At 30.9% G+C, this 68,850-nt stretch overlaps 7 protein-coding genes across 10 annotated transcripts; 4 read left to right on the top strand and 3 right to left on the bottom strand.

Moving 5' to 3' along the window:
- Positions 1-13,356: 13,356 nt before the first annotated feature.
- LOC132932786 (zinc finger MYM-type protein 1-like) lies at positions 13,357-14,370 on the top strand. The gene has a single exon (XM_060999149.1). It carries the CDS (start codon positions 13,357-13,359, stop codon positions 14,368-14,370), a length of 1,014 nt encoding a protein of 337 aa, XP_060855132.1.
- An 8,742-nt stretch (positions 14,371-23,112) lies between these two features.
- Positions 23,113-23,685, top strand: LOC132932785 (uncharacterized). The gene has a single exon (XM_060999148.1). It carries the CDS (start codon positions 23,113-23,115, stop codon positions 23,683-23,685), a length of 573 nt encoding a protein of 190 aa, XP_060855131.1.
- A 6,151-nt stretch (positions 23,686-29,836) lies between these two features.
- On the top strand, positions 29,837-30,769 carry LOC132932784 (general transcription factor II-I repeat domain-containing protein 2A-like). The gene has a single exon (XM_060999146.1). The coding sequence runs from the start codon at positions 29,837-29,839 to the stop codon at positions 30,767-30,769; it is 933 nt and encodes a 310-aa protein (XP_060855129.1).
- Positions 30,770-31,094: 325 nt separating this feature from the next.
- LOC132932783 (uncharacterized) lies at positions 31,095-31,511 on the bottom strand. Its single transcript, XM_060999145.1, has one exon. It carries the CDS (start codon positions 31,509-31,511, stop codon positions 31,095-31,097), a length of 417 nt encoding a protein of 138 aa, XP_060855128.1.
- A 3,552-nt stretch (positions 31,512-35,063) lies between these two features.
- Positions 35,064-36,545, bottom strand: LOC132932781 (zinc finger MYM-type protein 1-like). Its single transcript, XM_060999144.1, has one exon. It carries the CDS (start codon positions 36,543-36,545, stop codon positions 35,064-35,066), a length of 1,482 nt encoding a protein of 493 aa, XP_060855127.1.
- Positions 36,546-57,624: 21,079 nt separating this feature from the next.
- On the bottom strand, positions 57,625-61,455 carry LOC132937125 (uncharacterized). 4 transcript variants are annotated; one of them, XM_061003954.1, is made up of 2 exons: positions 61,320-61,451; positions 57,625-58,576 (listed from the first exon to the last, which is right to left on the bottom strand). In XM_061003954.1, exon 2 carries the CDS (start codon positions 58,567-58,569, stop codon positions 57,709-57,711), a length of 861 nt encoding a protein of 286 aa, XP_060859937.1. In that variant the 5' UTR covers positions 58,570-58,576; positions 61,320-61,451; the 3' UTR covers positions 57,625-57,708. The 4 variants fall into 4 exon arrangements, 2 of the variants coding, with proteins under 2 accessions (XP_060859937.1, XP_060859938.1); XM_061003955.1 differs by lacking the exon at positions 61,320-61,451 and adding an exon at positions 58,982-59,036; XR_009663605.1 differs by lacking the exon at positions 57,625-58,576 and adding an exon at positions 58,595-59,039 and having other exon boundaries at positions 61,320-61,455.
- Positions 61,236-63,208, top strand: LOC132937127 (uncharacterized). Its single transcript, XM_061003956.1, has 4 exons — positions 61,236-62,280; positions 62,519-62,641; positions 62,700-62,896; positions 63,002-63,208. Exons 1-4 carry the CDS (start codon positions 62,245-62,247, stop codon positions 63,156-63,158), a joined length of 513 nt encoding a protein of 170 aa, XP_060859939.1. The 5' UTR covers positions 61,236-62,244; the 3' UTR covers positions 63,159-63,208.
- Positions 63,209-68,850: the final 5,642 nt, after the last annotated feature.

The raw sequence follows: 68,850 nt of genomic DNA, 5'->3' as shown, positions 1-68,850 counted from the left end.
AATACATTTCCAGCCAATCTAAAATTGGTTGTAATGTAGGCTCTACCCGTTCCAACTCTTCACTTAATATTTCAAAGCTTTCAACAACGTTTATGGGAGGAACAAACGCCAAGGCAGTTATCATACGTGCGTATAAATTAAAATCTGCGTTATTTCTATAAGAACTAAAAAAAAAAATACATAATTATAATTTGTACATAGTTTACATTTAAAATTTTATATTTCAGCTTACGCCATCAATCCCGCAGTTCCAATTTGTTTCTTCAAATTCTGAAGAAGATGGAAAAAAACACCCACGAATTTCTACTTCAGGAAATTCGTTCCTAAACGCGTTGTGGATCGCTAGTTCAAAGTCCACAGAGACACTTCCTACGTTGATGCCTGGCGATAAATTTTTTATTTGTACAAGCAAATTATTGTATGTTGCTTGACTTTTATTGGGCAATATGGCATAAACACATGGATGTACACCTCCATTTCGACATCCTAATATTACGAACACTTGAGAAAATAGTATGGGAGCTATTTTGAAAGTCCCATCTTCAAACCATTGTTCAGATGTTGATAATATCTAAAATGAATCCAAAAATTAGAAATTCTTAAAAATGAATTGGTTTTATTATTAAGACGGAGATAATACTATCAAAATGATTTAAGAACATACTTCTAAACCTCTTTGACGACCGAATAAAAGAATTCTATTATTCTCAGGGCCAGTATCACATAATAAAAAATTCTCAAATACTCCTGGTTCGACTTCATACTCCTTAAAACTGTCAGGGATATCTAATTCAAATAATGTTAAAGAGGCAACAGGAATTTGTGGCCCATTTTGACGTCTTACCCGTCGCACAGTTTTTTTTAGTGTGTTTATAGATGATAAGGCTCCTTTACCAGCAACAGATAACCCATCTAAACAAATTAATACATTAAAGTTTAAGTCATAATACATACAAATATGCAATATACATGCAAATATATTTATAATATTTATATTAAATTAATTTTACTTAAAAAAATTTAATTATAAAATATTAATAACTAATAAGTACCTATCCTAATGACATAAAAAGAATAATATTACTTATTCAATAATTAATTGCATTGTACATTCAACTAAAGTAAATTAATAAAATCTGAATTAACTATTGTATTCATATTTGACATAATAATATTGGCTCCAATGAAAAGTGTTTTTTATACTATGTTTTAGTGAATAAACTAATGTTTTGTAAGACGTAAGTAATATGTTATAATATTTATTTTACCTATACACTGGTTAATTGCTACGGCCGGGGCTTCCAATGTATCAGCAGCTCTTCTTTTTATCCTACATATTGTCGAAGCCATCTAATTAAAATATAGATTAGATTAATTGAACATTTTTTTAGTAAACAATCCTATCCTCTAAAAACATTTATGTTATAGAAAATAAAATACAGACTTGGGTAAAATACTTTTTAAAAGTATTTCAAATACAGTTTCCGAATACTTAAAAAAAGTATTCAGAATATGTATTCGAATACTTTATGATAATAACATTCCTAAGTATTTGGAATATTTCACAAAAAGTATTCCAAATATTTTTCGAATACTTTTTTTTAGTAGATTTAGATTTCAATAGCAAAAATATTATTTTTTCAATTCTATGTTTATAAATGAACACTATTATAATCTCGATAATATACACCTATCTGGCTATTTATGAGTTATAATTTATAAATTATATTCAAATTGATATAGTTAATAAGTAATAATTAGTAATATATTAGACTATTAGAGTATACATATATAAGAAGATAAGTATTCCGAATACTGTACTCAGAATAATCGTAAAAAGTATTCAAAATACCGTATAGAATACTTTCAAAAAAAAGTATTTAAAAAGTATTCCGAATACTGTAATCGGAATACTACCCAAGTCTGAAAATATAAATTTTTTAAATCATTACAAAACAAAATGTTTACAATTTTTTTAATTGCATTACGTGCACATGTAAAAAAATTAAAAAATGTAGTATTTAATTATTTAATGACAATGAATATTTACTGTTAATTAATCAAGCATACAACATTACAATTTAACTATTAAATAAAACGTCTATCCTTTCAATATTGATTATAATTTAACTTACCTCTACATCCACAGGAGATTCGTCATGACCACCGTGGGTTCCCTTAACTAAAACATGTCGGTTATTTACGTGGATTCGTCCTTTACAATTAATATCCCTTCTGCGACATCTATAATATTTTGTGATATTGTCTGCGCTCATCCTATCGAATATATATTGAAATCCTTCATGGGCATAAACGTCTTTCGACCTATTAGTGACAATAACGTCCATTTTCAATGCGAAACGTAAATTTAAATAAAATTGCCTTGTTTAAATGGAAACGTTGGCTTAAAACAGGAGATGCGTATAAGTCCACAGCTTGAACACAAGTGGTCTAACACAATAGGCTTCAGAGGTTGAAATTATTTCATTAAATAAAATAAAATATATCGCAGTGATCTATTTATAATAATTAAGGTACCTTTAAGATCCTTTGATGATACCGACAGCCGCGACAGGACATATAGACATACACTATAATATACACCCAGTGGGGTAAATCCTGTATCCGAATTCTTGCTAATTTTATATATTTATATCTCGATGGACACAATGAGTCATAAGCATAGGCGCAACTAGGGGGGTGCTTGGGGGTGCTTCAGCACCCCCAGCCTTTAATTTAGCACCCCCAGATCAAAAACACCAAAATTGGAAAAATCGTATGAAAAAAAGTTGGATATGTTGTAAAACAACATAACGTTTTTTTTATTTGACGTTTTTAACGGAAACACAAATTGTTTATGATGATTATAATTATAATTGGTTATATGAAAATAAATATTAGGTAGGTATGTAATCGACACACGGACACGGCAATAGATATTATATACTAGACAGTATCTATAGCCGTGAATCGAAAATCGTTTCAGTCATAGATTAGATAACAAATTATTCAGTCAGCCGTCTGTAATTTTGATATCATTTAAAAATATAAAGGTTTTAGATAACAGATAAGTGATAAGACGATAAACCCAGTAGTTTATTTATAGAATATTGTCACTTAGTAGTTTATTCGATCAGCCGCCAAATGTTATTGTTCGATTGATACACACAAACGCCATATTTTGTTTATCAAACTCATATTATAGTGTATACGCATTTCTATGATTTTAATAAATATTTCGTTCCCTTATGTTAATGTGAACTGTGAAGTGTGTTAAGTATTATAAATTTTAAAATGTTTAATATTTTTAATATGAATAAAAAGAAACCCCAAAAAAATAATCACTCTACAGAAGATGAAAATATTGATGACCCGGGAACCTCTTGTCAAAGTTCATCTTGTGAATTAATTATTACAGCAGCGCTTCCAGGTACCTATAATATAGTAAAATAATTGAGGCGCTCTGCACAATAAAGGCCTATTTCATAAAAACATTAGAGGGAATACATTTTTATTTTTATTGAAAAAAATGTTAAAATTCATTATAATAATATATTATTTAATTTAAGGTTGTTATGAATATCAATTTGAATTTGTTGAAATCAGAAATGCTTGTTTTAAAGAACTGCTTACCTTCCAATTATAATCATGATATTCTTAAAGATATTTGCAAGGAGCCCACATTTCCAAACGTGTATAAAATGTTACAAGTGGCTCTTACAATTCCGGTGAGTTCTGCTACGTGTGAGAGAAGCTTTTCGTCAATGCGTCGTCTAAAAAACTGGCTAAGGGCAAGTATGGAGCAACAGCGTTTTACAGATTTAGCAATATTAAATATTGAAAGAGATATTGTTAATAAAATTACTTCTTCAGAAATATTGGAAAAGTATTCCACTAGTAATAGAAAAATAATATTAGTATGAAATAATATATTATGTAAACATATTATTATGTTGAATTATAGATTTAATTATAAAATATGCCCCATTGTATAGTTATTTTGACATCAGTTACTAATATTTTTTTACCTGTTTGTACTTGGTTATTATTTGAATTACCTAATAATATAGGTAACATATACCTAATGTATATTACTGTGTAGACTGTACTACTGTAGATACTTAAATATTAGTGTGGTTATGTGTTTACAGTGCATTTAAGATTGGTTAAAGTAATAATAAAATTTAAGTATGGTACTTGGGGGTGTGGGGGCGTAGCCCCCACGGGTCTGTTTCATCTGCATAATTTTAGCGCCCCCAGTGTTTGGCTTCTAGTTGCGCCTATGGTCATAAGTAGTCAGTACATAATTTATTTGTTTTAAATTGTTTAATTGTATATTAAATAAATGTATATGTTGCGCATCGTGTTATTGTACGTTTCACGAAATGAACAACAACGTTTGCATCCATTTCACGTACCTTATGGAACCGCGGTTTCTCCACTTCACGTAATTACACGGATTATATTTCGTGGATAACTAAACCGTCATCAACAGAACTTGTTCTGTCATTTGAATGTCCATATAACAAACATTAAAAAACTTAAATTTTAGATTCTGAGCGGAGCGTAGGTATTGATATTACAATGATGTTTGGTTTTTTTTTTAAAAAATTGTTTGTGTCTATCATCACCATTTGGGGCAGTAACATTGCTTTGATTTTTTTCAACAGTATCTCGTTCGATGAGAAAGTGAATCTAGTTGGTGAATTCTTGACAACGGGAGGTTTCTCAATAATTTTCAAAAGAGCAAGGAAAAACAAAAGAAAAAAAGGTGCTCTGCTGTACTGTAGGTTACAAGTGGGTCACTGTAATGGATTGTGTTAAATTTGAATTCAATGATATAATATCATTGTATACGAAAAACGATTCTGAGCGGTGACGGTTTGTCAGTGTGGATATTTTATATTATATTTATATTTGTATTACTTATTAGTTATTATTAAGAGGACGCCACACCCGCATGTGTTTTCTCCGGGTAACATACCAAATTTACGCACAGAAATTCAAGTTTTATGCCGTTAGCTAGAGTGAATCGAGCTATTATAAAATTCGATGGTAAGAACATTATCTATGTTTTGTTGGAAGTTTTTTACGATAATTCAGTTTTTAAGTGAGTTATAGAGTGTATAATAAATGTAAATTAAAAACGCTCATAACTCACTTAAAAACTAAATTAACGAAAAATACTTCCAACAAAACACAGATAATGTTCTTACCATCAAGTTTGATAATAGGTCGATTCACTCTAATTTTTAAGCTAACGGCATCAACTTGAATTTTTGAGCGTAAATTAGGTATGGTATATTAAATCAATATATTGTAATATTACAATACAAAATGGCTAAAATCGTTATTCTTGGTTATTTAATATGTAATTTCCTCCACCAAATTTGAACATAAAATGACTATAATAAAAACTGTGCTTTTATATTTTTGAGATTTTTGAGATTTTTTGTTCAAGAATAACCTACTTAACCCTTGTTCAACCTACATTTCCAATTCTTGGCTATGAAAGTAGAATATTTTATACATTTTTAATTTCAAATACATTTTAAAATTTATGAACATTGAGCAAAAAATGTCATGTATTTACGATCATTTGTTTTAGAGTTAGGTACACCAAAAACCAAATTCAATTTTGTGAAAAACATATTTTGCATAAAAATTCCCGTTTTTCCTTGCTTTTTATTTTGTTTTTCCTGGCGCTTTTGAAAACTTACTTTACTTTTGACCCCCCGAGTAGGCACCTAGTAGATTTACTTTCCTATCAGAAAAGATACTGTTGAAGAAATCTATGCGTTTTTACTGTTCTTAAAGGTAATAGCAGACACAAAAGTATTTTTTAAAAAAAACACTTATTAAATTATACAATTGTGATTATAAAATATTCTTTAAAAAAGCAAAACAATATTAGAATATTTGGGACCAACTGCAGCATCTAAATTGTGAATACAAAATTAAAATAATCTATTATAATATATTATTATTACATCTTATTAGGTAAATCTTCTTAAATAAAAAATAAAAAACAAAATGAAAATTAAAATATAGTATACTTACCTACATTAAAATAATATTAATGTAATTTGTGATTTCCAATGACCAACTGAGCTAGGTAGGTACTTGAAAATGTTAAGCACCCTTCTGCATGGGAAAAATAAAAAGTTGTACACAGTAAACTGTGTTAAAATTGTTGAACATTATCAAAAATTATTCACATAAATGTTAATAAATATAATTTTTTTATGGTAACAAATTAATTAGGCGTGGCTGCATGATTAATAATTAGAATATGCTAATATTCTGTTTGAAGGATGTATATAATTTATTATATTGTCTGATGTATATCCGCTACAAGCAAATAGATTTATAAATCTAAAAATATTAATAACAATATTTAATATTGTGGTAGGTAGGTACATGATATTGGTACCTATAACGACTATAACTTATAAGCTACAAATCATTGGCACAAATAGGGGGGGGGGGGAGAGGACTTAATCTCACAATTCGAAGTTCCGTACTTAGTACTATAAGCATATATAATTTTTAGAAAATAATATAGGAAGATCATGGGGTTTTAGTGTCCCATCAAAATATTGGGCTTTTTGCGCCTATGCTATACGAATAATAATATATTATACTTAAAATTTTTGTAAGTGAAAAAAACACTGGTTCCTGTTATATTATAATAGTTCGATATTTCCATGTGATTATTTTATTGTTAGTCACTAACTTTTACATTTTTTTACGTTTTTTTATGTTTTGAGTTGTTTTCCATTGTTGAGACAGATAAAAATCATTACAGAGTGATATATTATGAACATTGTATAATGTATATTAGATATTTGATACAATGGTCAATGGTGAATGGGTCACCAAATAAATCATAGATACACTTATCACTTACCTATGTTATATGATGCAGGTACCTATTATAGGTACACTGTTATGCGAGTTGTATTACGTAAATATTACCCATATTAAATAATAACAATCAATGATTTAACAATGTTATTTTGAGAATTCCAGAGTATACCTACCAATCCTGACCTAATTAATTGTTCTAATATGTTAATAGTTAATACGGCTGAATCCTCTAATTTGACTTTGTAGCATATATAATGGGTTAGCTCAATTCACGATAAAATAATTTTCTAATAATTGTATAATTTTTATTTTGAAACAAACTTTTTTTTTAATCTTACTTATTTAAATAGTTAATATAGTGCCTTTTCTTACATGGTACCTATGTATTATGTAACAAATATGAATAAAGTTCAATTTTGGATTTGAACGTGGCCCGTGCGAAGTACATAAGAGGTTATCAAATATCTGTAGTGCCAAACAAAGCAATATAGACTAAATATTACGAACTAATAATTACATTAAACAGTCAGGCATTATTGTATTAATTGTAGGTACATTTATCATTTGCATGTTTATTAAAAATAATAAATCTAGATAATAATTTCATAATTCTTGTCACGTGCCATTAAGCCTACAAAATATGTTGTTATTTTTTCTTTCTAAAAAGTATTGTTTTGTGGGACTTTGTTACACTATTATTTACTATGGATTCTAAAATAAAAGCGTTTGCCCCCGGCCCAACAGAGTGCAAGAACTGAAAGCGAATGGCTCCACCCCCGTGAGCATGCCTATGGGCTGCGCATTTATGCACAAACTGAAATTAAAGCTGCGAATTCCAGTAGGAGGGGTGATTAAATATATATGATTTGAATTGAGAAACATATCGAAATTTATGTTTCAAAATCAAAAATGTGATAATCGGGGATAAACGCATGAAATATTGGGGTGGTGAGGTTTGAAAAAATTGTATAATCTTTGTACCTAATACCTATTGCTATACCTATATTAAATGATAGGTAATAGGTAGGTACATCCAGGGGCGTCATTTCAACTTTTTTTTTGTTGGTGCCAAAATGTTGGCAGGCCATTCAAATCATTACCAGGCCACATAAACATTTTTTTTTTTTTTTTTGGAGGGGGGGCAAAAACTAGAATTTTTGTATAATTAATTTAATATGTCACTTATATTAGTATGAAAATATCACACCATTGTTACTATTTTTGAAAAACTATGTGCACTGTGTAGGTACTTTTAATGTATTTATTTTATATTGTAGATAACAGTGTACAGTGTTCTACACTCGGTAAATAAATGTATGGGTATAAAACACCTTTATAATAAAATACCTAACCGAACCCAACCTACACATTTTTTTCTCCCTGCATACTCAAAAAATATAATATAGCTACCTAGCTTAATAAAACCATAAATATATTTTATGAATACCCTTCTTCACAATATTTGTGTTATAATTTTATCAATTATAATATTGATGGACCAGAAAGCCACATCAAACATTCTTGGAAATTAAAAATTAGTACAATACATTTTTTTTTTTTAATACTGAAAAAATATAAAATATATGTAATATAAAACACTTGGGTATATCGGCGCTTTTATTTATTGTTGGCAGGCTAAAGAAGGCGTTTTAAAAAAAAGTTGGTGCAAATTTAAGCCCCCCCCCCCCCCCCCAAATGACGCTTCTGGGTACATCATTGGTATTATTGATATTTCGTGGGGAGGTTAACCCTTCGCGGCGAAACGGTCGCGGCGAAATGTCCAGCGGCGATTCGGTTGCGGCGAAACGGTCCGCGGCGAAATGTCCGGCGGCGAAAAAGTCCGCGGTGAAACGGTTCGGCGGCGAAACGGTCTGCGGCGAAATGGTACAGCGGCGAAACGGTCTGCGGCGAAATGGTCTGCGGCGAATCGGTCGCGGCGAAATGTCCGGGTTCGTGTTTATCGTGCTCTGCGCTGATATCGTGGTTCCGTGGTTACATGATATGGAAGTATACCTTATACTGGGTTAGCGTTAATCACATAACAATCCGTTAGTAGACAAATGGTTAAGATAATAACTCGGAACTAATTTAATCGTGACTCGTGGTCGTAGGTATTTTATTTTTGAAATACCTATTAGTTCTTGTATAATATAATATAATTATTGTCTTATTCGCCACATATTGTATTTTACGTATTTTATTTAATAATTTAATACTTTATCAATCATATAAGTACCTAAATTTACTTATTACACTTGAATTAGATGCTTGGTGATTACATTTGTACAATTTATTGGTAAGTACTAAGTTTTACTAGTTGGTAGTGGCCAAAATTAAAATAAATAATACAATGAGTATGTCATTAACTTTAGACATTTTGATTTCAGTTTAATCATTTATACATAATACACTATTTTTGTTCAAATGTATACCTAACCAAGGAACACTGGTACTTACTGGATAATACATGAGTTGTTATACAGTGAAGTGGCATAATATGACAACACAGAAATATTGCGATAATATTTCCATATTATTTAAAATTAGTCATTACAATACTCAGCTGGACCCTGGGTTTTTCATGAAAGTCTATACCTACTCTACAAATGTTATATCAAAATCTCCACTTTTTAGTTCCTAAACTAAAAGTGAATAGAAAATTATTTATCTACATAATATGTGATGATTCAAAATCAGTTTCACATAGGTCATTTTACCTAATTTAAATATGCCATAATGGAATCAGCTACCTATGACACACAATTCAGAAGATTCTGTATGTTAAAATTATATTCATACTGCTATGTTTAATTACATTTTAAAATGGTAACTGTGAAAAATAAAAATAATTTATCACATATTGGATTTAAATATTTCAACAGACTACAGAACAAAATAAAGTATGTATAAATATTTTTAATTATAATATTATTAAATTATTATATTGAAAATTCAATTTTTTAGATATTCAAGACAACTGCAAAGAAGTGGGAAAAATGTAGCTGGACTAAGTGCATACATATTACAAATGATGTGTATTGAAACTAAAAATGTTGTGAATGTTAATGTTTTGTACTTTGTATGATATTTTAATTAATTTAAATGAGGTGACAACATCAATCATTACAAATCAAAAGATAAAATAATGTATGTTGTGTTTAATACACACAATATAATATGTAGATTGTGTAAATCAAATAAAGAATTTAAAAAAAAAATAAAATAGGTATGTGATTTATAATTATTTTTCAGTTATTACTTTAACAATAGTATAAATGCTCAATGTAAAGTATTTAAAAAAATATAAATGTATTATTATTAATATACATATATTTTTTTTAATGATATTAGTATTACATTGTATAATGATAAATACTTAATTACTTTTGTTAATGATTGGTGTTGTCATTAAATAATAATTAGTACTAAATTCAAATAAGAATATTATTAACACCATTTTTAAATTTTACTAAGTCTGGGGTGATTGAAAAGTTTGTTTTAATTTTTTGAATACATGTTTTATCTTTACTCATATTTTGCATAACTGCAAAACGAACATTTTGATTAAACCGTATCATCATTTTGAAATAGATTTTTCATAGTCCTGGGCTTATTAAAGTAAAATTGTTTAATGGTTCACGATAATATCAGTATAAAATGTGAGAAATTCGGTCGTGAACAGGGTTCAGGGCTGAACAGAACCTAAAATCATCAAATCAAACATTTAAATAATCAAAATTAAGCAATCTAAAAAATGGTTATTCTCTCCCTAGTTTTTGTTAGTGGTTATCACTTGCATCATATTAAAGTAGAAAATATACATTAAAAAATTTAAAATGTGTTAAAAAGAACACTCTAAAATGTGGGGTGCTATAATATTTCATATTTTAAAAACATTAAATTGATGGCATTTCACTATAATAATGATAGTTAAATCTAAAAAAAACAAGGGGTGCTAAATTAGAGCTTGGCGTGCTAAAGACCCTTCTGTGACAATGGTCTCAAACCCTGTTCATGACATTGAGAATATGATTTTTTTTATAATTATTTAAGTTTATTAGTGCCTTATGTATTTGCATGTATATCATTATTATTTAAATACCTATCTATTGATTAAATTCATGTGATTGGTCAAAAAGACCTAGTCCTACCAAGTATATTACAACTATTGAAGTGACCTATGGCGAATTATTTATATTATACTAATATTTGATTTGGAATTGTAAATGCATTAAATTGAAATTGTAAACATAAAAAAAAGTATTAATAATATTAAATTAGTTCAGAGTTATATTTATTAGGTATTATGTAATGTTAACTTGTTGAAAATATTATTTAAATTTATGTTGGTATTGTATTTCCAGATTTGTAATAAATTGTAATTTTAATACCACTGTACAATTAGTGTTATATTATGTGTAAAATTAATTTTTATCTTGATTCTTTGGGACTATAAAAAAAGTTAAAATGTTAAATTCTCACAGACCCTAGTGTTATGTACTTGTCAAACTTCTTTATTCGATGTGCATGTGCCTAAATGATATTTTATATAAGAAGAAGTACAATATTTGATTTGTTCAAAAAAAAAAAAAATTATTATTAAAAATATTAAATCCTCATAGGTATTCTGGTATTTACATGTTTATAGTATCCATATGGTAAACAGTAGAAAATATAAATATTAAATGTATAATAATAATTAACACATTATTTTGTATTAGTTAAATCTACCAAAGCTATACACAGTTATATGTATATTATTAAAATATGTATAAAAAAAAAATTAAGTTAATTTATTGTTAATATTATGGTCCATTATATCATAATTTGTACATTTATTATTAATTGTTATTGTATACATTTATCATTGAAATACAGATTTTTAATAATTTTAGAAGTTTTATTATCAGTAATCTAGTTGTTGCAACTGTAGTACAGACTGTCTAATTGAGTAACAAAAACAGGATTTTATTTGTGACATAAATTAACAGTAAGTTACTGCTACTATTTATTTTGTAAATACACATACTGGTAACACTGTATTTTCTTTATGATAGACAGTTGAGTTGTAATGATCTCGGTCTTAGATTATAAGAGTGATAAACCATGGACAACTTATGGACTAAAATAATTCTGTATTTCCGTATGTTACTCTATGGTGTGTTGTAGTCGGCATAGAATAGAGATTAAATCGTGATCAAATCTACAAACAGAAGCAGTCCAATTAGCTAGGTATACGTATACCCAATAATATGATCGTCTGTTATTGTATGTAGGTATTATCAGCTATCAGGTACAAAGATAATCACCGCTATATCTTGGGTCGAACGATATCGAATTTATTACTTATAACTTCTGGTCTTTATAATTGATAATAATTATTACGACCAATGACCAGTGCCGCAATCACCTTCGTGGGGTAAAACTGTGTGACTCCCTGAAAAATCGGCATAATAAAATACATTTAGGGGCTCTAAGTACTTTATGAATTGATTTGAAAAGTGTAATATCTTTTAACCCTGGGACATAAAAATCCTAGTAGAGATAATATCTACTGACGAGGTATAACACATTTACACACAATAACTACCTCCCAAAACCACCCAACTTTGAGGAACAATATCTCATCAACGGATTAACGAAAAATGAAAATTTGAACGTAATAATTAATGAAAAAAATAGTTTTATTCAATTATGAAATTTTAAGTATAGGTTACCATTTGAAAATCAAAAGTTGATGGTGGTTTACCTAATAAATATAAGGGTGAAAAATATAAAAAAAATATTCAATTCTAGAACAGCGTAAATCTACAATTTTGAAAAAAGTCAATACTTTTTCAAATAATGAGTGTTGTTTTATAAAAGAATCACCCTGTATATTTACCTATAGTTAAATATAATGCATTTAATCAAGGTTGAGATATTTAAAACAACTTAATAAAATTGAATTTTTATTTTATTGCAACAATAATTTGTATTGTTTAGTAAAGAAATGTATACAATTTAGTATAGAATATTAAATATTTATTTGTTTTATTTTTAAATTTCTTATAAATCATTCACGTTTTAGATTTAAGTAGGTATTTTTGATTTAACTAATTTTAGTTATAAAATATATTGTTAAGTTATAACAGCTAATATAAGCTTAAATCGTATAAACTAACCAAAGACCATCACAAAAATACCTTTTTTAATTTACCTTTAATTTATAGAAGTGGTTCCTTCAAATTCTGATACAAGTCCATCAATATTAAATACAATTATTATACCCAAAGAAAAAATTAAACATAAAGTTATTTCAACAGAGATTTTACATAATAAATTATTTGAAACAAAAACGGTATCGACTAGTGATGAGGACTATTATTCAGCTATAGACAGGAACAGAACTAATTGCGATAAAGTAGACACCATAAACATACATTTTACTGATCTTGGTACATGGCCTTAAATATTACAGATACACAAAGGACATATTTAGTGAAAATGAGGTACAATTATTCCGAAATTCATGATTTTAGTAATTCGGAAAGAGACGGTAGAAATGTTAAGTCTGACTGGTTTTATAAGATACTTATGAATGGAAAAAAATTAAAAAGAACATGGCTCAGCTATTCTTCATATAAAAATGCACTTTTTTGTGTACCTTGTAAATTGTTTACTAAAATAGAAAACTCATCCAACATATCAAAATTAGCATACACTGGCTTAACAAATTGGAAAAAAGTTACCGAAAAAATTCCATTACATGAAAATTCACCAATACAAAAAAAAAATGTGTGTTCTTGGACTTCATTGGAAATGGCATTGAATCACTGCGAGGGTATAGATACAGATTTGCAAAATTCTATAAGAAAAGAAGAAGATCACTGGAAATCCGTTTTATTGGCAATTATAGACATTATAATGCATCTAGCAATGGACGGAAGAGCATTTCGAGGATCTAATGAAATTATTTCTAGTGTGGGAACATCAAACCGAAGTGGAAAGTTTTTAAATTTAGTTAATCTAGTGTCACATTATCATGAACCGTTATCAAAACATATTGAAAGACATAAAAAAGGTGGTCTTTCTTATTTTTCTCATGGTATTCAAGACGAGTTTCTAGAGATTATGGCAAAAAGAGTTAAAGATGAAATTCTTTCAAAAATAATAGAGGCGAAATATTATTCTATACTATTCAATTGTACACGGGACATTGCACACCAAGAACAAATGACCCAAGTTATTCGCTATGTTATACAATACAACCAGAATGAATGCGAAATAATAGAAAGTTTTATAAAGTTTGCGCGTGTGTACAACAAAACTGGTGAATCATTAACAGAAGATATATTAGATTGTTTGACAAAAGATAATCTTAGAATATCTGACTGTAGAGGACAATCGTTTGATAACGGGTCAAATATGAGTGGAAAAATTAAAGGAGTTCAAGCACGAATTATTAAAATTAATAAACTTGCAAGATTCATCCAATGCTCAGCTCACTCCTTAAATTGAATTGGTATTAATTGTGCAAAAAGTATACCTAAAGTAGAAACATTTTTCGGCATCGTACAGAAATTATTTAATTTCTTTTCAAGTTCAACGCAAAGATGGGATATTCTAATGAATAATTTAAAATTGTCATTGAAAGGGTATAGTACAACAAGGTGGTAATTTAAACATCGTGCAATAAAATCATTAAATACTCAACTGGATATGGTTTTTAAAAGCTTAGACGTTCTAAAACAAGAAAAATTATCAGAAGAAACAAAATTTGATGCAGATAATTTGATAAGATCACTTAAAAGTTTTTCTTTTATTTGTATGCTTACGGTTTGGGAAAAAATTCTCAGTGCAATTGACAGGATTAATATAATTTTACAAAAACCAAAATTAACAATTGATGTAGCTGTCAAAAATCTGCAAAGTCTCCTTAAAATATTAGAAAACTTTCGAGAGCAAGGTATAAATGAGGCTTTGTTGGATTCAAAGAATAAAGCTGAAGTATTAGGCATAGAAATGGAATTCCCAAAAGTCAGATTACGAAAAAAGAAACTTTTACCCGGAGAAATTGCAGAAGATGAGTTTTGTAACATAAGTGAAGAAAATAAATTTTTAACAAGTTAACTCACTCGCTCCGTGACTGTTGTCCGCAACACACGTATCAGTTATCCATGCACGCAGTTTCTTTTGTTTCTCAAGTTTAACCTAACCAATTTAACTGTGAATGGTGTCAAAAAAATCCGGATATCGGCCTGTGTATCCTCCTACCGTCATCGCCACGGAATTTCAACCTCTCAAGCCCAAATCATCCAAAAATCGGTAATTATAATTACTATACGTATATACGGTGTCTACGTAATTAATTAACTGTCGTCCGCGCTCCCCGGCGTTGCCGGCGGCAGCTATTTATCTAATCTAACCCAAGTCGCGATAAAGACAACACGCACAATGAACCGCAACAATAATATAAATACTACTAACGCGAAAAATAAAACCTCATATAAAAATAAAACAAATTCCGCTTCGTCCAGTCGTATACAGAGTGCATCAAGTGATGTATTCCAAAATTCTGACATGGACATAGACGATACCGTAAATAATTCTAGAAAATCCGGTAGGATTCTCTCATCATCTGGCGAGCATTCTGCGAACAAAATAGCTAAGACGACACAAAAAAGTATATTTTCAACAACAAATAGATATTCCAGCCTTGCTGTTGAGGACAACTCTGAGGACAACCCTGTGATAGCGTACTCACCTCAGAATCCATCAAACGATGCATCAGACGATATTAGTGAACCCGCCAAACCTCCACCATCTCCACCACCAATTACAGTTCAAGGGGTACTTGATTTTGTTGCGCTTCGCAATGATTTTCTCAAACTGCTCGGTGCAGAAAATTTCTTATTCAAATCATCATCTAATGATTTAAAAATCCTTACTAAGAATTCCGAATCTTATAGAACTGTGATAAAGTATCTAAATGAAAAAAAAGCCGAATATCATACTTATCAACATCGTGAGAACAAAGCTTTTCGTGTCGTTATACGTAATATTCATCCTTCCACCCCATTAAATGAGATTGGAATCGCCATTCAGGAAATTGGCTTCACAGTGCGTAATGTTGCTAATTTCCGTCACAAAACAACAAAAAAAAATTTGCCTCTCTTCTTTGTCGATCTTGAACCAGCTGTGATCAACAAAGATATATTCCACGTAACATCCATTCTTCACACCAAAGTTCGAATCGAAGAACCATATAAACGTCGGGAAATAATTCAATGCCAAAACTGCCAGAAATACGGACACTCCAAAAGCTATTGCTCACACCCACCTCGCTGCGTCCGCTGCGCCGAATTTCACACATCTTCATCTTGTACCAAATCCATAGACCAACCTCCAACGTGCGCTCTCTGTGCAGGAAGTCATCCGGCAAACTACCGCGGATGTACCGTCCACAAAGACCTACAGAAATTTCACAATAATTCCAAAGTTACAACTAAACAAAATGTTAATTTAAATTATAATGTAAATGGGGGTAAAACCACTAGCGATGGAACACTCTCTGGTCAACCCAATCTTAATCTAAATAATACCAAGGAATTCCCAAGCCTTCCGACAAACATGTCTCACCCTCAAAATAGCAAAGACAAACCAAATTACTACAAAAAAAATCATTACAATTCAAATTTACCTAATACTCAACCCGATAACAATCTAACCTCACAATTTTCCACATTCTTATCAGAATTAAAATTAGTGATAAATCCTTTAATCCAACTGCTCACTACTGTCATAAACAAACTAATTCTGAAAGATGTTAAATAAACAAGCGAACGTAAACTCCCTTAGAATTTTTCTTTGGAACGCAAACGGTCTTAAACGTCATGAACCTGAACTGCTCAACCTATTCACAGAAAAGCATATAGACATTGCACTTATCTCAGAAACTCACTGCACTTCAAATACTAAAAACTTTTTCCCTGGGTATAACATTTATAGAACTGACCACCCTGATGGCTCTGCCCATGGGGGCTCAGCCATTATAATTTCAAAAAAAATACAGTGCCAACCGTTACTTAATCACAAAACTAACACTATTCAAGCCACTAACATCTTAATTACTCTGAATCATATTCCGACAGCTATATCTGCAGTTTATTGTCCTCCAAGGCCTGCAATATCATCCGAACATCTCTCCCAATTTCTGAACTCACTTGGCCGCTAATTTCTTATAGGCGGTGACTTTAATGCCAAACACTCGCAATGGGGCTGTCGGACCGATAACACTAGGGGTCGGTTGCTTCAAAATATTATACAGAACACAAGAATTACATTCATATCTCCTCCGGGGCCTACTTACTGGCCTTCCCACCAAAACCGGCACCCCGATATTTTAGATTATTTTCTAACCACAATCCCAAGACACAATACCCATTCCATAAAAAATCTAGTAGATCCAGCATGCGACCACAGTCCAGTTCTTCTCAATCTAAATTGTGAGATTTACTACAATCCTCCCCGTTCTTCTTTAGCAAAAGGACCAGTCAATTGGAGTTCCTTTTCAAAAAATCTAGAAAATGCCACTAACCTAAAAATCTCACTTAAATCAACCGACCAAATCGATGAAGCAGCGCAAAACCTAACAACTTCAATTCAAACCGCCGTTTATAAAGCATCGTATGTCACAAATACACCTGACAACTCAAAATATAATATCCTCCCTCCCCAAATCCAAAAATTAATAGTTAAAAAAAGAAGGATTCGCTCGTTGTGGCAAAGATCCAACCTGCCTTCTGATAAAAGATTATTAAATAATCTATCAAATTTAATTAAAAAACTCATTATAAAACACAAATCCGACTTTTTCCAAGAAAAATTTCAATCACTAAATTCTAATGACGGTTCACTATGGAAAACCACCAAAAATATTCTAAAAATCAAAGAACAAGCTACACCGCTCAATGGACCAAATGATGAGCTAGCAATCTCCGACAAAGAAAAAGCTGAACTTTTCGGAGTCCATCTTTCAAATATATTTAAACCACATTCTTATGTCAATCCTGATTCTGCACACCTCGACAACATTGCCAGATTTCTTGATAGTCCTTTACCAATGTCTCTCCCAGCAAAACACACTACCCCAAATGAAATCAAACACTTAATTAGCAAATTAAAACCAGGGAAGTCACCTGGATATGACTTAATTACAAACAAAATATTACAACACTTACCCAATAAAACTCTATTACTTCTCACATTCATTTACAATTCCATGTTAAGACTCTCTTACTTCCCTCAAATCTGGAAATTTTCAATAGTAATACTTATACATAAACCTGGCAAACCCAAACACCTACCGTCATCCTATAGACCTATAAGTCTACTACCAGTTTTAGCTAAATTGTTTGAGAAAATTATCCTCAAAAGAATTAGACCACTCATACATTCCCATACATTATAATACCCCACACACAATTCGGTTTCAGGACATCTCACTCGACAATACATCAAATACACAGAATTACTGATAAAATTCAAACTTCATTTGAAAATAAAGAATACTGCCCAGGAGTTTTTCTAGATGTGGCTCAAGCCTTTGATAGAGTTTGGCACGATGGCCTCCTATACAAGTTAAAATTATTCCTCCCAGCTCCCTACTATCTAATAATCCAATCTTACCTCTATGATCGCACATTTGCAGTTCGACAGGGCGACTCAATGTCCTCCTACTTTTCAATATCTGCCGGTGTTCCGCAAGGAAGCGACTTATCACCCGATTTATTTAATATATATACATCAGATATTCCAAAAACAGCTAACACGACCATAGCAACTTATGCAGACGATACAGCTATACTCTCCTCTAATTCAGACCCCATTCTATCTTCAAACTATCTCCAAAATCACCTCAATTTAATAAACGCCTGGGCAACCAATTGGAGAATTTTAATAAATCCCGATAAATCTTTCCATGTGCCATTTACACTGCGAAAAAACAACCTCCCCTCGCTTCAACTTCAAGGAGTCGGCATTCCTACATCGAATCAGGTAAAATATCTGGGAATAATATTAGACAAAAGATTAACATGGGGACCGCATTTAAAGTCCAAACGTAAAATCCTTAACAGCCGCCTTCATCTACTTAGGCCAATTCTCAACTCCAACCTATCAATACACACAAAGTCCACACTGTACATATCTCTCCTCAGACCCATCTGGGCGTACGGTATGCAAATCTGGGGGTGTGCCAAACCTTCGCAAATCCGCACTATCCAAGCTTCCCAGTCCATCACTCTCCGGCTAATAGCTTCGGCACCTTGGTACGTAACAAATGAAACCTTACACAAAGATCTAAAAATTCCAACAGTTTACCAACTAGCTAAATTGTACTATAACAGATTTCACTCTAAACTGCAACACCATCCCAATCCTTTAGTCACTCACCTAGCATCACGTACTCTTCCTGACAACCCACCGCGCCGACTCAAAAGAAATTGGTGCCGTGATCTATTAAATTAATTAATAAAAAAAAAAAAAATAAATAAATAAATAAATAAATTATTAGAGGGTACCATCGCTGGATGATTTCCCTCATCTTGTGATTCATGTTAATTTTTTTTTTTTTGTATGTATATAGTGTTATATCTGTCATCAATTCTGCCTATTGTGTAATATTATATAGATCGTAGATTTTCTAAATTAATAAAAAAAAAAAAAAGAACAAGTTAACTGCCTTTCAAATTTCACTGATCTTGCCACGAACGCCTTGAGTATCAATTATGATTCTCAGTCTACTTATCCAAGTCGCCCTAATATTTTATTGTCAATTTGCCACAATCGCCTTGAGTATCAAATATGCTTCTCACCAATATTTGCCACCCTTGCCTTGAGTATCATATATGCACACATTTAATTCATGAACTGCCAACTGAGTATCAACTGTGATTCTCAATTCAATTTGTGCATCAAAAAATTCATAGATTTTGCTACAAATTGGTTTTATGGGCGGTCTAAAAATGTTATTTTTACTATTTTTACTCTATTTATAAAAATATGACTTATTAAAATTATTAAAATTCATGTTCTAACATTGTAACCTATTACCTAACCATCAGAATTCAAAATAATTAGTAATGCATATTAAAAAGGAAACTATATATTGTAATTTATTTTTTATTTGGGATTTTGTATAACTCAAACAAAATGCACAATCTATTATAAATTTATAACAAGTGTTATATTTATTTAGAAACAATATATAACAACATTGCAAACATAATAATATAAAATATACTTCCTTAGTATTCTTTATAATATAATATTTCAAAATAAAGTATTATACTTTTTATGAAAATAAAAATGACAACACTGTAAATAATATAATAATAATTTAACATAAAATATACCTCCTTAGTATTTTTTAAAATATGTTATCTGGAAAATCAAGTGTTATATTTTGTATAAAAAAATATATAACAACTTTATAAATATAAGAACAATGTAAAATAAAATATTATACTTCCTTAGTATTCTTTATAATATAATATTTCAAAATAAAGTATTATACTTTTTATGAAAAAAAAATGACAACTTTATAAATATAAGAACAATGTAAAATAAAATATTATACCTCCTTAGTATTTTTTAAAATATGTTATCTGGAAAATCAAGTGTTATATTTTGTATAAAAAAATATATAACAACTTTATAAATATAAGAACACTGTAAAATAAAATATTATACTTCCTTAGTATTCTTTATAATATAATATTTCAAAATAAAGTATTATACTTTTTATGAAAAAAAAATGACAACATTGTAAATAATATAATAATAATTTAACATAAAATATACCTCCTTAGTATTTTTTAAAATATGTTATCTGGAAAATCAAGTGTTATATTTTGTATAAAAAAATATATAACAACTTTATAAATATAAGAACAATGTAAAATAAAATATTATACTTCCTTAGTATTCTTTAAATGTTATTTTGAAAATCAAGTGTTATATTTTGTATAAAAAAGTATATAACAACTTTGTAAAAATAATAACCTACTTTTTCTTAATCACACAATGTGTATTAAAGATATATGGCATACAAAAGAATTTGTTACAACCCAAACATTTTGTTCTGATTTACCTAGTAACAAGCTGTGCATGTTTGCGTCCACCTTGGAGAACCATTTCTTTATAACATTCGGAACAACGTCCTCTAAACTTTGTTTCCTCTAATTGGTGCTTTGGTTGTTCTGTAGGTATGTGAAGAATATCATTTTTTTTAACTAAACATCGTACCAAGTGTTCTCGAAATGAAGTTACGTTACATTTTTTTTTAGTAACTTCTTCATATAAAGATAAAGCATTGAGCACAGATGTGTTTAAAAGAAGTTCAAAAGCTATTTTCTTATACCACTTTAGAGTCCGTCTAAGTGGATTGTGGTATGAATTTCTTAGATCGCATACGTCAACAAGTGATTTTCCTTTATTATAGTCTAAAATAATATTAGGTTTTTGTATCTCTTTACCATAATTATTAATAAAGGATACCATTGAAGCCTTGTGTTTTGTTGAAATTACCAACACATCACGTTTATCTTTCCATTTTAGTACAGTGACACCTCTATTACACTGTTTAGCCATATAATCTCCTTTTTTTAACTTTTTTCTGTATCACTTTTTTTGGATTGTTCTTACGGTTTGAACGAAGGGTACCTACCAAATGAGTCTTCCTATTCAATAGTTCAATTGCCAAATCGTAACTACTGTACCAATTATCAGTATACATAGTCCTGCCCATGTCAAGGTAGTCTTCAGCCTAACACAACTTTTGTTGATACTCTTTGTACTTTATCAGCTTCCTTGCCTGCATATATTTTAAAACCAACTGTGTAAAAATTATTAATGCATAACTTAAATATTTTAATGCCATATCTGTGGCGCTTATTTTGAATGTATTGTTTAAAAGAAAGTCTGCCGACGAAAGGTACTATAGATTCATCAATACACATCGACTCTTTTGGGGTACATGCAAATTTATATTTAGCCATAAGCATATCAAGTAATCCTTTTATTTTGTATAAACGGTCACCAGGAGGACACATATTATTATTGCAGCAATGAAAAGTTCTCAATATCAGTTCAAATCTTTTTCTTTTCATGAAATCAGGTATATTTGAAGCATATAAAGTATCTTTTGTCCAGTATGAAGCTAGGGTTGGTTGTAGACTTAGCCCCATCCACAATACAATCCCAAGAAATGTTTTTATTTCATCAATTGTTACTTCCTCCCATTTTTTTAAACGAGAATGTGGACTGATATTTGAAGTTAATAATGACATAGCATATCTATTTGTTTCTACCACAAGTAAATTTAAAACTTCTTCATCCAAAAATAATGTATAAAAATCAAATGGATCACCATCAGTTAACGTATCAATTATATCAGGGTTGATACCTACAGGTTCATTATCAGGATTAAATTTTATACTTGAACTGAAGTCATCAGGAATATCTCCCCATACTGGTTCTGAAAATTCTTCTTGTATATTTTGCTCATCACTAAATTCACTAGATTCCAAATGCAAATTGTTAGTATCATTGTTGTTATATTCTATGGTATCGTTCTGTACCTACAGTAAAATAAATAGCTAGGTAAGTAAAATTGATTATAGGTAAGCATAAGTCACATATTTAGTACTGTATTTGTTTATTTTTTTAATTCTATTTGATGGTAGGACATAATATAATAAATAATAATATTCTTTTTGAACATTTATAGATGTTCAATTATACCTCGAATAAGACATCTTCGTCACTATCAGATATACCTCCAGTTGAACTATCTTCAGACCAATCTGATAAATCCAAACATTGCAAAATTTCATTTTTATTCATTATTACTTTGTAATAAAAATGAAACAATAACAAAACATAAAATAATATTCAAAACATATCAACAGTTTTGATAAGAATATTGTACTGGGGCCTGAGTATCATATATGATACTCACTTTAATTTTTTTTTTTTTTTTATCAAAATCGATTTATTATCATGCAATTAATCAATCGTGTGAAGAAAAATATCGATATATTTCAAAAAATATAGTGTGACCAACATGGCTATACCAAAATATTCCCATAGACCAAGATTCGTCTGATTAGTGAGAAGCATATCTGATACTCAAGGCAGTTGTGGCAAATGTAGTTAAAATGTACGAGACAAAACTAGCAAGTTAGTCGTGTATCAAATATGATACTCAAGGCAGTTAACTTGTTAATAATGATTAAAAAAGTTATTGACAATATCTTAATAGGACTACGTCAAAGATTTAAATCAATGGAAAATATTGCTCAAGATTTTTCATTTTTAGATCCAATAATAATTTATTCTTGGCCTATGGAAAACTTGAAAAGAGCGGGAGTCGATTTATGCAATAAATATGAAAATGACCTCAACAAAATTGAATTCATTTCAGAACTAGAGAGCTTTAAGGAGCATGTTTACAACATAGATGACGATTTAAAAAGAGCAACATTTTTTGAAATGTTGAATTTTATTTATAAAAATAAACTTCAAGATGCATATCCAAATATATCCGTTGCTTACCAAATATATCTTACAATGCCAGTTACTTCAGCTTCGTGTGAACGAAGCTTTAGCAAATTGAAATTAATAAAAACATATTTAAGATCTACTACGGAGCAAGCAAGACTTAATAACTTATCTATTTTATCCATAGAAAATAAAATTGCAAGACAAATCAATTATGAAGACATAATTAATGATTTCGCTGCAAAAAAAGCTAGAAAAGTTAATTTTTAAATTTTCAGATTATAATGTGCGTCCATAAACTAGTGCGTATGGCTGGAAGTTAGTAGATGAATGTACTGTCGAATTATATACAAAAAATGCAAAAGGTAATAAATGATCCCAATTATTTAAATTCTTGTCTACATAATGTCGTAAGTACTCAGCTAAGGTCCTATGAGCACGTTCAACAGGATTGCATTGTGGCCTAAAAGGACTAGTGTTAACTTTTTCTATCTTTAATAACTTGCAAACTTCAGTAAACGTTTTACTAAGGAAATTGGTGCCCTGATCAGTTAATATCGTTCCCGGTATACCATGTACACAAACGAAGTGTATAACAAAGGCTTCCGCGACCGTGTTCGCTTTTTGGTCAGGAATTGGAACTCCCAAAGTGTAACGCGTTAGATCATCTTCCATAGTTAAAATATAAATATTATTAGATAATGTTGTCGGCAAAGGCCCTACTATATCCATAAATATCTTTTCAAATGGTTTTGAACTTGTAGACGTAATAGCCATTGGTTGTTTGATATGCCGATTTGATACCTTATTCACCTGACACGATGTACAATTCTTTATATATTTCTTAACGTCCCCCTTCATATTTCTCCATATAAACTGTTTTTGAATACGTTTAATAGTTTTGTTAACGCCTAAATGACCCCCGAGTTTTGAATCATGAAACTGTTTTAAAATAATCGCTTTTTCTTCCTCAGTATATTCTATACCTGCACATATAATGATTTCTATACCTGTTTTACGAAATATGTATCGTATCATTGACCTTATTTTTTTCCATTCTAAATCGTCATGTTCGCCTAATTTATTCATAGCTAGTTTTTTTAATCCGTTTTCTTCGCAAAGTAGTTTCAAATTTACTAATGATATATACATGTTTTCGTAAGTTGTTTTCTGCCGATCTCTATTTTTTGTTACTAGGAATATTATGGATCTATTTTCCTGTTTGTAATAAGGCGTGTCCCCTATTACTTTACTGAGCGGTAACATTGCACCGTTTCCAAATTGTTTTTTTAATTGGTAATTTGTTCCTGTCCTAAAGTTATACTGCTTTGCAATTTCTGACACTATATCATTGTCTTTTGGTGATTCTATTAGTGTACCTATAGTTTCTTTCACGTTATTATTCGTAACAAGTTGTGTTTCTATTTTTTCGAGAAATTGTTCGTATGTTTCATTTTTTATTTCCTGAATTGAATACATTCGCGTAAGCGCGTCTACATTAGAATTAAGTACTCCGGTTTTGTAGCGTATTTCATATTCGTACTCTTCTAACTGTATTCTCCATCGAGCTAGTTTTGATAATGGATTTTTTAGATTAAAGAGCCATATTAGTGGACGATGATCACTAAGTATTATAAACTTCCTACCATATAGGTATGGTCTAAATTGCTTAACCCCAAAAATTATTGCAAGACATTCTAATTCTGTTGTTGAATAATTGCTTTCACTTTTATTTAATGTGCGTGATGCATAAACAATTGGCAAATCTTTACCTATTTTACCTTGAGATAATATGGCTCCGAGCGCCTTGTTGCTCGCGTCCGTGGTTAATAAGAAGGTCTTTGTAAAATCAGGATATTTAAGAACTGGTTCGGAGCATAACGCTGTTTTCAAGGTATCGAATGATTTATGACACTCGTTACTCCATACGAATTTAGTGTCCTTTTTTAAAAGATTAGTTAATGGTTTTGCTATTGCGCTATACGAATTTATGAACTTCCTGTAATAACCGCTTAATCCTAAAAACGACTTTATGTTTTTTACTGTTGTTGGTCCTGGGAATTCTACTACTGCTTTTAATTTACGCTCATCTGGTTTTATCCCGTCTTTTGTAATGACATGACCTAAGTATATACATTCTCTTTTTAAGAAATTACACTTGTCTGGTTGTAATTTCAAATTGTTAGTTTTTAATCGCTCGAAAACGTCTATTAGCTTTTCGTTATGATCATACAAATTTTTCCCGTATACGATTATGTCGACTAAATATACTAAGCATTTAATTCCTATTAAACCTGCTAAAGCTGAATTCATAATTCTTTGGAAGGTCCCGGGACTCGTCTTCATTCCCTGAATCATTCGTTTAAAATGCCAGTGACCTTGGTTAGTCGAAAAGGCTGTTAACTCCCGTGAGCCTTTATCCATATTTACTTGATAAAAGCCTGAAGAAAGGTCAAGACTACTGAATAACTGGTCGTTTCCTAGCTGATCTAGTATTTCTGTAATATTTGGCAAAGGGTGAAATTAATTTATGGTACCCTCATTAAGTGCCCTAAAATCTACCACTGCTCTGAATTTTCGTTTGCCTAAATTATTCATTTTCTTTTGTACTAACAGCAAAGGGAAATTCCAGGGACTCCTAGATTTCTCAATAATTCCATTTTCTTCCATTTCTTTAATTTGCGAGTTTATTTCGTCTTGTTGTGCGTGAGGTAATCTATAAGGTCTACGATATATGGGTGGTTGGTCCTGCTTTAATTTAATAGAGTGTGTACCCGCGGTTGTTAAAGTTAAAATATCCCCTTCCATATGAAATATATCATTGTATCGTTCACATATCTCATAAATAGATTGTTTTTCAGTTTCGTCCATGTGTTCAGTTATTATCATTTGTTTTAGTCTTGCCAAACGTTCGTTGTGATTGTTTTTTATTTCAACTGTATATATTTCGTACTCAGTATCGTAAAGTATTTTGTTTAAATCAGTTTTGGTTAGAGTCTTTATTTCTTCTGATATGTTCATCATGCTAACTATTGCCCTACCGTTGTTAACGATGGATACTGTATTACTACAAAACACGTCCTTTACTAATTGTTGTTTGTGTATTAGAATATTCTTGTTTTCAACTAATGGGTCGGCAATCAAAATTCCTATAATAGTTTCGGTTCGTGGTTTTAATTTGATAGAACTGGTTTCCTCTACGATTTCATTAATCATTGTTGGTGAATGGGAGGTCGTTTGGATAATCAACTTGTTTTTCGCTACATCTACCATTTTATTACTGGCCTGTTAGTATTATTTGGTTGCGAAAAATTATCTGTTCGTTGGTAATTATTTGTTCGCGTAAAATTATTTGGTTTCGTAAAGTTATTTGATCGAAAATTTCCGTTGTTTCTGTTATTGTAATTCGTATTATTCGTTCTCTGATAACTATTACTACGTGAAAAACTACCTCTGTTGTTTGAATTTTCATTTCTACGCCTATAATTATCCCTCTCCGTATTATATTCGACCTCTTCAGCTTTTGATAACTGTTTAGCCATTTCAAGGGTTTTCGGATTACGTGATTTTACTATTGTCCTAATCGGTTCTACTAATCCTTTAATAAAGTTTGCTAACGTTTGTTCTTTAAGTGTTTCATGTATAATTTTTGCTTCTGTATCTATTTTACCTAGGGTACTGGCGGTACATAGTTGGTAATATAATTTTTCTACTCTATGGCAATCATCATTTACGTCTTCGTTATTGTGCATCCTAATAGAATTTAGTTGTATTTGTAAGGTTGAAGCCGTAGCGGTGACCTCAAATGCGTCTGTTAAATAACTTTTTATATATGTCCACTTCGACACGTTTTTATATTTAATCATTTCTAATGCTCTACCTGTTAACCTTGTAGTAATATATTTGACTAACGTTGGTGCATTTGCCTCCTCTACTAAGCTTACTGCCATGTATGTCGCATGCATTTATAAATTGATAAATATCGTCTATTCCTGTACATAGTGGTATTAATTTAAAAACGTCTTCTAATCTTATAACCACCATTTTCTTTGCGCGCTTTTTAGTTGTATAATCTAATGATTGAAATTCAAAACTCTGTAACTGTGCTACGTGTAATGGGTTTAAGTGCTGGGCTTGGGTTTCTACTTGGGTTATCTTTTAACTGGGCTTCTAACTGGGTTTTCAACTGTGCTGGGCTTCTAATCGGGCTTAATAATTCAATTTGTCTATTCGTTTCGTTTAACTCGTCTTCTACACTAGTGTTATACAATGAATTAGCTACGTTCAAGGGAGATGTACCTTCTTTGTCCATAAATCACTTCACCACTTATTTAATACGTTTCTCATAATAATAATAATTAAATAATTGCCCTTTAATATAATAATAATTCAATAATACCCTTTGATTCAATAAAACTTCAATAATAATTCAATAATACCCTTTGATTCAATTCAACTTCAATAATAATTCAATAAAACTTCAATAATACGCCCTCAATAAATTCAAAAAATTATTACATTTTACACCAATATACCTATGCTCGACTACTTGACAATACTTTTGTTTTAATTATGTTGCATACGTCTATGTAACAAATTTAAAATAGTTATTCACTCACAATAAAGCGGTGTTCCTTGATGCTGATGAATTTGATGGTGCTGCAACGTGACTTATTTGTTTTGTGTATAGGTTCTTCTTCAGAGTTGTCGCCTTGGAAGAGTGATCAATTCCTCCTTGTTGACTGTAGCCTTTGATGGTTGCCTCCTTTGAATGAATATCCTACCCGACTGCGCCAGTGTTACGTGCTGCCCCTTCAGGGATTCACTATGTAGATGATTTGAAAATAATGGTAGCCAAATTAGATTTATAATACAATGTTTTATTAGAACAAATATAAAATGTATAGTATCGTCGTGGTTATAGTAGTAGTAGTAGTCGTCGTCCTGTATATGGCTAGTGGTGTGAAGTCGCTTCTGCGTTGCTGGTCCAGGTACATCTGTCTTTACTGTGTTCCCAGCCCACCTATATATGATGTCGGTTCCTTTGATGGATCCTGCGCATGGACGGGGCGGTGTATGTAGTTAGATTAATAAGTCGTTATTCTCGCAACCGCCGCTTCGTAACTTGTTGTTGGCCACTCCCCTTGATTGGTTTGCCAAAATAGAATGTGGTTTCTGACTATGAGGTTACGTCAAGGAGATCATAACAACTCAAGGAGAACTGCCTCTCCGAGTAGAATAATACTTATATACTAATACATGAATTGAGTACGTAACGCTATTCCTTTACAATGTTACATTTTAGGATAGCCAATATCTTTTTGTCTTTCCTAGTATTGTTGATGTATGTTAGTAATACTGAGAACTTACCATTATGCTTTTACACTATACAATAAATGTCTACAATATATCCTAGTAATTTGTTAAAATTCAATGTTTTTAGTTAATATTTTTTTTTATGTTTGTAAAGTTATTTTATTATCTCCCCCCGTTATCTCCTAAATATTACCAAGTGTTGATTATTAATTTCATAATATTGTTAAAAAATTGTTCATTTTATTTATATTTTTATTCAGATATTTATAACTGGATTAAAGTTTAAATATAAGTTACTAAAGTGTTTAGTATACTTATAACTTAGGTATTTACTCGGGTATTTGTTTTTATTTACATAATTTGTTTTTGGAAAATAAAATTTTCCTGTCATATTTGTTTGCATTTAATAATTTTATTAATTAACTTGTATTATTTATCACAGTTATATAGGTATTAATAAAATATTTTTAAATAAAATAAAAAATAATTTTACAATGGCCATAGGTGGGGAAAATGACTGGCGATAGATAGAGATAATATGGCCATAGAAGGGGAAAATGCAATTTTAAAATATTAATACAAATTTCTCATTTAATAATGTTCTTAAGACTTAAGTATTGATGGTTAAATTTAAATTTTTTTTTTAATGACCGTAAATACTATATGTGCAGTTTTCATTATTGGCGAGTGTTATTTTTATAGTAATTCAAAGGTTATATTTTTAATAAGATTTTAAATTTTTGTAAAATTAATGATGTCAAAAAGTGGGAGATCATTTCACGAACAATGGACCGTAGATTATGGGGTAGATCAAAAAAATAATAAAGCGTTATGTTGTTTATATAATGAAATAGTAGTTATTCGCAGTTTTAATGTAAAAAGACGTTTTGAAACAATTCATACGGACTTATTTTCTTGATCAACTGAAGAAAAGTTGGAATTAATTTCGCAAAGATTGAAACGTTTTAAAAATCAATCAAATAATTTCAAAACTGCGTTTAAACCAAATAATAATTTAACAGATGTTAGTTTTTCTGTATCCCACTATATTGCACAGCATGGTAAACCAGTTTCGCATGGAGAATGCATAAAAGAAGTTTTTTTAATGACATCAAATACTTTATTTCAAGAATTTGCGAATCAAAATGAAATTATAAAACGTATTCAAGATTTACCTATTAGTAGAAATACTGTTACAGAACGAATTTTATGTATGGGTGGTGATATATCAAATCAGCTTCAAACTGATTTAGCTTCAGCAGACTTTTTTTCGATTTGTCTTGATGAAAGTACAGATGTAACTTCTCAGGCTCGTTTAGCAGTTTTTGTTCGATTTATTAGTGTTAATATTATGAAAGAAGAATTAATAAAATTAATAACAATTTCTACTAAAACAACTGGTCGTGATATTATGGATGAAGTACATAAAGAGTTTATAAATTTAAAAATCAATATTCAAAATATTGTTTCAATAACTACTGACGGGACTCCAAATATGGTTGGTAAACACAATGGATTTATTAAACTTTTTTCCAATGAAATTTCGCATCCTGTTATCAACTTTCACTGTATTATACACCAAGAAGCGTTGTGTGCAAAATATAGTATGAAATCGCTTCAAAAAGTAATGGAAACTGTTACAAAAATTGTCAATTTCATAACATCTCGAGCTCTAAACAACCTACAGTTTGCTAAATTATTAGAAGAGGTCGAGTCGCAATACAATAATGTTCGATGGTTGAGTCGCGGGCAAGTTCTTCATCGATTTGTTGAATTACTTGAAGAAATACGTTTATTTTTGTCGGACAAATCTCAAGATTATCCAGAGCTCAATGGTTTAAATTGGTTGAATGATTTGATGTTTTTCACAGATTTTGCTGCAATTTATAATGATTTAAATAAAAAACTCCAAGGCCGAGGTCAAACAGTTTTAACAATGTTTGATAATATTAAAATTTTTGAAAAAAAAATTGAAGTTTTTTGTAAAGATCTACAAAATGAAAATTTGAAATATTTTCCTTATTTGAAAAAGCAATGAATAAATTCAAAACATTTTAAAGATAATCAGCTTGATATGGAATTAATGATAACAAAATATGTAAAAATATTAAAAAATCCTACGAATTATTTTCAAGCAGAGTTCATAAGGTGTTAAGTTATCATCAACCATAGCTGATACTGACTTTAATTCATGGGCCATTTCAATTCCATTGATATCTGTTGAATCACCATCGGTAAGAAGAATTTGTAAGTCTTTGCAATGTTTTAATAGTTCTTCATGTGTAAGATTTTTTAGTTTTTTTCATATTGTAAAGAAACGAAAAATTGTTATTATGTTCATTTAGATGTTCAAATCACGTTGTTCAATTCACGCTATTTATAGCTACATCAAGTGTAAAGTAATAAAAATGTATTTTGAATTGTTGTTTTGGGTCAATAACTGGTTCATCGTTGTGTTCATAATCAAAGTGTTTACGAGTACGTCGTGGTTTAATTCTACCCCGTGAGTTCTCAAAAACAGACTCTACTCCCATTTCCGTTGCAAGTGCTGTTGAATCTATAATCATTTTCTCAAAAGATTCTTCTGATCTCAGTTCATTAAAATGTTTCAATAAAGTTTTTAAAATGCCCAAAGCTAAAGATATGTCAAAATTTGGTTTTTGCATTAATTTACTGATTGGATTTATATGATTAAGTATGTCGTACCAAATGACAACAGAACAAATAAATTTAAATGTTTTAATAAGATTACATAAACATTCAGCTTCGTGTTTAACCATTGGATCTACATTTATATTTTCTGATGTTTCAAACAAAGCATCATAGATTTCACCTATGTAATATCGAAACGGGTTAAGTGCGTCTATTCGACTTTCCCACCGGGTTTGACTTAATGGTTTGAGTGTTAAGCTAGGGACACACTATTCACACGCCACGTCTTAACATGTCTTTACACGCCACGCGTCAACACGCCGATAATTTTAAATCGTGTGTTATCGCATTTATTTTTAAATATAATTCGATTCTGTGATCATATTTATAACACGCAACGCATTCCTACTCCATTCCACGCCATACGTTTCAAACTATTTTGAAATACGTGTAACGTGTGATGAGAAATATCGTCATTTTACTACGAGCTTTCGACGTTGTCCTATCCTGACGATGTCCGCTACATATAGCGAAGAAAATTTAATAGAAAATGTACGTGCTCATACATCATTGTACGACATATTTTCGGAGGATTACAGGGACCAGAATGTACGCAAAGAAGCATGGGAAGAAATTGGTGATGCGTTAAAAATCTCACGTAAATACTATATTATTATATTACTTTATAACTTTGTAATAAGTCTATATACTTAATAGTCCCAAAAATATGCCAATTAATATGCAGTCAAAATTATAAAAATATGCAATAAAATTTCAATTATTTACATCACACATTTTTACAATATTAATATTGGTAAGTACTAATATTTAAATATTTTAAAAAAGGTATTATAAATTAATATATTTTTTCAAATTTTATTTATTATTTATTATTATTTATTTATTATATGTCAACTTAATATTTGTAAATACTGAGACCGATCGTTCGACGTCAACCGAAGTGGTTGGGTGATATTTGATCAAGTAACTAAGTATTGTTGGGTTTGTAAATAGGTATAATCAAGTTAAACGTTGATTATAGACTTACAAGCTTAGGTCCTAATCGATTAGTTACCTATCTTATCTTTATTTAAATTACTATTTAGTGCCTATCCAATTTATTTTTGATTTTTCTACTCGACAAAATATTATTTTATACACATTTTTAGAATGTTAACTTCAATATGCAAAAATACACAATGTACATTTTGTATTTCGTAAAGATAACAACAATATATAATAAAATAAAATAAAATTTAATTATCTTATATTCAATCAATTAACAATACAAATTTTTCCTAAACGTATGATATACAAATAAAAATGTCATCAAAGTTTTAATATTAACCATTAAAAAACGAGAAAATTAGGGAATTTCATTAAAAAATTATAAAATTATTATGATCATTAATTGATTCTTCCTCTTCGAACCATTTCATACTGCCACGGTACCGCACCATTGGTTGACAAAAAATAATCTCTATATTTATCACGTACTTCAAATGATCGTTGTGTACTATTTCCTCTTAATGGCTCTAAATTGTCAAGACCTTCTCCGATTTCACTTTCCTCGTTTATATCATCTAAATAATAATCATAATCATGACTACGACAAAGCATGTTATGAAGACAACATGCAGCAAGTACTATTTTGTCCACTGAGTTAGGCTGTACTTGTATGACTGTTCTAAATACTCTCCAACGAGCAGACAGTATTCCAAATGCGTTCTCCACAACACGACGTGCACGTGAAAGTCTATAATTAAAAGTTTTGTTCCTCTCATTTCCAGTAACAGATACTCTACTGTACAGTCTCATGAGATATGGTTTTAGGGCAAATGCTTCATCTGCAACAATCACGTATGGCATAGGTTCTCCATTGTCTTCCAGTGGTGTATCTTCGGGTACATCCAACTTTTTGATTTCAAAAGCATTTCCTAATATAGATTTGGCGAATACATTTCCATCTGAGTTACGACCATAAGATCCCACATCAATGGTTATAAATCTATAATGAGCATCCACTAGAGCTAGTAGAACTATTGAATTTGATCCTTTATGGACCCACTGCTTAGCCTAGAATTACCCGAATCGCAGAAAGACCAGATGTCTAGCATTGGACTAGATCACAGTTTATTAACTGCACAAAAAGCCCCGACGAAAAGAAAAAAATGCAACTATAACGAGGAAATGGTTGAAATAATGAGAGCAAATTCAAACTTCAGAAGGGAAAAGTATGAAAAAAAGGCATATATGAATCATGATGAAGTTGAAATGTTTTATTTGAGTATGGCTAAAATCGCAAAGCGCCTCCCAAAAGCCAAAGAGGCAAAACTTCGTATGGAAATTTGTAACAAAGTATCTGAAGCAGAGTTGGCTCATTTATTGGAAGTCGAAACCATACAACAACCGCAAGTATCAAATCAAAATCAAGTTTTAAGCTATCAAAATATAATGCATTACCAAAATCTCCCATCAGTTCTTCAACCGCCAATGTCAACATTACATGTGGTAGAAAGCAACAGCAGGTCCTCTCCATCCACTTACTCAGATTACTCAAATCAGTCAATAGGTACAACTTATAGTAACGAAGAACAAAACTACAGTCGTTCACCACTGAACAACTTCATGCAGCCGAACTTCGATCATTCCAACAAGTACATTGAAGAAAATTCCTCAAATAAATATAAAGCATTATGAATGGCCAAATATTTTACATTTATGTTTTTTTCCAAGTTATATATTTTAGCATTCAATTAATTTTAAACTAAATGGATTTTTATTTTATTTTATTTTATGTTCAGATAAAAACGCATTAAGTTAATTATTTTAATCAATATTTTTGTCTAAGAAGTAAAGACATTTTTCGAATTAATTATTTTGTTTTAATTGATTTTTTTACATTGTTTTCATCATACAAAATTAATAAAAATTAGTAATTAGTAATTCGTCATTCGGGGCTATGTGTACCTGAAGTATGTATAAATTGTAATTGAAACAAATTCATTTTGTGTTTGCAAATTTTGTTCGCATAAAATATTAAATAAATAAATTGCAATCATTTACTTACCTTAAACATACAGCTAATCTTTGCTCTGATGGTATAGCTTCCCGAAAATGAGTGTTTTGTTTTTTAATAGAATCTTTCACTAAATCGTGTAAGTAAGTAAATTGTTCCAATGACATTCGGAAGTACTGATGAAATTTATCTGGGTCATTTTTTAATTGAGGAAATAAGTTTAAAAAAACTCCTTTTTGGTTCCTTTCCGCATTAATTGGATGAACCCATAATTGTCGGTTACTTGTGGACTCATTTAAAAAAAATGCCACAGCCATTTCATTTAACTCTTCTTCCCAATCACTGTCGGACGAACTCGAATAATTCATAACTAATATTTTACTTAGGTATATGATCTCAAACCGAAATGCAAAACGGTACTGACGCAACTGCTTAACGTACACATTTTTATACAATTATGCAAATTTTTCGTACGTGGTATTCATTGCGTTGTGTGTATGTGCTCAATATATTATTACACGTCTTAACACGGCGTGGCGTGTAAAGGCATGTTAACACGTGGCGTGTGAATAGTGTGTCCCTAGCTTTAGTTCTTTAACATGTTTCAAAAAAATTTGCCAACGAATAGTTGAGGCAGAAAAAAAGTTGAATACTTTTTGAATTATATGAAAAAACCTACAGCTTCTTTTGAAGATTTTGCGGCATCATTTACAACAAGATTTAAGGAATGCGCACTACAAGGAACAAAAAATGCACGTGGATTAATATTTCGAATGTGCCGTTGGACTCCGGAGTGCACACCTTTCATATTGGCTCCATTGTCATATCCTTGTCCTCGCATATTACTCAAAGGTATATTCAGCTCACGTAATATGCTTAAAAGTACATCACAAAGATTTTCTCCAGTACTAATTTCAACTGAAATAAAACCAAGAAAATGTTCACGGATGGTAACTTTTGAATCTTCAATTAACACAAAACGAATAATAACAGTCATGAGCTCCGAGTGACTTATATCAGGAGTACAATCTAGTATAATACTATAATACTTCGCTTCGCTAACCATAGTAACTATGCGAGACTTAATAGACTGAGCTAATAAATCAATCATCTCATTTTGAATATCTTTTCCTAAATAATGGCTTATATTTTTTTTACTATTAATTATTCTTCTTACATGTTCAGCCATCACAGAATCATACTTAGCCATAAGTTCAATTAATTTTAAAAAATTTCTATTATTATGTTTGAATAACTGATCAGATGATCCACGAAAAGCTAAATTTTGATGACCAAGAAATTGTACTACCGACATGATCCGTTGTAAAACTTCATTCCAATGCCTACACTCAGATTCTAAAATACGTTGGTTTACATCATCAATTGTTTTTGTTTTTTTTAACCTCAATGACAATTCTAACCATGTACTATATGCGGTCAAATGATTTTTTGATGTTTCATGTCCTTTTAACATTTGTGTACAATGCCTCCAGTCATTATAGCCTTCTAAAGCCAACTTAGAGTTTGAATTATCAAATAGTTTACAGCAAAAACAAAATATTACGTCATTGGAAATAGAGTACACAAGCCATGTCCTTGTGACATTTTCTCCATTACTCATACTTCGTTTGTAATGAAATTGTGTGAATTTTCGTCCTTGATCATCTGAAGGAAATACAAAATTTGCATTTAACGGAGCAGGAGGACCTTTTTCAACCAACAATGTTTTAAAGTCGTTATTAATAATTAAAGGCCATTCAGCAGGGTCTGTACTAATATTAATTAAAGAATTAAAGGAATTTTGATTGACATTTTCTGTTAAACTTTTGTCTATTGTAGTTTCAGAAGGTACAGTGACTGCTTCAACTGAGACAGAGTCAAAAACCTCACTGGGTTGCATTACAACACTGTCTGTTATATTTTTGGCTACTGTAGTTTCAGAAGGTACAGTGGCATCTATAACTGAGAAAGAGTCAAAAACTTCACTAGGTTGTACAACTACAGTATTTGAAATATCTAATGACGAGGAAGAACCCGTTAAACATTTTTTGATAGAATTAGACTGTTTTTTGATTACAGCTTCTTTTTCACGTTTTCTCTTCCTATATTCTGCACCAGAAAGTCGCTGTCTACCATCCGACATATTGGCGCTTTCTTAACTTTTTACTATATAAATAAAAAATATGATGTAAATTTCTTATAAAAAAAAAAAATATGATAGTTTTAAAAACGGGTTTTACTTAATTCATTGTATTTATTATTTACATAAATTACCTACTTAATATTAATAATTGTACAATTATTTAAAATTAAAATAAATACTTACCAAATTATAATTAATATTAAAATAATATGATATGTTGAATGTTGTTTGACTAAATAATGTGCACAGTACTCTATAATCGTTGACGCTACGACGCTCGTTGACAAACTACAATATACTAGGTACGTATAGTTCGATAGTTGTTACTCGTCACAAGTAAACTAGTTTGTATCGCTAATGATTATTGATTATTGTACATACGTTTATGGGGATCTTTATCGTGATTTGATTCGGTTCATGTTTGCTAATTGGAAACCACAAAGATAATCGCGAAACACAACGAGCGATAATGCTAGCGGCTAGCCCGCACATTATATTATCTACTAATAGTGCTTACTTAGGTACTTCATAAAATGACACAGTTCCAGTTAAAATAATATAATGAGCATTATTTTAATTTTATATTTACAGTGAGTAATGTTGAAAAATACATATATTTTTATTTATTAACAATGCCGCCCCTAAATTTCCAAAAAAAATTGCCGCCCCGTGCGGTCGCACGTGCCTTCCGCCGGCCCTGGTTATGTTATAGGGTTGTTATAAACTAGCAATTGAGTCAATTGCTTAGTTTATAAAGTTGCAGGTAGCAAGACCGTTGGTAGAGGATTTCTTTAGGTAGAGTTGATAAATAATTAGACTGGTTGAAAGTAAATTTGTTTATTGAACTTTTATGTACAAATAAGTTTATCGACTTATCTGTGGATTTCACAGGACGTTGTTCAATTAATCATTGATACATTCCCACGCCTGGTTATTCCGAGAATCGTGTTCTGTTATCGTGTTTGCAATATACGCCATCCGTTACTATTTAGATACTATGCATTACATATATATATACACACATATACATATGTATATTCCATAACAATATTTAGTTGTTATATTCATACGATTAAGATTTAAGATTAAGGTGAGATTGTAGTACCTATTGTAATGAGATAACAAGATTCGCATTGCCCTCTCGGTATCTTCCCATAGGTTTTCTAATCAGATATATGACTTTGATTTATCTAGTCGAATTTATATGTGCTATTGTTTATCTAGTTTTTATGTTGCCAAATGTAGTCGAAAGCGAAACGAGCACAATAATATATTATGCGTATTATTGGGTTCGTTACACCTCCCCTCTTAAAGTCATATTTTACTGTCCAAACATTGAAATTTGGCTCATTTCTAAATTTCAGTACAAGCACCTTCCCTAATTTACAATTTTACATTCATAAGTTATTCGTTACAATTACAATCATGTTTACAATAATTATCATTTTACAATTACATATTTTGGTTACATTATTTCGAAATATTCTCTTTTTGTTTTCAAAAATATACGTACAATCTACAATATATTTTTGTTACATTGATTAACATTAAGTACAATTAAATAATTAAACAATTTATTTATCATTTGTTAATTTTTTGTTAGATTTCAATAATTATTACAATATATCATTATTAATTATTACCTATGTTAGTTGTAATGAAAATTCAACGCTTGGGTTTCTGGTAATTGTATTATTGCACGTTTATTCTCATTATTCTTAGTAATTCATTATACAGATACAATTTAATTATGTGTATTACAGTATTTCTTTTGAATCATTAAATTATATTATACTCTTGCGAGTGTACATCAAAAATAGGTTAAATGTGGGTTTACATGAAATCAAAGGGGGGGGGGGGGGAGTGTGTACATATAACTCACGGTTCTTTGAACGGTATATGACTTATGATGGCTGGTTGGGTTTGTGGCAATATGCATCCACGGACAGTAGCGCGATCAAGGCGGTGCGGTAATTAGTATTACTACCGACGTGAACGGCTCGGGTTTGAAATCAACAGTGACTCTGCTCGGACGGCGGTATGTTGACGGAAATGCTGGTGGACTGGAATGGCTCGAACGATGTGGTGTCTTCCTCGGTCTGCTCGGTAATGGAGCGTTATCTGTGGTTTTATGTCGCGGTTGGTTAGTAGATGTTCCTACGCGGCGGGCGATATTTGATCGTTGCCAATGATCACAACGAGAGTGCGCCACGTTAATGGCCACTCCGTTTTGTCTCATTACATTGTCCCCTTTTTTATTTATTTTTTTTTTGAAAGGTTTTGAGTGAGAGAAAAAAAAATATAAATAAAAACTTTAAAATGTTGATGCTTTGTGTTGGTTCTTTGGTGAAATATCGGTTCACCGTTGTTATGGTTGATGTTGTCGCTTAGTATTCTTGATCCTTTGATTCTTCTCCTTGTAGATCAGTTTTCTAAGGCGAGTCTTTGAAACATTCTCAAAGTCCTCAAGTATGCTCCTACTTTCAATATACTTTTTCTGATCTCTACCGAGGAGCCTGGATGTTGATCGATTAGGTGTTTTATTGTCATGATGATAACTTCTGATTCGGTTTCGCTTAAGTTACTGGACCTGGGTGACTGCTCCTTTTCTTCGTTCTCTGTGACTGTTGCTACTCCCTGTGGTTTGACTGGAGTGTGACTTTGTGCTGGTCTTTGTTCCCAATGTGTGATGAAATCATCCCACGTCATCCCGGTGGCAGATGGTCTTCGGGTGGCTTGAATGGTTGGTGGAAGGCTCCACAAGGGCTCTGGGTTGTACCTAGTTCTCTTGGCCTCCTCCCGCCGGTAGAACGTTGCTATTTTTCGTTTCTGTTCGGTGGTTAGTAATTGGTCGATGCTGGTGACCTCCATTTTGTTCAAGGCTGCTTTACTTCTTAGTTTGGTCAATGGGATTTGGACAAGCATATTTCTGGGTTCCTATATAGGGGGTTATTTTAAACACATGAGGATTTGGAAGTTTATTACATGGATTCACAAGCAAGTTATTTTGGACTACATACATATTGTTTTTTTTTTTTTTGATTGTTTAATTATTTGTTTGAGACACTCCGATCATGGGTTTATAGTATCTCTTGATGTTTTTGAAGTTGATTGTTTGATGACTTCCATTGATTTGGATAGTTACCGTGTTGTTACCGTGTACTGCTTGTACCTGGTATGGTCCGTGGTAGATCAGGAATAATTTGTGTGTCTCCCTGTCCTCTGCGGATGACAGGCGGTGTTCCTTGAGCAGGATCTGGTCGCCCACGTCATACTGCGGGAATCCTTTAGATCTATCTTTGTACGCGTTTCGAAGATTAGCTTGCTCTTTTGAACGTTTCATTACGATCTGTATGATGTCGGGTGGTTTCTCAATGTCCTCTTGTTTAGGAAAAACTACCAATTTGCTTATTGATAACTTTGTTTTCTCCCCAAACATTATATAGCTTGGTGTATAACCAGTGGTTGTATGGGTAGTGTGGTTGATCCAGTATTCTACATTATCTAACCATTTTAACCAATTTGTATGTTGCTTATGACAGTAGGTTCTTAATAGGCGGCAAATTTCACGATTTGCCCTCTCTACTGGGTTACTCTCCGGATGATAAATCGTTGTGTGCAGGTTGGTGATTTTCAACCCTTGCATGATTTTTTCCCATTTAGTACTGGTGAACTGCGTTTCGTTGTCGGTTAAGATCTTCTTGAACAATCCAATTGTTGGTATGTACTCATTCACTAGTCGTTTTATTATGGTATCGGTAGTGGCTCTTTTTAACGGATATAGTTTGATGTATTTGGAGAACACATCCAATATTGCCAAGATGTATCTGCATCCTCCCTGTCCCCTGGGTAGCGGGCCCATTAGGTCGGCAGGTACCATCTCCCTTGGTTCGGTGGGTAGGATGCTTAGCGTCGGTCCCCTAGCCGTTATATTGCTTATTTTTGCTTTTTGGCATAGATCACACGTTTTGATAATTTGCTTAATCGTCCGATACATGTTTTTAAACTGGTGATCCTGCTGCAACAGTTTATATGTCTTATACGTCCCGCAATGACCGTATATTTTGTGTGTTTCTTCTACCAGCTGTCTTATTGCTACTTCTGGCACCATGATCTGATACTCACCAGAGTGCGCTTGACGAAACAGTAAGTTCTGATGTACCATGAAATTATGATCGGTCCTTTGCGCGATCCTTTGTTTGAGTTTTTGAATGTGTTCATCTTGTTGTTGTAACACTTCGAAGTTTTTGAATTGGTCTTTTAACTCATTGCTGTATTCTAACAGTGATAATTTGTTGATAATGATTATCTTATTGCTGGTTGTTGCGTCGTTGGTGGGTGACTGCGGATACCGGGTTAATGTGTCGGCACCGACATTCTCTTTCCCTGGAATGGGTGTTATTTCTAGCTGAAACTCCTGGAGAAATGTGGCCCATCTGACCAGTCGAGCATTGAGTAGTTGACATGTATTTAGGAACGTAAGTGCATGATGGTCGGTTAGTATTTTAGTCTTATTTCCAAGTAAATAATTTCTAAATTTTTTACATGCGAAAATTATTGCGAGCAATTCAAGCTCAGTGGTGTTGTAGTTTTGCTCAGCTGCTTTTAGTGTCCTACTGGCAAAACTGAGGGTTTGATGTTGCCCTTCTTCGGTAATTTGATAGAGTTCAGCCCCGAGGTGTGTTGTTGATACATCGGTGTTCAGGTGAAACTCTCTCTTGAAATCTGAGAATTGAATTATTATGTCCTCTAGAAATTTCTGTTTTATGTTGTCAAACGCTTGCTGTTGGATGGTTCCCCATGTCCATTTTGCGTCCTTTTTGGTCAGTTTGCTAAGCTGTCCGGTGTCTTGCGACATGTCCCTGATGAACTTACGGTAAAAGTTGATGAAACCAATGAAAGCTTGTACCTGATTTTTCGTTTTAGGTGGTTGGAAGCTCATCACTGTTTGTATTTTATCCGGGTCCATAGATATCCTTTTTTCACTTATTATGTGACACAGAAAAATAACTTGCTTTTTCAAAAATTGCGACTTTTTCCTGCTGATTGTGATGTGGTGCTGAGCAAGTTTTTAAAGATTTATTCTTAGTGACAAATATGTTCTTGAAAGCTCGCTGAGGTGATGTGTATGTCATCTACGTAGATGGCGGCGAATTGTAAGATTTCCGGTCCTAATACTTGATCTAAGATTTTTTGGAATTCGGTAACTGAATTGATCAATCCAAATGGCAATACTTTAAACTCATAGTTACGGCCTTTGTGTAAAAATGCTGTAATTTCCCGACATTCGGCTTTTAGTGGACACTGCCAATAACCTGCCGTCAAGTCGATCAAACTTAGGTATTTTATCCCCTGGAATCTGATAAGGGTGTCGTCCATGTTTGTGGGACATTCCCGATCCGGTATTATGACTGTGTTGATTTTTCTGGCATCTAGACATAATCGAATATCTCCATTTTTCTTTTCTATACAGACTATGGGTGACGACCATGGTGATGTGGATTTTTCTATGACCTGTAAATCTAGCATCCTCTGTATTTCGGCATCTACTTTAGGTATCCTTGATACTGGTATTGGATATGGTCGCTGGTAAATCAGTCCCCGGCTTGACACGTATCTGACATTGAAATTCGGTGATCTTTTCCGGTTGTTCACAAAAAATGTGTTCGTAGCTGTTCAGCAATGACACAAACATTTGACTTTCTTGATCGTTTAAGTTGACGTGATCGTCAGCCAAGTTGTCGTTGATTTCTATGTTGAGCTGGTGCTCTTTGGTGATCTTTGGTTCTCTGTTGGCGAATGGTACAGTGATTGGTATACTATTGACTTTGAATTGTACTGTCTGTTTGTTGAACTTTATTTGTGCCGAATATTTGTTCAATGTGTCCGCTCCAATAATTCCTTTTTCTTTTAGGCCCTCTACCTGAATGAAATTAGTCTGTAGGTAAATATCACCCATTTTGCATTCACAAAATATTTGTTTAGATACTAGTTGCCTTCTATCAGCGGGGAGAACTGTGTGTTGTAACGGCGGCCTGTATTTATGCTACTCGAGGCTCACTGGTCCCGTCCAAAATATCGTTTGACATTTTGCATGATTCTGGGCTTTAGGTCATTGTTCAAAGTGTTCGGTGATTACCATAATGTGGTGGAAAGAACGCCGATTCTTAATATGTGCTTCGCGTTCCGATAACTTTATCTGTTCCTTGGGAAAACTCATGTTTTCCGCGGGCGGCGTGCGTTCATAATCATTGCGCGGCGGCGGCCGCTATATGTGGTTTTATGTCGCGGTTGGTTGGTAGATGTTCCTACGCGGCGGGCGATATTTGATCGTTGCTAATGATCATAATGAGAGTGCGCCACGTTAATGGCCACTCCGTTTTGTCTCATTACATAGATTATATTTTAGTACAAACATTGACTACTACAGCACGACGCGACGTTCAAAATAGGGAGGAAATACCTCTCACGAGTCTTTAGGAAAAAAAAAATAATAAATAAATAAAAATACGTAATAATATATATAGCAATAATGAGTTAATTCTAGTAAAGATAAGATAATTATAAATAACTGTAGAATAGAGTATACATGGTGATAAAGTTTCTAGTAGATTAATAATATACTAATAAAGCATGGCGCAGCTAACATCGGAATTACTATAAATTGTTAAATAAATAAAAATACTATTATAGGTTTTTGATCGCAATAACGTTCAATGAACGAGAGGCAGATAGTGAAAATCTAATAGGAAAAATAATAGAATTAAAATTCAGAGGACAGTTGGATTTCATTAATATCACGGGAGAAGTAGATGATGAATTTTATATTCCAAATTTGGACTACGAAAACAATTATATCGAAACTATTCAAATAAAATGCGAATTATCTGATAATTATATTAGATTGGATAAAGTATTGAATGCACCTAGAACATATTATTTACAAAAATTTTGTACGATTAATTTAATAGGCGGGAAAGATAAAAAATACGAAACAACATATATACACGAAGTTAACAAATCAAATGAAGAATAAAAAATTAATAGTATCTACGAACGAAACATTACAAAAAACAACGACACCGAAAATCGATCTTTATAAAATTTTAAAACAAATGGTTAACGATAGGGGGAATTCAACAAAAACAATAATTATTGAAGAATATTATCGGAAAAATGTTTTCAAAAATGTCTATACTAAAATGATGAAGGGACACAAACAGAATGTAACAGTAATCGAAAAAACCGAAAATAAGATAGAATCTAGTACAGTGATCAATATTATTAAAACAGAACAGGAAAAAGGAAATGAAATAAATTATACAATGATAATTTTTATTGTAACAATAATATTGGGGGCAGTAGGATATAAATATGAAAGTAAAAATAATTATATTAACTGAACGCCAAGTAAATGATAACATGAATATAGAAACAACAGAGTTTTGAAAATAATAAATAACATATAATTATTTGAAAATAGTTAGGTAATAAGAATAGTTAATAAAGTTAAAATAGAATATCAATAGTTAAGGAATATGAAATTAATAAAATTAATAAAATTGTAGGAATGAACAAATACGAACAATACTAACAAATGACACGGACGGAACAATACAAGGCATAGTACTAAATGGTAGGGAATGGTCAGAACCGGTGTACGAACTAGCTTTAGTTAAACGAGCGGGGGGTCGATTGTTGGTGGTGGTGTTGAAAAGAGAAGGGCAATATATAAAAGAGAGAGAGTTGATTAGATCAGCGTTTCCCAAAGTGTGTTCCGCGGAACCCTAGGGTTCCGTGGGACTATCTCAAGGGTTCCGTCAGATGTATGTGATTATTGAGAAAATAATTTTATATTATACTAGCTGATCCCGAGCACTTCGTTGCCCGTTAAATTTATCAACTCTTTATGACTCAAACTTTGTTCAATTCGTTATTTAATATTCGGTGTATGGTGTTCAAAATTTATCTTAACTTTTCCGTTGCCCGGAATAAAAATTATGATTCACAACAGTACATTATTAGGTAGGCAATCTACCTGCGGTAGATCGTGGACCCCATGCTGTTTGTGCGTAAGTGTATGATTATAGTGTATAACTCTAAAGTATTAACGTTATACCAAGTTTGTCGTTTTTACTTAATTCCACCTACAGTGGATTAATATAATCAATTTATACAAAATCCTATTCTAACCAAACCATACTAAAATCCGATAAATAAAAAAAAACAAATTTAACCCTTTGTAAATTAACCTATCTTCTTATCAGAGGTCCAATCTACCCACAAACATTAATTTATATATATATATATAACTATATCAATACACAGACTATAACTATATAGACTTAACTCTGGAACTACTTATCATATCTTCTTGTAAATATTATAAATGTCTTGATTTTTTTTTAAACGAAGAGTATTTCACGGAGAAGGTTTATATAAAAGAAAATTTTAGGAAAATTCACCTGTGTATAATATATTGGTTGCTATTGGTTAATCGGGCATATTTGTTGATTTGTATTATTGTCTTTTGTCAATACACATATAAGATCTGATAAGTAGTTCCAGAGTTTAATCTGTATAGTTATTGTCTGTGTATTTATATAGTTAGTTGGTAGATTAGACCTCTGGGAAGAAGATACGTTAATATTTACAAAGGGTTAAATTTGTTTTTTATTTATTCATCGGATTTTAATGCGGTTAGGTTAGACTAATTTAAAAAAGGAATTGATCACCCCTGGTAGTTTCTCAAACAGGAATTTTGAGATTTACGATAGAAATTGTTGTTTATTAATGGTTGCTATGTGTTATAGGAGTTGAGAATAATACTGATTTATTATTATTATTTATTATTACGTAATGGGTCATTATTTATAATAATTACTAACTCCTTTGTTTATTAAGTTAGAGAATCGATCAAATGCCATAAACCGTCTCCGCAATGAGCTCTTCAATTTAAAAAAAAAGTCATAACGATCGGGTTAGTAGTTTCCGAGAACATAGGCCTCAAAGGTTTTCATACTCACATTTATATATAAAGATTTGGATTATTTAGATAAAAATAATTATTTTATATTATTTAAAAAAAATTCACCTAAATAATAGTTACTATATATTAGTTATTATAGTATAACATCGTTATAAATAACATTTGTTGTATGTACTTGAAATTGAACAAAATAAAATTATAACACTAATGTACCTATAGACGTTGTCATTACCGTTTGTAACAACCTACCGTTATGAGGCTGGTTTTTCCTCTTATGCGTATACAAAAAGTAAATACAGAAATAGATCGAATGCCGCTAAAGACCTACGAATTCAAGTTTCAGATATAAAACCCAATTTTAAAACTATTGTAAATCAAACAATGAAACAGTTCCATTCTTCTCATAAAAAATATTAATAGTATGTATATTTTAAAATCTAATTAATTATAATTTGTTGAAAATAAATATTTGTGATAATTAAATAATAAATGTTTGTTATTTAAATGAATAAAATTTTCATTGAAAATTGTTTTTTTTAACTAATTTTAATAAACAATAATCATTAACAATCTCATTAAAACATTTTTTGGAGTACTGGTTTTTTTTTAGAAAAATGAGGTTGAGTTGGAATTAAAGACATTAGGGTTCCGCAAAACACAAACTATTTCCTAAGGGTTCCGTGATCCTAACAGTTTGGGAACCGCTGGATTAGATACATGGGGGTAGAACCGTTCATCTACAGAGAACGACATTCATTCGATGCATTATTAATGGACAGTACGATAAACTGGATGGTCTCGATACTACAAACCAAAGGCAATCGAAAATGGCGAATCTTTGTAGATGGTTGATAGGACAGTTCTGCATACCAAACAACCAGTTTGTCTCGGATTTGCCTTTTCAATACCGCCGGGCGATAGATCGACCGCTGCGGGTTCAGGATAACGCTAAACCGGTGGGCGTGGCCACTATTATATACCAACAACTAGTACCACCAATCATAACGATCAGTTAACCTTGCGCAGTGGGTTCAAGAGGAATTTTACGTGAATAATGAAACATTAATAGGAGGGTAATTATGTTAAAAGTATGTTATAATAATTTAAATTAATTTAATTACAGAGGGAAAAAAAATTGGAATTAGGTGGGGGAAATAGTATTATGTCAGTTGATCGATACTTTTGAATTATGATCGGTGGAATAATGTTATATCCCATACAAAATAAAAATCTGCGAAATGGAAATTAGAAATCGATTTGGAATGTAATACTGTGCCAAGTAATCTAATAAAAATAAGATTTTGATTAGTTGTCCAATATTATATTCCGTGCGAAATAATATCTTCAGGGAAAAATATATAGATATTTGATCAATTGGTGGTACATTTAATAGTTGTGAATATAAAAGAACTTTGAATGGATCATACAATCGTTCAAATGGATTTCTAACAAATCTCAATAAGATAAGTATACATTTTAATATCTTGATAATTTAGTCTTGACGTCAACTTATACTTTCATTAAATAGTAAGGTAAGTGTCAGGGACTTGAATTAACAGGATAAAGTCAAAGAAAGGATAAAGATAAAATCATTTTAATGCTGGTCTGCACCAAAACCACAACTTTTATTAAATAGTATTTAATAGTCTTTTATTTAATAGTATGTTTGTCTGATAGGTCCGCAGTAAATAAGATAAATTCAAACGATAATGTAGAAAAAAAAAAATATAAAATATAAAATATTAATGGAAGGTATATATATACAATGGGTAAAGGGAAAGTTAAAAGGAAAAAAATATATGCATAGGAAATAGAAAAATATGTAGGAAATAAGGGTAAAAAAATAGAACTAGGGTAAAGAAAAATAAATATATAAGATATTAAATTAATTAATTAATATTGTTAACATGGAGCTGGAGATGAAATACATAAGGAAAGTATATATATATTATGTAAACAAAAGAAAATATTGTAATAACCTTAAGTATTAATATTATAAATACTAACTCTAAAATAAGTGATATTGTGAAAGAAAAAAGAAAAAAAATGTCATTAGTATAAAGTTTATACTAATGACATTTTTTTTAAATGAATGATACTAAACTTTAGTATCTATATTTAAAAAAATGTTGGACCCCCCCCCCCCACGAAATTGTTTGCCAGTTACGGCCTTGGACACCACGATTGATTGACTGCGCGTTTATTTGTAGCGTAAACGCAAAAAAAAAAAAAACCAAACAATAGTGAGAACAACAAAGAGAACAGATTGTAGGCACACTTAAGTACTGTACTCAAAAAAAAAAACAATTAAAATGGGTGATGCGACTGCCGGATGCAAGTCGACCGTGTCGTATCGGTCGTCAAAAAACTAGTGACATTACAATCCGGTTCACCCAACGGCCGGCAGACGGTTCACGGTGCGGGTGTCGCGCGCCGTCGTCGATTGGCGGTTTGTTTGAGAAGCGTTGCGCGGCTTTCCGCGTAAAAGGCTTTATCATATAGTCATACTCCCACCCCAAACTGCCAACGGCGGTGGTGTTCCGGCCGTTGCCGGTGTTGTCAAAGGGTGTGTGTGGAGGGCATCGCCCGAGTGCGTCCCGAAATGACCCTTTTTTAATGTTCCTAGTGCGTCCAGAATAAGGTATCATCCGAGTGCGTCCCGAGAAAAAAGGTCATATTTTTCACATAGCCCGAGTGCGTCCCAGTTCATTTAGAGTTACCCAGGGTGCACCACGAGGAGGTGAACTGGCTTACACCCCAAAAATATTTGGTTATTTGGTTATTTATTTATTATATTATATTATTATTATAAAATTAAAAGTTTATTATTATATAAATGTATTAAATTATTTAGGCTTACATACAATTTTAAAATGCTGGGTTAATATTTAAACTATTTTTTTGGTTGACTTTTTAATGCCATGATTTTCACATAATCATATCGCACTCCCGATTAAAAAGTGACACAACTGAAAAAATGTGATTCTTCAATAAAGTTAATTGAAAAAGTACAACATTTTGTAAAACGTTTTGTAACTTCATAAGTTGATCAATTAATTTGATTTTTTCACTATACTCCCTATCATATCTCCTCTTTCCTAAAATTGTTAGATTTTTTTAATTTTTTACTAATCCGCCATTTTTATTTGACAAGTGTCACTTTTAATTTGTCATTTTTTAAATAAAGTTTTGAGTTGTGACGTTTTCAATGCAATAATTTACATTAAAATTGTCGTTATAATTGTTTATTTTAAGGAAAGACAATTATTTAAAACTAAAACTGAATCTTTATTATTTTCATCAAATATAATAAAATTGCGTAAAGATTAAATAAAATAAAATAAATAAAAAACAAAACTGAAAAATCATTGAACTTCATGAATTAAACTTACAGGTTATAATAATAGAACATGACTTAGTTAGGTATAAGGAACCTTGGTCTTTTGCTTATTAAAATGTTTTAAAAACAAAACTGAAAAAATCTTAAACTTAATAAAAATATAATTAAAAACAAAACTGAAAAATCATTAAACTTCATTAATTAAACTTACAGGTAATAATAACATAACATGACTTAGTTAGGTATAAGGAACCTTGGTCTTTTGCTTATTAAAATGTATTAAAAACAAAACTGAAAAAATCTTAAACTTAATAAAAATATAATTAAAAACAAAACTGAAAAATCATTAAACTTCATTAATTAAACTTACAGGTAATAATAACATAACTTGACTTAGTTAGGTATAAGGAACCTTGTTTTCAATAAATGTAATCTTAGTCTACCTTAAATTATTATAAAAATCTGCATAAAACTGCGGAATGTGGTTGTTTTTTACTAATGTCAGCAAATCAGTTTTTTTATTTTCTTTAATTTTTAATGGCGCCCTGTATGCATGCTTTAAATCTGCTAGGGGTTGTATTGTCGAGTTCCCTTTACTTTTCCTGTTTAATTTAACAGTTTGAAATTCTTCCGAATACGAATTCTTAAAATAAAACGTATGAATTGAATCCTTTTCAATCTTCCACACCTTCACGGGATAAATCTTCACCTGACTGAAATTGAGTTTGAGATCATCTACCAGTGCCTTAATTGCCGAAAAATCTAAATGTGTCAACTCGTTAACATTGTATGGTTTTCCCCTTTTCTTTGCCATTCGTATTAGTTGTGCATACTGAGATGGTACATAAATGGGACCGAACTTTAATGAATTTTTAACTTGTTTTTCGATTGTGGAATGAACACAGTCCCCTTCATTCTGTGTATGACCAGTTATTAAATATTTATGGGTAATCGAGTTGATATTTGGAAACTTCATAACAGCATACACATAAAGAGCAATCATGTACTTGTTTTTTTGCTGACCACAGCAATTATCCGAATAAAAAACAAAGTCCAACAAATCGGTGCAACCATTATCTTCTTTATCTTTAATTGTATTTTGTAAATACATAAGAACACAACTAGCAATTTCTTCAACTCCACGATTTCCTTCTCCTTCGTGCCAAAAATAACATTCAGTTTGACCAGTATTTAACTCGGAGATAGTAAAATTGAAACTATTCAACTTAGATTTGTAATAAAACACAGAAACGTCACCACGTGGAGCCGGCAAAACTGCTTGCAAGTCATAAACAGATACTATATAATTTGTATTGGATTTCTTTTTGTCTTCATCTTTTTCCTTTCTCGACAACTCTTTTTCCCGTTGATGTGTTTCGTACTTTTCTCTAAATTTTTCTTTATCTTCACCCACAGCGTTCTGGAAGGAAGTGCATAATTCACATTGGTCCTTTTTGGGAGTGAAAAAACTTATGTTATATTCTTCGTTGAATATTTTACTATACATTACAAGATTAACGTGTGAACGACCAGCTGTTAAACAGTCATCTCGGTAGTCTCTCCACAAACTTGATAGTGAATATCCTCCAGCGATATATTCTCGTGTTGTTTGTGCTCGAAGATAATGAGATTCAATTCTAGGTATGGAATCAATGTGTTGGCGGACATCATTTTTTAATTCATCTGAAATTGTTTTATGTTTAGTAGTATATATTTGTATGTTCACAGCCAGCTTTTCCACGGTAAAAATTTTTTTTCAAGGGGGAATGTCCCCCTTGGAGCACTCAGATTTACCGTGTAACACAAACAGAGATTTTCTACCAAATTTTGTCTTCGTGTAGCAAATTTTTTAGCAAATCTTAAAACTAAAATAATTATTTCAAGTAAAGAACACGAATTATTAAATAATAGTTTTTATTGTTAAAAATTAATTCTTAATTATATTTACACAAGTTTCCTTACTTCTCTAGTAAAAGGTACATATTCTACAATACGATCATGAATTAATAAACAGTAAGCAGTTACACCTGCAAGCGATTCTGAAGCTTCAATTTCCAATAGAACATCCACTGCCGAGGCAGTAGCTGAATCGTTCTGTTTCGAAGTATCGATGACTATAATTGGAGCGTTTGTCAGAAAAGTAGAAGGACTCAATATCGGGTTACGAATACTTTTTTCATAGTACGATTCTTGAAACGATGTATACATATTATATAATAAAGTGAAATTATTTTTAGTAAAATCTAAATTCAAATTATTGTATGGATAAGCTATCGAGTTCAGAAATACTTTAACGTTTGTTAAATTACAATGGTCAAATATACTACAATCTTTCGATAACATATTTTTGCGTCCTTTTTGCAATCCAATTATGATAAATCGTGGTTTTTCTAATTTTGAAGCAGTTTTCAAATTCCATACAACTTTTTTAGCGGTTCCGAGTTCAGGATATTCAAAAGTCTCAAAAGATCTAAAAGGAATAAACAAACTTTTTTCTTTTTCTATAAGTTTCAATAATTTTAACCTTTCTTCATCGTCAACAGTTATATGTGGAACCATCCAGGCTATTTTATTTAAAACGACTTTACCTTCAGAAGCAGTTACACCAGTTTTTAAACTTAAAGCATTTAAATCGCTATGACTTCGAGTTAATATTAATTCCAATCTAGAATTCACTAATATTCTTTTATAATCTTCAAACAAACCTAACCAATATTTCAATGGAATGCAAGCACTAAATTCACCTTTATCATTTTCTGATTGCGTTGCGTTTTTAAAATTCCAGCCAGCATTTTCATAGCAATTGTAGTTGTCTGGCGTACCGGATAAGTAACCTTTCAACGAGCTAGTGATTCCAAGAACACGCGTGCTATCTACTTCTATCCCATTGATTTCCAACCGTATTTGCTCAAAAAGGTAAGAGTAACCGTTATTAGTTAGTTTCACTTTGGTAGCATCAGTAATTATTCCTTCCAAAAAAATAAAGCTTTCGTGTAGATATGGATAGACATCCGTTTGCTGGATCGATATACGTATTTCATCATTATTATTAAATGATGTTGTATACGGTGCGTATGAATGATATTCAATTTTTGTAATTTTAGAATCCGTTTCGTACTGTGAAGTTATATCCAAAATATCACTTTCAGGCATTCTGCTTTAATTGATAACCCAAAGCTTGTAAAATTTTTTTATTCTTCACCGTCAATTTTTTTATTTGATTTGATGTTGCTGGTAGCACTTTAGTCTTATGACTAGTTGTACTGATCCGAAGTAGTGGGTTTATATTGAATTTTAAACCCATCTCAAGATCCGTAACGTTTAATATGTAACACAATTGTCAATGCCTCAGCAAAATTATCAATCGGATTATGATCTTGATCAACTAACTGAACGGTTATCGAATCAATATTTGTTTTATTCAATTTGTAATATATTAAATTTGGTGGTGACTGAATTACTTTCAACCCTGTCCTTTCACTTGGGAAAAACTCATAAATCGAATGACTCTGAAGATGGTTGTTGAATGATCCTTGAGCTATATTACACATTACTTTTATAGAATTAATTGTGTTTAAATTTACAGCTTTTTCCGATCGAAGAATTTCATTGTGTGGCTTATATACTCGTTTTTCAAAACCGAATACAGGTGCTATACTATACGGATGCTCAAAGTGTAGTATCCCATTACATTTTATATACGATCTGAAATCGTTAGGATCAACTGTAATGTCGAATGTTAAATTGGTTAAGTTTTTACTATTATAGTCATCTATTTGCTTCTTAACTCGTTGCTTAATATCTTCAATTTCATAACAACCCTCTTCCAATGTAATAAAACATATCATAGGATCATTATTGTTTTCATTCTCAGCTACTTGTATAGAAAATTTATTATTATTATCATTAATATTTGGAAACGAATTAAATGACTGTAAACATAACAAAGCTATTTCTGAGTCCTCGTAAAGGTTTATAGGTGGAAAATAATTTACAGATAATATGGTAGCATTCCCAGTTAAACTTAAAGTAACTGACTCATACATTACAAAATCTAAGATATAAATTTAATGATGAGATCCGTGACGTTTAATATGCAGAACAACTGTTAACGTTTCGTTAAAATTGTCAATTGGATTATTGTTTTGGTCAACTAACTGAACAGTAATTGAATTAATATCTGTTTTGTTTAATCTGTAATATATAAGGTTTACCGGAGATTGAACAACCTTTGTTCCTCTTCTCCCACTTGGGAAAAACTCATATATCGAATGGCTTTGAAGTTGGTTGTTGAATGACCCATGTGCTATATTACACATTACTTTTATAGAATTAATTGTGTTTAAATTTGCAGCTTTATCCGATCGATGTTCTTCATGAAACGGTCCACAAACTTTCTTTCTATACCCAAAAACAGGTGCTATACTATACGGATGCTCAAAGTTTAGTATTCCATTACATTTTATATACGTTCTAAAATCGACAGGATCAATACGTACACTGAATGTCAGCTTTGTTCCGTAGACTTTATTAACTTGAGATAACTCTTCTACCATATATTTGTTAATATCTTCTATGTCACGGCATTCGACTGGTATAAAAAATTGAATTTTTGCTATTCTATCTGGAGGAATTGATTTTATTCTCAGCCGGTTATTAGTTGGATTTATAATATTTGGAAATGAATTGCACGTTTGCAAAGATAACAAAGCTATTTCTGAATCCTCGTAAACATTTAGGGACGGAAAATAATTCGTTGATAATATAGTTGTATTTCCAGTCAAACTTAATGTAACAGATTCATACATTGTAAAAATTCAAGACATAAATGACCGCAGTTAAATGTATTGAAATCTTGATAGTTAGAATAGTTGTATACTATTTTAAACTCATGAAAATAATGTTGTAATTCAATTGGTGGTGGTAAATCACCAAAGCTATCGAAATAAACAACTTTGTCCTTATTTTTATAAAACGCTACCCAATGACTTCCGTCGCCTGAAGATATATCCAAGTTTAATACACCACATTCAATCGTATGCGGTTTTTTAGGTAAGTTATCACGTGAAAAGACTCCACGGAAATGATTGATTTTCAACTTTCCGACATATTTTATAATATCTTGAGACGAAAGCGGTCTGTTAGGTAGCGTGATCATCAGTTTTTTTTTCTTAACCTATTTTTGTTTGATTTCAAACCACTGCCTTTTTTTCTTTTTGAATTTTGAACAGCATTATACACACTAGCACCTCCAGACATCAAACTACCAAGTGCCGACAATCCTGCAAATATAGGTATTAAGGGAATTACACCTCCTGACTGCCTCGGTGCTAAAATCAGCCTTTTACCACCATTCTTTTTCTTTGAGATTCTTTTTTTTTTCGCTGCTAGTATACAATTTGTTTTTATAGCACGTTTCCGTTTGCAACCCATACCTATTTTTCTTTTAGCTTTCATTGCGTTTGTTACTGCGTACGCAACTAATTTCTCTTTTCTAGGTGTATCTTTTGCTTTAAATCTCTCCCAAGCACGATTTTCTAGCACTTCATCAGCTTTATGTCTATCGTCTAAATTTTTACTCGTTGCATACACAATATCGTGATCACGACAAGCAGCATCCAATGGGTTTATTCCTTTATCACCACGATCTAGTCTCTTTTTTAATTTTGTACCAGGGCCGCAATACTGATAGCCTGAAACATGGGCTTCGAACGGGAGACTATTTATAAGAGAGTTTACTAATCCTTTTCCAGTCTTGTCTGACTTACACTTGCGAGTTGAACACGCCATCTATAACTGGCTATAAATTTAAAAAATCTAGAGTATTTATATGAAAATAATATGAATTTGATTGAGCAGAAAGAAAAATTAGATGTTATAAATGTAGATGTTCAGGTAGTAAAAAGACCATCAAGACATGGTTCGTTATTACCCGATACTATACGTGCTATACTAGTTGGCCCCAGTGGTTCAGGAAAAACAAATATAATGTATAATCTGATCACACATGCAAACGGGTTAAGATTTGAAAATATTTATTTATACTCAAAAACCTCTAATCAGGAAAAATATGTTTTATTGAAAAAAATAATAGATGATATAAAGGGTGCTAATTTTTTCATATTTACAAGCGCTGATAAGGTTATAAAACCAAACTTAACCAAGAAAAATTCCATCATCATTTTTGACGATGTGATATGTGGTCCACAGTCCGTAATTAGAGAATACTTTAGTATGGGTAGACATTCGGGTGCTAGCTCTGTATTTTATTTAGCACAGACATATTCTAAAATAACCAAACAGCTAGTAAGAGATAACGCAAACTTCTTAATAATACTGAAACAAGATGATACAAATTTACGACATATATTCAACGATCATTCATCTACAGATATGGATTTCTCAGAATTTCGCAAAATTTCTCATTTATGTTGGAATCATAGTGATTATGGGTTTATGGTCATCGATAAAACTCGGGAAATTAATGAAGGAAGGTATAGATGTGGTTTTCATACGTTCATTAAAATAAGATAATTTTATATGCTTATACTCATATATAAATATACCGTCACAAAGTAATTATCTGCATAGTGTTATCGGTAGTCACACGATACAGGTATATTACATTTATTATTTACAATGAACAAAGAAAAAGTCTTGTTGGAAAATTTAATAACATCAAAAAAAAATATTAAACGAAAAATAATGGAAATGAAACGCGGTGTTATAGATTCTGAAAACTATTTCCGTGAAGCATTTAAGCCAATAATTGAACCATTGAGTACACATACAAAACAAAATGAAATATGGAACACACAGTCAACTGAGCTAGAAAATAAATCAGAAACCTCATGTACTAGTGAAGATGATGATGGTAACGAATTAAATTCACCATTTGAAAATTTTTTAAATAACCGTCCTAAATCAACGCGTTATGATAAATCCTATGGTTTGCATTATGATAAAGATAGTGATTCGTATAAAATAGGAAAACACTCTGCAACTTTTAGTCACGGTAAATTATTGCTGCTTAATAAATATTATAAATTTACACCAGGACTATGGTCTTTATTATGTGAGAAGGAACCAAAAAAAACAACTATAGAAGATATAGAATCTTATTACAATATTTTGAAAACTTCTGGAGTCCATTTAAAAGCAGATGGAAAACCTAGAACCTCGAGGTACCATAAATGGATGACTGTTGTAAAACCGTTGTATGATCGAATGAAAATGGAGGAAAAACAGTTTAACGAAGAAATAGCTAAAATTAATGAGAATACAACTCCTCGAATTAGCTTAAAATCATTTAACAATACTTTACCTTCTACTCCTTTTGGGTTATTTAACGCTAAACGTAGAAAAATAACACAAGAAATTGAACCATTTGATTTTAATCAATCAGCAAGCAGTTTTTCACCTGCAGATCACATGTCTACAGATATGATTAATTTTACTTCATCACCTGATCCTAAGACAGGCAGAGGTTTATATAAAGATGTATTACCTCAAACACAATTAGTTTATTATGACGATCCGAATGAGCTAGTAACTAGATTAAATCTTCTGACATCATCACAAAGTGTTGGTAATACTGGTGTCAATAATGAAATTATATCTATTTTAGAAGAACTGCGTGAGAGAAATATTATAGTATAATGACAACCTTAGAGAGTATAGCTAACGAGCTACATCGACCAGCGAGAAAAATATTTCCTAGACGTAGTGTGGTAACACGGTTTATTGACGACCTCTGGCAAGCTGATTTAATGGATATGCAATCTCATTCTAAAAAAAATTATGGTTTTAAATTCATATTAATTGTTATAGACACATATAGCAAATATGTATTTGTGGAACCGCTGAAAAATAAATCAGGTAAAGAATGTACAAAAGGAATGTTTAATATATTGAAAAAAGCTAAACCAAAATTTTTACAGACAGATAATGGTACAGAATTTTACAATGTCCAATTCCAAGATTTAATGAAAAAAAATAAAATTAAACATTACAGTTCATACAGTGTTATCAAATGTTCAATCGCGGAACGTGTGATTCGAACTCTTAAAAATAATATATATAGACATTTTACTGCAACAGGCACATGGAATTGGTACAATACAATATCAAAAATTACACATAACTATAATAACACAAAACACAGAACAATCAAATGTACACCTAGTGAAGCTCGAATGGATACAAACAGAATTAAATTTAACACATATATAATTTCTGAAACATTGTATAAACCAAAATTTAAAGTTAACGATAAAGTACGAATATCTAAGTATAAACATATATTTACTAAAGGATATACACCAAATTGGACAACGGAAATATTTACAGTTTCAAAAGTTTTACAGACAAATCCAGTTACTTATCAACTAAAGGATGAATCAGGCAGTGTAATTTTAGGTGGTTTTTATGAACAGGAAATTAAATTAACTGATTTTCCAAACACCTTTCTCATTGAACGTATTGTAAAAAAAGTTGGGAATAAAATGTTTGTTAAATGGTTAGGTTTTGATTCAAGTCAAAATTCGTGGATAACATCATCAGATATTTTAAAATAATGTTTTTTTTATGTATAATATTTATTTATTTATTTATTTATTTTTTAATAAAATAAAATATCAGTTTTTTTATTAAGTCGAATTAATTATTTCACATGATCTCCTGATCCTAATTAGTCTGTTTTGAAAACTATATATATATATCTACAATCGATAAAAACAAAAAGCGTCATCTAGTGGTAAATAAATCAATGAAAATAATAATACTGCTGTATTTTGTTCCGCTAGATAACGCTTTTAAACTGAGTCATTAAGTCATTAATTTTTAGTTTTCTGACTTCTAACGAATCTTGAAAAATTTTTTATATAACAGTAATGTGATGTTTCATCATTATTGAACAGAAAAAGATCGAAATGTTTTTTTCTTTCAGTATTACAAATATACAAAGGAAAAATATGTTTTTTATCATTTAAACTATAAATATTAATTGATACATCGTTTGTACATTCAAATTTTTTCATCTGACTGATTGGTGTTGGAAAATCAATACATTTAAAATCTAAACCACTTTTTGTTTCTAACATTTTAAAATATTTCTTATTCAAATAAGTTTTATTCGATCGATTATCAAACTTAGATAGTATTGAATATTTAAAACATTTAGCATCGTTATTTTTTACATTTATAATTGCTCTTTTATCTTTTATATATTCAGGTAGATCTAGATACGTTCCTCCTCTGAGAGGATTCACTGTATTAATTCTCAATTGTAATACATCTATAATTTTAAGGGACCACCCAGATCCTTTCGCTAAAAACTGGTCTTGTTCAGATAATAATTTATTGAACATTCCATTTAGTAATTTATTGAAATCGGATGAATTACATGCAAGTGTATTAGAAGTTTTGAAAGCTATGTCCCGAACTTCTTGAGTGAGTATTCTTTCGTATACGCTATCCACATGTAAATTAAATTTTATAGATGATTGTAAACATGATTCTTTTAACTTTAAAATTAATTTATCTCTAACATAGTTAAAAAAAAGCGTGTAGTCTATAAAATTTAAAGTATTCTTAATCAAAAATGTTTTTGAACATTTCTTAAATCTCTCGATTTCAAATAAACCTTCATCAGAAGATGACATTCGCTCGTGTTTTGTAACCGTTTTTCTTTTCATTATGAAACTGAAAAAATAGATTAAATAAAAAAAAACATAGGTAAAAGCAATCATAATATTGTAAATTTATTATAACATCAACTTCTTTTTTTTAAATCTTATGCAAGCAATTCAGAATATTGTTTTCAAAATATAATAAAAGTATTAATTCTAAATTATTACAAAGAAAAAAAGAATTGGTTAATATAATAAGAAATTACTCAGATTCTAATTCTCTTAACCGATTGTTTAGTTCTGTTAACCGACACTGAATATCTGCTTTACATTCACTTGAATAGTTTTCGAATCTATTATGTTCATTTATCAATTTATTTTTAAAAAATGAATTTTTCTTCATACTATCATTAATTTTTACAAATACTTTTCGAAATGCTTTCCGTTTCTCGATATAATAGCGTTTATTGTCACGCACCTGCTGTTCTGCTGCTAGAATTCTGCTTTTAATTACGTTTATTTCTGGGTTCATGATTCTGAAAATTACATAGAATTTCAAAAACTAACTAATTGATACGTTTTTTAAATCTAAACCACTTTTCCTAACATTTTTATTAAATTAGTTTTATTTGAAAACATTTATCATACCAGCAGATCTTATATACACAATAATAATTATATGATAAAATAATAAATAATAACAAAAAAAAAAAATAATATTTTAATTATTTATTGAAAAACAGAATATTATTCGACATTATCTAATTTACTATATAAATTATTTAGACCTTTTTGAATATTTTTCTCGCATAAATAATTTATATATGTTAAATGTTTAAATTCGTTTATTAAATTCTGTTTTTCTTCAATAAGTCTTTTTCTGGTTTCTTTCAGCACCGCTTTTTGAATTTTTATTTTAATATTTTTAATATTGGAATAGAACATTTTTTCGTCAACATCTTGAGCATGATCATTTTCTTTTTGCTGTTCCAATATTTGAATGATTTGCTCGTGAATTAACGATTTGGCTTCCATGTTTTTTCTTTTTTTTTAAAAAAAAAATCTGGAAAAATTATATAGAATTTGTAAACTATCTGCCAGATAAAAAAAAATAATGCATATTAATGACAATAATTTATTTCCAACATATTTCTATTTTTTATGTTTTTTAACTTTTATATTAAAAATTTGTATGTATTAATCAAAAAAAGAAAATTACATTGAATACCTATATACATAAATATAAACTTATAATATTATTACTAATTATTCATAACAAATTTTTAAAAAAAAATTTTAACCTGATCTAAATCTTTCGCGCTTAGATTCTGCTGTTGTAATAAAATCTAACCTTTTACCGAAACAGTGTTCTCGCTTACGAAAATTCGTAACATATAAATCACTATATTTTTTACATATATCCATTTTTTCTTCTCTTAATAAAACTAATTTTGCGTTTAAATCTTTTATATAAGAAAAATTTGGGTTAGAGTTTGTTCTACTTAAATAAATAATGAATTTCAGGTTTTTAATTTTTTTTTTGAGATCTTTATATTCATATCTTTCTTTAATCTTATTTTCATCAATCATCTTCGTTAAGGTTACAATTTGTTCTCCATAATATTGAATTTGTTCATTACAAAAATCATATGAATGTCAAAAATTCATTATCTGTAATTTTTGACTAAATACATTAGTATAAAATATAAAATATTATATAAATCTAATTATTAAAGCGATTATTTATAAAACAACGAATGTACGTATATACGTATATATAATAATAACTAATTATATTATTCAAAGCTAAATAAAAAAACTTTAAAAATTAGACAATATAGCATTTATATCATAAAAAATAAAATTTTAGTTGCTAGTGAAGCTACGTCACACGATAATAGAAAAAAACGTGATAATTTATATGTTAGTTAATAGTAGATAGGGCGATTGTAACTATCGTAGAGTTCGTACGGTAACATTACGTTGTCACGAAAGCAACTACGTGTTTACTATCAACGTGCGACAGCAGCTTTCGAATAATCTTAACGTAAAAGCAATAAAAAAAAACATTATAGAAAAAATAATTTAAATTTATATATGTGTATAATATACGTTTTAGGATATATTTTATACAGTCATTAAACATTATTGAATATTTTAATATAATAAAAAAAATTTTTTATATTAAAACATTTTACGTAAGATAATATTACACGTGTAATACAACAATCACGTTATCTATAACAAATATTTATAATCAGCTATAGTATTTTAACATTGATAAAAACAAGGTATCGTGCAACAACTACTAGATAACGGTATCTATAGTAATTATCATGAAAGAGATTGACTATTAAAGATTTTTGAGGTTAGGTAATAATTATCAATATTATTGATGAATGATAAGCCCGATGTTCTATCTTATCTATGTAAATCTATGATAGTATGGTACATCAGTTATCTTCTATACTGTAGACGTGGTGTAATTCATTTTAGTATTATTACTCTATGGTGTAATTATAACGTATTATTGTTACTTGATCATAACTTAACAAAAAAAAGAAAACAGCTTATATTATAGTAGTGACTAAAAGTGAGAGTTGAGAAACCGTCTTTCAACTACTTCTATTTTAATGTTTTTATTTTAAATAATCTATGAAAAAAAATCTTTAAGTCTAAACACTCAATACCCATAATAATATTATAAAACTGTATTATCATTACAACAATAAATTGTTATTATTCTATTTTATTTTTTAAAAAAAAGAAATATGATGTTAAATTAAATAATAACAATAAAAAAAAAAAGTACTTACATAGCTTGTAGAAATTGAGGTACTTTTTCTAAGTATGATGGCTGGTCTATTTGTTAGAGTTGTTTTGACAATCTTTTGACTGGCTATTGAAGATGTTTGGTAAACTGCTGGCTGGCTGTTGTTTTGGCGAAGAAGACTGTTCTGCTGCTGGCTGCTCTTGGAACTGCTGTTGCTTGAACTGATGACGATAAGCTAAGAAATTCTGGGTTTTATACCCGAAAATAACCCTCTCTTCTCTCATTAGAATTTTTTGTGATGGATTTAAACATTTCAACTTATTTTACATCCTGTTTTAATATTATAATGGCATTGACATTAAGTAAATGTGAAAACATTTGACTGAGCAGGTTATATTAGCAGCAATTTAGATTCATTTAATATAATTGGTTTTTGAGAATGAATGTATACATTCTAAGCATTGACATTTAGTAAATGTGATAACATTTGGCTGGACAGGTTATGTTAGCAACAATTAAAATTCATATAATGTAATTGGTTTTTGAGAATGAATGTATACATTCTAATTTATTTTAAATCCTGTTTGTAATAATTTAAATTCATGTAATGTAATTTGCTGTTGTATATGAACATGTTTCAGCACCCATCTAAGGTAAGGTTATTGTAGAAATTTATTCAAGGAGGGTATTGACCATGGTAAAAGGTGAATGTCATAAACATTTGGCTGGGATAGGTTATGTTAGCGTCAATTTAAAGTCATGTAATGTGATTTTGCTGTTGTACCTGTATGTTCATGTTTTAGCAGGTTTCTATAATGTAAGGCTATGACCATTTGTATACTTAATTATTGAAGTAGTGGTAAAAATCTGTGTATAAAAGACAGAGGGTATTCTCTAATATTCACCAGTCTTCAAGATTTCATCCCAGGACAAGAAGCTCAGTTCAACAGAAATACTACCAAAATAAAATGTCGTACCGTACAATTGCTTCAACTGATTCAGAGGTTAGTAACTACTTATTAAATATCTTATAACCATAGAAAATTGGAGGCCGGTCGTAACACCACTCAACGCTATGGTTATAATTCTTAAAATAATATTAAATGACTGATTATAACATAGTATATTGGAAGTGCGTCGTAACATTACTCAACGCTTTGGGTATAATTCTTGGGACATAGAAAAAAATATATAATGGAAAAAAACAGTAAAAAATAATATACTATGTTTTATGTTTCACAGAATGAACATTTTAGCGAATCAATTGATATAAGACCGTCTTTTTCAAAAACAAAACCTGGATCAAAACGTTCTGCAGAAAAAACAAGTGTTAAAAAACCTATGAAAAAGAAGCAGAATAAAATGGTAATAAAAATAATATTTTTTCCTAATGATAGCATAAATAATTTATTTTTTTTTATAGAATGCATCATACAGAGATAATATCAGCGAACGCTTGAGATCAGAAGATTTTGATGTTGAAGTATTTAATTCGCTAACATTCAGACAAGGAGATGGCGTTGTGACAATAAAGACGCCTTTTGAAGAAAAAGGAAAGGATCTTTGGGTGCTAAGTCATTATAAGGTTACTAACATCGAGAATGTACCAGTAAAGGACAGGTAAATACATTGGTTTAAATTTAAAAACTATTGCTGAATCTGTTTTTTTTTTTACTGATTTTATTTACTTCTTTTGTTTTTAAATAAAATAATTTGTTGTAATAGATGGAAGTTCAGTGAAGCTACTGTTAGATTGTACACGACCGACGAATCAAAAGATCAAACACTTCATACTGGTCTTAATGAGACAATGCAAATTATATTTGATAAATTACTAACCGATCCAAAGCGTCAAACTATTAAAAGCAAGACGGTTGTTTGATTATTATACGGAAAAATGAGTTTCATTTAATAAAACAAAATATTATTATACATGTATGTTTTTATTTGTTCAATACTCAAAGGTCTTGGAAAACATAAACCTATAAACTATATAGTATGTCTGAGAAAAAAAATTTCTAATTGAAACATTGCTATCAATTCTGTACTATCAAAATTTAATCTACTTATTTACTGAAAACATAAAATTTGAAACTAAAACGCATTAAAACTATTCTTTATGATTAAAGGTAACATGTAATTTAAGAAAAAAAAGCAAGTTTATTATTGAATAAAAAAGTTTTTATTTTTTAAATAAATAATTATTAAACATATTTATATATTTTATATTATTAGATCTTGTAAAATCATATCGGACAATGTGTTAAAATGAAATTGTAATATTTCATATAAAAACGATGTGTCATCGTTCTGTAAATGATTATAATAATTAAAATCATAGTTTTGAATATATTGGTTGGTAAATTCGTTCCTTTGACAAGTGGATGGCAGACCACGGACATCATTTTTAATTAGGTCATATGCAGTGTTGAAAGTTATTTGATAATTTGCTAAACGTTTTTGCTTGTCTACCACATACAAATCAATCAAATTCTGTAATTGACGAAGCCGGTACAAATCTACGTGTGTCAAGGTAATATATTCCTCGTTTAGATGTAGGGTAATTGAACTCTGTTTAACATTAATTGAATATGAAAAGGAATCGGTAATCTTTACACGCCTCACCCTGGTATTTAGGTTATTAATAATTGAATTGTAATTAGATTCAGACATCAGTGTGAACCATTCTTCTAAACTTAATGTAATAATTTTCTTTGAAAGTTTACATTCTAATAATAAAATAATTGAAATCTGCTTATTAATTAGTAATCCAACTGTAATACTTTTCTTGTTAAAAGCTTGGATGTCGAATGTAGACTTACAGACAATTATTGGTGGACTCATAATGAAGTTTTTTTTTGCTAAAAAAGTACACAATAAAAAGTAGGATATAACTGTTAGGAGTTATACATTGGACTGTTAGTTTTTTCCTTTGCAGTCATATTATATACTAAAAACTCGGATAAAAAAAAAATGCAAAAAATGTGAACGTACAGTTAGCGAATTAGTGCATACTAGAGAGGGAATTTACATATACTTACTAACCTGATACCTGAAAAACATTTTAAATTATTATATACGCACTAACCCGCTAGGCTATACGTCCACAAGATATTAAATCGAATAATAAAACATTTAAGATAAAACATTCAATTTTTTTTTATTTTTTTTTTTTATTCAATACAGCAAATATTATAAACAGTATATTATATAAAAAAAACATGATTTAACAAATGGTGTCGTACGAACCGGTTTCACAATTACAAATAACTTCGGTTTTACAATATTTACTTAAGACTTTTTGAACAAACTGATTACCTTTCATTAATAATACATATAAACATTTTGGTGAGAATCGGGTATGTTCTATAAAACAATTATCATCGATTTCAAAACTATGTAGAATTACTCCACACCAATGACATTGAACTGCGTCATCGAGATTGATATAGTAAAATCCGCATTCTGAGAGCTTGTACTTATTCTGACCGGTATTTGGAGGAAAACTTTTAAAAGATCGTAACCTAGATACAAATGCAGAGAATTCTGGATACGCTGGCGTTGAATTGAATCGTATTTGATCGACCAATGACTGGACATCGTTTGCGCATTTTTGAAAATTCATTTTTGAAGAAATTAAATAACTTATACAATTTAATAAAACTTTGAGAAAATAAAGAAAAATGAGACACGACTTGAGTGAACGATGGATCATTAGTAACTGAATATGAAAAAAATAATCAGCAATCAGCTTAAAATTATTGTAAATAATAAATAATGTTTTTATCATTATTAAAAAAATCAGTGTAACCAACATGAGTAAAAATGAAATACAGCACATTTTTTCGAGGTAAAATTTACTAACAATCAGTGTGAAATGTGTTACACGGTAAATCTGAGTGCTCCAAGGGGGACATTCCCCCTTGAAAAAAAATTTTTACCGTGGAAAAGCTGGCTGTGAACATACAAATATATACTACTATGTTTCATGTGTTTTCCGCGTAATTCTGTTTGGAGAGATGTAGGGATTCCTTTTTTACTGATTACAGTTCGAATTGGACGATCGTTTATATCAAGTGTAGCTTTAAAAAAATGTTTACATACACGAAAACGAGTTTCGTTTATCTCAAAGTAATATGCGTTATTTAGCTTACGATGATTTTCAGTTGATGAATATCTGTATTTGGGCTTGATGGATAGCATACAGGTTGCTATGTAACTGCGCTGCTTACTCAAATCACCTAACGACCAATATTTTTCAAAAATATTCTGCCTTTGAGTCTCATCAATTTTTGAAGTACATTTTTGTTTACACTGATTACCGCAAGGAGGACGCAATTTTCTCACATCGTATTTCTTTTTACTTTTAGAAGCTGAAGTATAGCTTAATCCAGAATTTCGGTTAATTTTTGCTTTTTTGATAGTCCATTGATTAGAATTCACCTTTCTCTTTTTTCCTTTTCTCATAATTTCAAGTTCTGCATTGGAATTTATTTCTGTACGTTCATTGCTATTATTATTTATTCCTGCATTTTCATAATTTTGTTCATACATAACTGCATGGTTATCAATAGAACTGGACGAAGATGAGGAATCGCTGGACGAAGAACTGCTACTTGAAGAACCGCTAGTTGAAGAATCGCCGGTTGAAGGTCTGTTGATCTTTTTTGGTGATAAAATTTTGCAATAGTACTCCGGGTCTACATCTGAATCATAAAAATCACTGCAGTCACTGTTTAATGGTGAAATTTCGTAGTTTACTGATAATTTTTTTCCGGTACTACACTTTTCATCTCGCTCACGTAAGACTAATAACTTACCAGAAGGTTCTAAATAAAATATAAATTATTACCTGATTAATATTGAGTTCATATTAAACCTAATAAAAAAAACCGTTTATTACTAGTTATCAGTGTCGATATTTCTTTGCCTTGCATTGATTTTTCTTCCCTTTGTTTTTCAAGAAGTGTACTACAATGTGGAATATCGTCTGAAGCACACATATCACGTAAGCCTAATGGATCATCATTAGATCCTAATTACAATTAAAATATTGTGTAATTAATATTGAGTTCGCTTTAAACCAAATAAAAAAAAGTTTATTACTATTTATCAGTGTCAATATCTCATTGCCTTGCATTGATTTGTCTTCCCTTTGTTTTTTAAGTAGTGTACTACAATGTGGAATATCATCTGGAGCACACATATCACGTAAGCCTAATGGATTATCATTAGATCCTAATTAAAATTAAAATTATTGTGTGATTAAAATCAAGTTCACTTTAAACCGAATAGTTTATTTTTATTACTATTTATCAGTGTCGTTATCTCTTTGTCAGGCATTGATTTATTTGCTATTTGTGTTTGAAGAAGATTCATTATACTTTTAGCCCGACTGGACATTGAAAGAATATTTTTTTAATATTTTCAACTTGTAAATACTGAAACATATATCGTGTCATAACTTAAAATTGTTTAATAAAATTTATTAAAAACTGTCATAACTCGAAATACAACTGAAGAAGGATGATAGCTAACTAATTATTAACGTCACAACTAAAAATAAAATTGTATAAATCAAATAACATTTAAAATTATCTTAATTAATAACGACATAAGTCGTAATAATACTTTAAGAATAATATAATATTTTAAATTACCTAAATTAATAACGACACAAGTCGAAATAATGCTTTAAAAGTAATATCATAATAAAATATTATTTTAAATTACCTTAGTGAATAATGACACAAGTCGAAATAGTCCTCTTCTGGAAAAATTTTGCATCAACAATACTGGCACAAGACGAAATAGTACACTTTTAACAAAATAATAATAAACGTTCACTTGAAGTGGTAAAATGCAAGTGAGATATGACACTTTTGATAATATTGTATCAGCAAAATGTTACATTATCAAAAGTGACATTTGCGCCATCTGCTGGTGAAAAATAGAAATAGACTTGTGACGTTTTTGTACAATAAAAGTATGATATTTACCTAACGTATGCCATGATAAGATGTAAAATCACATTTTTTCAGTTGTGTCACTTTTTAAGCGGGAGTGCGATATCTAGAGATATCTAGAGTTTTGTATTTTTGTATATTTTCTTCAATGAATTTAATATTTTTTTCGTTGACTGATCTATTTTTTTTAGGTATTTGATTAGAAGTTTGTATTACAATTTTTGTGTCTATTTGAATTTTTTTTAATATTTCTAAGAAGGATGTCCGGATGTGGGGTGTAAAAGCATGAATTAAATTTAAAATGAAAGCTTTCACACGCATTTGTTGTTCGTTCACTGCTACTGCTCATTTCTGCCCGTGTGTGAGGAGGGAAATCTGACTGTGGATCAATATAGTTTTCTACGAGATAATCCATAAACTGATTTAGTTTTTCATCATCAGGCTTGATAGACATATAATCTTCAGTAAAACTTATTTCAATATCGTGTTCATTCAGCATGGATAATCCAAATATATTCTTTAAAAATTGTCCTATTTCTGATGAAATAATGTTAGCAATAACATCGCGGACGCACACGGGATATACCAATATAATTTGTGATAATATCGCGGACGCACACGGGATATACCAATATAATTTGTGATATTATCGCGGACGCAGTTGGGCTATTAAAAAGGTACGATATGATAAACGGGACGCACTCGGGAGTTGCCCGTGTGGAGGGTGGTTGTGGTAGACACCTGTCCGTGGGTACGCTTTTCCAGCTGTGTTCAGCGGACGTGGCCCTGGTGGTGTCTAGTCATGTTGGGGACGTGGGGGGGACTGAAGTACATGAGGCTGACCTCCATGTCTTCAGTGCCAGCCATGCCTGCGTCCGTCTCACCTAACAGGTTTGCCTCCTCTTCCGGGGATATTTCCATATCCGCGGTTTGAGGGGTCGCGGCTGTTAGTTGTTCCGCGGTTCCGGTTGCTCCGGAAGTGTTTGTCACTTCCGGCACCGTGACCACAGTGAGGTTCGGTGTCGCAGGCTCTGGCTTTGACGGGGCGGGGGCTGGTGTTGACGCCGGTTTTTCCAGGCGGTGTTGCTGGGACGTCTGCTTCGCCTTGTAGTCCCGCATCCGCTGCTTGTTTCGGCGCTGGCGGGCGTTAAGTGAGGCCGGTGGTGTTGTGTCGGTGGTGGTGTCTCGTATTGGCAGCGGGTTGACGTGCGTTCCTGGAGGCGGGATGGTCGATGTTCTCGGCGCTGGTATCGGTCTCTCCATCAGTGGTCGGGGTGGCAGTCTCGCGGGTGCCCGACTTGTCGACGTTGGTGGCGCCGGTCGAGTTGTGGCCGCCGGTCGTGTCGTGGCTACCAGTCGTGCCGTGGCCGTCGGTCGTGTCACCCGTCTGGGGCTGCGCGACCTGTTGTGCCTCACTATGGTTGTGGGTTCCCCGCTTGTCGCTTTCCGAAATACGGCTGTGCGGTCAACCCACCCCCGCGTGTATGCGGCCCACAGTACCGGGTCCCGCTGCAGCTTCGCCGTGGACATCTGTTGTACCCGTGCCGCCGTGGTGGTGTTGGTGCCCTCCTCCAAGCTGGCCGACCTCAGCAGCTGTTGGCTGCGTTC

Source organism: Metopolophium dirhodum, chromosome 1, assembly GCF_019925205.1.
Source record: "Metopolophium dirhodum isolate CAU chromosome 1, ASM1992520v1, whole genome shotgun sequence".
NCBI classification, from domain to species: Eukaryota; Metazoa; Arthropoda; class Insecta; order Hemiptera; family Aphididae; genus Metopolophium; species Metopolophium dirhodum.
This window is presented reverse-complemented; position numbering and strand designations above follow the sequence as displayed.

Bases quoted from the DNA above. Each gene is read 5' to 3' on its own strand.
- LOC132932785 (XM_060999148.1), top strand. From the start codon at position 23,113: ATGATACTCAAGGCAGTTAACTTGTTAATAATGATTAAAAAAGTTATT.
- LOC132932786 (XM_060999149.1), top strand. From the start codon at position 13,357: ATGAGGTACAATTATTCCGAAATTCATGATTTTAGTAATTCGGAAAGA.
- LOC132932781 (XM_060999144.1), bottom strand. From the start codon at position 36,545: ATGTCGGATGGTAGACAGCGACTTTCTGGTGCAGAATATAGGAAGAGA.
- LOC132937125 (XM_061003954.1), bottom strand. From the start codon at position 58,569: ATGAAAAGAAAAACGGTTACAAAACACGAGCGAATGTCATCTTCTGAT.
- LOC132937127 (XM_061003956.1), top strand. From the start codon at position 62,245: ATGTCGTACCGTACAATTGCTTCAACTGATTCAGAG. The intron at 62,642-62,699 runs GTAATAAAAATA...TTTTTTTTATAG, and splicing joins AAAAGAAGCAGAATAAAATG to AATGCATCATACAGAGATAA. The intron at 62,897-63,001 runs GTAAATACATTG...TTGTTGTAATAG, and splicing joins AATGTACCAGTAAAGGACAG to ATGGAAGTTCAGTGAAGCTA.
- LOC132932783 (XM_060999145.1), bottom strand. From the start codon at position 31,511: ATGGTTAAACACGAAGCTGAATGTTTATGTAATCTTATTAAAACATTT.
- LOC132932784 (XM_060999146.1), top strand. From the start codon at position 29,837: ATGACATCAAATACTTTATTTCAAGAATTTGCGAATCAAAATGAAATT.